The sequence below is a fragment of the Siniperca chuatsi genome, linkage group LG13, assembly GCF_020085105.1.
Source record: "Siniperca chuatsi isolate FFG_IHB_CAS linkage group LG13, ASM2008510v1, whole genome shotgun sequence".
NCBI classification, from domain to species: Eukaryota; Metazoa; Chordata; class Actinopteri; order Centrarchiformes; family Sinipercidae; genus Siniperca; species Siniperca chuatsi.
Window position 1 is genome coordinate 18,284,862 of NC_058054.1, and position 59,070 is coordinate 18,343,931.

The following is a 59,070-nucleotide window of genomic DNA, read 5'->3' on the forward strand; positions in this document are numbered from 1 at the left end:
GAACCTTGTCTTCATATTTGGCACGCTTAAAAAAGCCACACTGCAGAGAAGAAAGGGAAGACGAGATCAATACTTTGTTTGGGAAAAGGCTATTTAAAAAAAAATAGGCATTCAGAGAAAGCAAAGGAGGTTGATGAGACATTTAGTGTCATCAGCCTGTTTCTCAGGGAACAGCCAAAATGCACTGAATCCATTAAGAGGTGTAGACGAGCCATCTGCACTCTTAAAGAAAGGAAACATGTTTTAATTGTAGAGAGAAAGAAACCTTCAGACCAAGTGATGTTGTGCAATAGCAACAAGAGAAATTAGAAATCGAGGAAGAGAAAATCAGAGATGCAGTACAGCCCCCATGGTGTAGTTCCTCAGAGCATTAAATAAGTCACTGCTTATCAGCCATCACCTCCCCTGGCCATGCAGGTAAACTAATGATCCACACATAACCATGTGTGAAAATCTTTTAGGCATTAACTCAGCTTTTATAGTAGCATTCATGTCAGTGTGAGAATTGCCCACTGCCTGCCAAATACTAGAAAGCAGTGCTTGTGTAGCAAAAAGGAGCTAGAGAAGAAGTTTCACTCATTCATGGCAGGCCACGTAATTTTACCCTCTCTGTTTTTATGCATTTGGTGTCAGTCTCTGTTTTTCTGAAGGGTCCTCTTTATTCTTTTTCCCAAAGACTCCACACTGAGGAGAGGAAGATTGTTAGAAAATGTGTGTAATCGCTGTTACACATACCCACAGTTCTGTAAATGGTGCTTTACAGACTGCTACAGCAGGTGTTAAAAATAAAAATCGTTTATATTTTTTTAAAGCTTTTTCAGTTAAAATCAATCATGAAAATGTAAGTGTGTTTTTATTTGCTGGGGCAGGGTGTGTCCTGGCCCCCTTGGCCGTCAGTAGTACCTTCCAGAGAAGGAACACCAACAGGGCCAACAACAGCAGCCCGAACAGGATGGACAGCACGATGATCCACCATGGCACTCCTCCAAACTGGGCTTCACGCCTCTCTGGGAACACTGTCAGTCTCACCTAGGGAACACAATGCAGTGGCAGGACATACTTATTTAGACCTCTGGATCAGAGTGACAACTACACTTTTAAATGTGTTTTTATTCTCTCTATATCGTACACAAGCTCATTTTTGATGTTCATACACTACATTGATATGGCAGCATGCAATAAATAACCATGTCCCCCTGATGTGTTTAATTACCTGTGTGTCAGCATTTTGCAGCACTGTGTTCTTTGTTGTGCTATCAACATGCAGAATGGCTTTCACTATTACCTCCACATGACGGCGCTCCGAATAATCCTGGTTAAAGAAAAAAGGAGAAGATCAAGTTTAGATGGCATAATCAAAGAAAGCCAATACCATAGAGTTGCTTCCCACCACAAATCCTGACATAATAGTTGAGTAAAAAACACTTAATTTTCCTGCAGTGTGTTTTGTTACCTCTATGAAGGTGCTGTTCCAGAGGCGGGAGTTGAGAGTGATGACTGCATTACTGTCCAGGCCCCGCAGGGGGCACATTATGTGCACACAATTTGCCCCATTGCCACAGGACTGTCAACAAAGAAGGGAGCACAAAGTTACTACTGGATTCCCCTACTACTGGTTGCAAATGCACATAAAATATAATTTAAAACAAAAGACTAGAACTTGGTAGTGTGGTGTTACCAGAATTTTAGATGTCTTCTCGTCAAATAAACGTGACATAGTGCCCTCGACACCTCCCTGGGTGTTTTCTGCTGCTCTTCTCATCCTGGTGTTACTTCGTTCCTTAAAAGTAGGGAAGAAAAAATACATTCAACTACTAAATTGAATAAATTCTACTTCTTTGTCTAAATAAATATAAATCTATAAATGTAAAATTGTCTGCTTCTTCCACCACATACCTAAACTCATATTAGAAAAAGTATACATGCAGGCAGAGTGACCACCACACCTTAATGTGCTGTTTTCACTCACTTTGTTAAGAGGGTTGATCTCCCCTTTAGGAGAGCACTCTATTTGCTCCACTCCGGTGGAGCTGATCTCCATCAGGTAGAGCAGCCACTTCCCCTTCTCTGTCTCCTTTGGCCATTCGATCTCAAGGGTGGCATTGCCAAAGTTTGTCAAGCGCTTTCCCAGATTGATTATCTGTAAATCAAGACAGCCACAGTGTTCTACCTCAGATGATATAGTATGAGTTATCTAACTAAAGCACATGTACATACAGAATGCCGCATTAATAAAAACTCCAACGAAATAGATAGGGGACACGGATACATTTTGCTAAAGAGAAGTGCTAAAGAGAACTAGCCACTCTATACTCACTCTGAACTGGTGTGTGATGGCACTGCCAATTTCACTTTCAGTCTTCATGGCCGCCTCACCTTTGACTTTTCCTGTAAAGTAGACCTGAGATGGCTGGGCTTGTCTGGAAAGACGGAGAAGCACAGTTAGTAGCATGAATCTGTGTTTCTGGGGCATAAACTGTATATGTGTGTTTCTTACCCTGATATAGACAGCTGCAACTTGATGGTCACTTTTGCCTTTGCTTTGATAGGGCCTTTTATCTGCTGGTTACTTGTCCTGTCGGATCAGAAGTTACACACAGGTCAAGCCAGATACTCCTAATGAACTACAAATTTTAATACATAATTAAGGTAAGTGCATTACGGTCCAGGAGCGCATATGTTAAATCTGTGGTATTATTTATTCGTATGACTCAAGTAGTAATGATCAAGACCACAATCAAACCATCCATCTTTTAAAAATCCATTACCTAACTATTTAAGAAGTGTAATTCAATGTTACTAGGCAGTTAGATATACTTACGTTTTTAGCTGAAGATCAATCTCCAGTTCAGTAGTGCTGAGAGAGATGCCTGATGTACTCAGAATAATGTAGAAGGTCGTCTATGTGCACACAGAGACATGATATACTTATTAACAGTGCCACTTGTGCAGAGGAGGTAGACGGTGCCAAAAGGTTGATTTTCTCTCACCTCTGTGTCACGTTTAAAGGGGTTGTCAAGCTCACAATCAGCCTGAGAACCGTCTTTATTGGCTGTACACGTCACCGTGTGCTCCTGAAAAGAATAAGTTCGAATCAGATCACAAATTAGTGTGTGTGTGTGTGTGTGTGTGTGAGTGTGAGTGAGAGAGGAAGAGAGACTCACAGTTGGAGCGAGGTAAGTGGAGTAAGAAAGGGACTGTGGGAAGGAGGCGAGCACAAAGGCTTCATATGCATCATCTCCATTTAGATTGGTCACTTTGACCTCCAAGGCGATGTCCTTGTGGTCGCTGAGCGAGATCACTGGCACGTTGTCCTCCCTTTAGACAGACAGATGTTATGAGCCTGTGTGCTGATGAATGTGCGTCTGTACACAGTAAGAATATAGTAACCCTAGCATAAGGATTTCCACGGAAGTAAGCCATAATAAAAATTATACTCTTATGAAAAAAGGCATCTTACATTTCTAACGGAGTGAACGTGTTTATGTCAGTTGTTTTGTGGCCGTAGCGATATGTCACTTGCAAGTTGCTCTGACAAACATTGTCGCTGCCACAACCGTCCTTCAGGAAATGCACCTACAACCACATTCACATATACACATAAAAAGATTACATAGATACAATGGGAACATCAACTCTACTGTACGTCTATAAAATTTATCTTTCAATGTATTCATACGTCAAGTATCATGCGTACATACCTCTGATCGAGTGATCATTGGCTCTCTGGCGTCCAGGACAGGCTTCAGCTGAGGAGTTGAGCTCTGTCTGCGTTTACGTTTGGCATCCTGGATGTCCACAGACACATCGATGGGGATCCCACGCAGCTTGTCTCGAATGTTGTCCTGTAGAATGACATCACACAACATTACACACCACCCACAATGCACTTTGATCAAGAGAGAAGCAAGACATTTCCAAAGATAGAGTCACTACCTTTATAGCGAGCCGACGTTTAACGCACTGTTTCTTTTCTTTGCTTTCTATGGTGATGACCCCATTGGACTCGTAGCTATGATCAGAGGCCTCCAAGAAGGTTGCCCTGGGCATATGACCGTTCTTCCTTTTGTCAGCGTCGGCCTCCATGGAGAATGCCACCGCTAGATGGGACGGGGACATAAAAGAGAAGAATGACGAATGACATTTTGTGCGAGGCTTTAACCTCCTCATTACTGTGTATCATAATTATTAAGTATAGTTTCTTGCTGTTGAATCTCTGTATTTTCCGATAAACGAAAAAATTATAAAGATGAAATTTTGCTTAAATAAAGAAAAAGGTGGCTCAGCTTACTCAGTCTGGGAGCATAGCTCTTGTGGCTGGCAGTGTAGGTGAAGCATGCCTCAACCTCCAAGCTGGAGACACAGTGCAGTTTATCCACAGTCAGGCACAGTACTGGCATAGCGTTTAACAGTTTTTCCACATAAGTTTGATGAATTTCCAGCAATTAATAGAAGCACGCACTAAATGGATGGATGGAAACTACTGGATCTTTTGTCACCTTTTTCCGTAAATATAAATGATTCATATTTGACACAATAAGGATAAACAAAAGACACACATACCAGAAGCTATTGCCACAGTTCTTCTTGGTTAGGTCGATTTCGTTTGGTGAGAACTTGATTTCCTTCTTGATGTTAACAACTGGACGGGCTCTGGGAGGACAGAACTCAGTCAGCAACTCCATAACCATGATCAGAGATGTATAGTGAGAAAAACATACCAGTTCACTCACCTGTAGACAAACACAGAGTCAGAGAGGGATCCGACAGCCAGGTCAGGGTAGAAGTTCTTATCAAGGTCCATGTTGCCTGCCAAGGAGTAGCCAAACAGACTGACTCTTAAAGACTGGCCGAACAGAATCTAAAGCAAGAGAAACACACATTTTGATTACAGCCCCTTACTGTACAGTATGTATTTATCCAAATTTATGCCGAGCTTGGCTCTGGTTTGACCTAAATCAAACAAACAAACAAACAAATTCGATCTAAAACCAGGTATCACAACTTTTTTGTAAGCTGCGACCTAACAAAAGTAGTAATCTATATTATGTTGGACAATACACCCACATTTGATCTTTAGTTAATTAGTTTTGTAGGAAGCTTTTTTTAAATTTAGTTTCTTAGATGCAAACATTACACATTTGGACAAAATCTATATGCATTTATGCACCTCTCAACCTGACCGACTTCCTATCTCACAAACCAAAATGCTTCAGCAGAGATACAGTTGAAAAAGTTTAGTTATTCCACCAGTTTATTCCATACCTGTGCAGCTTCTTTAGAGCTGAGACCCGTGGCTGATCCGTGGTAGATGTACACATTCCCTATACCATTGTTCTCATAAGGAGCTCCCACTGCAAAATCTGACAGCAAGAACAACACAACAGTGACTTACAGCGTGGTTATACAGGTTCATTTCATTCAAGGAGGGGCAACAAGAATGACCAGCTGACAGTAGTGTACATATGGACACGCACAAACATCGCAGCCTCACCATCGTAACCATCCTGGTTGATGTCTCCCAGGTTTTCCACAGCCAGGCCAAACATGGAGTCTTTAGATCCGTCTATTCTGGTGGGTGTGACATTGTTCCACTTTCCGGCTTTGTTGACGTAGACGTAGACGGCTCCTCCAATATTTCCGTCCTTCTCAAAGTACTGAGGGGCTCCCACCACTATGTCCTGCCAACTAACAATCAAGAGCATTACTTATTTGTGAGTATACAGTAATAGTGACAGCACTTTTCAAAGCAAAAGTTACGGCTTGTGCGTATCACCCTGCATCACTCACCCGTCCCTATTGAGATCCAGCACAGCCAGATCGTAGCCAAAAGACGAGGCCAGCCCTTCTCCTTCTAGGGTGTACTCCTCTAGCAAGATGTTGCTTGTTTCCCTGCCTTTCTTCAGCAGCACCACCGCTCCGCTGTGGTTCGCTCTGGGAGCTCCCGCTACCACCGTCAGCTGGCCCTTCTTGGTCAGATTCTTCCCCGAGTCCAGAGAGAAGCCTGGGAGACAGAGAAAAAGGAATGCTTACATAGTCAGAGGTAGTCAGGTACATGAATGTGCTTCTTGGTGACAATGGAGCAACTGAAGTGATGGTGTATGATTGGCAATGAATGGATGAAGAGAGCAAGCAGTGTTTTACCCAGGTAGCTGTTGGCAGGAGCAGGGACCAGGTCAGGGTTCTTTTCGTTCTCATCTCCCACCTCATAAGGACCGTCGTCATAGATGCCCAACTCTAACAAGGTGTCGTTCCTTTGTTCCAAGCGTACCACACCTGAAGGAGAGGGGAGACGGGGAGAAGACAGGAGACGAGACGAGTTAAGATGGGAGAGATCTGGCTTGCGATAAAAGGATGCAAAACCCACAACACAATAATCCTAACTATTCAGTCATGTATTCAACATTACTGTCAAAGCATAAATGTCATATTCCTTTGTAATGAAAAGTGAACATCATAAATCATATAGAGTAGATTGATAACGAAGCACGTGTGTTAAGCTGTTACAGTAAATCTTTTTCATAGCTTACTTGAAACATTCTCTCTCTCTCTCTCTCTCTCTCTCTCTCTCTCACCTTTCCAGTTGTACGCTCCAGGAGCCCCAAAGATGAGGTAGTGGTAGTCCTTGTCGAATGTGGCAGACAGGCCCTGCTGGCAGGAGCCAAACATCTCATGGCCTCTGGGCCGGCTCTCACAGAAATGCCAGTTATCACTTGTTATGGGATCAATAGTCAAGTCTGGATTCAGCACATAGCAGCGGCCGATGATGTCACGGGATTCGATGGGTGTGTTCACATTGGTCCGGCGCTGGTAGCGATGGGCACAGGTCTAACAGGGAAATAGAAACACGCAGTTGAGTTGACGTAATGTTGATTAAAATCTAAGGCTTATGTTGAAATGACCGTTTAGAGTTTATGTGGCATAGTGATTAACTAACTGAAGCTTAAAAGCCAGATAAGCCAATTATAAGTCAATAATATCAAATTGAAGTTGTTCAATTTCAAGGTCGGGCTCAGACACAAAGACACACAGTCTTACCACAACCGTGCCTCCTGGCCCCTGACTGTTGACTGACACTCCCATCCACTGGTTCTCTTTGCTTTCTTTGGTTGTGTCCTCTACATGGAGACGGGGACAGAAATAGACACAAAGAGGATATTGTGACTCAAATATTGGGGGGGGAAGTGTCTAAAATAGCCTAAAACATATTAGAGAAATGCACAGGTGTCAGCAGATATCTCACCGCTATTATCAAAGTTAATTCTGGGGCAACCAGCTGAGGTGGAGCTCATGTCACAGCTGTACAGTCCTCCTGTCACTTTAGCTTTTTGACCACTCAAGGCTTTTGCTCTCGGGGCACCGACCAGCAGCCTGCAACAGACACACAAAGGAATCTGTTAAGACATGCGAAGCTCGATCAAATGCACATTGTGAAAGAGGCTCAAGGAGTAACACTCATCTGTCTTCTGGGACTCAGAATGAGAAGCATTCTGGCATTTCTTCCACTTGCATATTATATTATCACACATTCCAGTCTACTGTGTCACACAGCAGCCATATTCACACACACAAACATCAGCCACCAAACCGATGTTCCATGTCCTCACAGTCCAACTGAGTCAAAGACCCTTTTCAAACGCCTGCTGTGGTTGATTGAACCAGGCTTTCTATCTCTCCACACACACAGAGGCTGCCTTTGTGGAGTAAAGACAAGGGCAAATGCCACACCCAAGTCTTGACGATGGGCATCCAGTTCTCAGGGCTTCCTACAGAGTAAATCAAACAAGGATGTCATCCTTTGAACTGATGCTTTGTGAAGGTTTACAGTGGAGAGTAGGACACATACACTCTGTCAATACACCAATCTCTCTCTCTCTCTGTACGTATGGTCGTGGAGCTCTCTCTGACTTGCTCTGTTTGTCCGATGACCTCCAGAGTTAATGTCATACTGCACACCGTCTTCACCAGATGAGATTAAGCAAAGCCATTTTTAGCTGGAACACAAAGCATTCTCAGATACACACCATCTGGGAGGGACTTTAAAGAGACATAGTCAGAGTGAAGAGCTGAGGCCTAATGTGATCAGCATGTTTGCAGTGTAGACCTCACTAGTCTACACTGCAAGCACTTACTGCATGTGGGAGAAGATGTCAAACCATAAAGCTAACTTTTTAAGACAGCGTAAATCATAAATATTGACTTCAGTGGGCGTGGCAGGGACAATAAATCTATTTATATGACACACAAAAATACGGCTTGTTATAATGTTGCCGGTATAGGACGGATTTAAACGGGTTTTACAGGAAATAATGAGAAAATATGAAGACATTTCACTAAAATAAAATGCATCAAGACAAGTCATCACAATAGAAAACACACTCCTTCTGCAATGATGGACAAGTGTACACTGTTTATCCAATTTTAACCACTGGATTGGTTTGGCCTTGTTTCAAAAACCAGAGCACTATAATTTGTGCCATTATCCCATCCCATTAAGTGTCCAATCCAGCCTTTTTTAAACTACAAGGGGAGTGAGTGACACTTGCAACTTGATACCACACAGTCTGAAGTCAACTCTCCACCTATTCGTGCACTGCCATACCAAACAGAAAACATATATTTTATATTTATATTTTTATTTAAGTCTGATTCAAATGAGTCATCACTTCAAAGAGAGGAGTCATGCCTAACTGTGAATCCCAGGTGGGCACACCTCTACTCCCATTATCTTCTGAGACACAGGAAGTCAGGAGAATGGACGGAAAGAGCTCTGCCAAGACACACTGGACTCTGGGGGAAATGGGGTCACTGGGTCTGGGGTCTCTTCAGCATTAATGGAGAATGGATACTGTAGTTCCTACTTCTACATAATCACACTGTGATACTCATTCAGGGTCTCGTTCAGCAGTTTCCTTTGAGGTAAATGCAACCAACAATAGTGCACAAACAGCAACCATTCTTAGATTATAAAACTGATTAATTGAACAATTAAGTAACAATAAAACAATTTAGACATCAGAAAGTTAGCATAGTTGCTTATGTATGATCCAAATAAAAAAAAGCTCAAGAATCTAAATTGGAGACTAATCTCAATAGACACATTATCTTTATTGTTACACATTAATATTTTCTTTTGTCATTGAAGAGTGAAGTGCTGACATGACGTGTCAAGGACGGGCACCGGCACTGTGATAAGGCTGACCCACTGCCTCACTGGCAGTGACCCAGCTGTTTATCTAATCATTCACCACCAGCAGAGGAAGCCGCAACACACAGGCTTAGTCTACAGGAAGGACAAAGACAAACAGAGTGAGTGAGTGAGTGAGTGAGTGAGTGAGTACCAGTGTGCAATGACTCTCAAAACAGACACACACATACTGGCACTCGGACACACAGGCAGACTCTCCCTGCGCAGGACAACAGAGTAACCATTAGAGAGACATCCCATTGAGAGAGGTGTGTTGTTTTTTTACAGCGGCAAAGTGGCTGCCCAGCTAGGGCACAGCCTGTTGCTTAGCAACAGCCAGGGGCATCCTATCAACTAGAGGCGTTCACCTCCAAATGGGTTACAGATCCAGAGGTTCATGTCATGTGTTATCCAACTTCTCTCTCCCTCCGTCTGCCAGGATGGAGCCCTCTCCTCGAGTCTGACTGGTTGAATAACAGCTTATATTTGGTGCCCAGATGTAAAACTGATTTATGTTCCTCTCCGCATTCTTTCAGCCATCACCTCTTTCTTTTCTTCAGTTCCTTTCTTTCTCTCTCTTTGATGTTGGATAACCTCAACTAACCTGAGGGGAAAAATTGGGGAAAGGACTAAATCTGAATCTCATAATTACACACAGACCATATACACTTGCACACAAAGTTAACTTAAATACTAAACTCCACAGTCTTCTTCTCTCCTCTATCATTTCTGTAATCTAGACTCAGCATGACATTGACATTACGGTTTATCATGCCGGCATGTCTTGATTTCCTCTTTCTGACAACGTGTCTCTCTATATCCTTTACTCTTCGTGCTGCATGTATCCATTTCTGTAGAGCCAGTTTGTTTCTCAGAAACACACACACGTATGCATTTGCTTTCTCCCAAACATTTCTCACACTCGATCCAAGATCTTAAACTTCCCGTAACTCTCACTCGGTCTCCTCCTTCCTCCTCTCCCCACTCATGCATTTTGCGCTTTCCCTCCTAATTTTATTATAGAGACAGCTCCATCTGGCAATTATGACCAACCATGGAATGCTACACACACACACACACACAATCAATCCCATCAGCTTCTGCCTTCTCCTGCAGGTACATGTAACACTCATCCCTGTCGGGCAAAGAAAGACACTGGAAGATATATGACTGAATTAAAAGTTGGCAATGCATGGCTGCACACCCAGCAGTGAGGAGACACACATGGGGAGACACACACACACGCGCACACACATGCCAACACTTACACACATGTTTCAGTGTACATTAGTGAACTCTCACGGGAAAGGAAAAATCAGTCAGTCAGCACAAAACGTCTATCTCTTTTTTTTTTTTTGCCTCAGGTTAGGAAAGTTTCAAGCAGCACACTGAGCTCTCTGACACTCTTCCAAGTGACTGACAACAAGGCAACGCCTCAGCGCTCAGCCACAGCATGCATAGGCACCATTAAAACACATCAAACAGGCACTCACACACGCAGTACATGAATGCATGAGCATGCACACAAATACACAGTCCACAGTGAGAGCATGTTCTACCTCTATAACAGTAGTATGAGCACCGTCACTTACAAAACAAACATGGCTTCCTGCTCAAACATGCACACACACATTCAAACTTGTAATGTATCAGGCCCATGCTGCTGATGGTTTAAGCGTATCTGTTTCTATACTGATTGAGGACCAGGCTATAAAAGACTTGTTCAACAAACTATTAAACTATGTGGAATATAATAGCATTTTGACAACAGATTAGGGCAAATAGCTCTGCATTATGGGAAATAAACCGACTGAAATCCTGCCTGAAATTACCCCTCTCAAAAATAAGGGTTAGAGCTGCTAATAACATGTTTTTTTCATTATAAATTAATCTGCCAATTACTTTCGCCATTAATCATTTAATAGTTTAGACAATAAAATGTCAGACAATAGTGAGAAATGACCATCACAATTTCCCAGAGTGATAAGTGATGTACTAACATTGCTTGTTTTGTTTGGCCTAACGTTACAGTCCAAAACTCAGAGGTATTCAGTTTACTATCACAGACGATGAGGAAAACTAGAATATCTTCACAATTAAAATGCTGGAACAGGCAAATATTTGGCAATTTTGCTTAAAAATGGCTTATCAAAATTGCAGATTAATTTTCTGTCAGTCTACAACTCCATTAATTGCCTAATTGTTTCAGTAGTTGGCACCTCCACTAACAACTCAGTCTACATTATCTACACTGGTATCTGTTGTTCTCCAGTTCACATAATCCAAATCTTGCATTTAACTTTACACCCTGAAGCAGGGGGACTTTGAGGTGGCTTTGGTTTTTAAGGGCAGTGTTTAACCTCTGTGGAGAAGGTGAAAGGCTTAATAACTCTGAGCTTTAATAGTTCAGGGTATGTTGCAGTGGGTAAACACACTGTGGTGACCCTTGTGCTTTAGCAATACAAATACAAACCACTATTTAAATTGCAGTTTCACTCCATCTGCTCTCCACCACAGGCACTGTAAGGTACTTTAAAAGACATAATCTACAAAATGGCATTATGCTTATGCTGTATTAGGGACAGTGGTGCAATATAACTACATTTACTCAAGTACTGTACTTAAGTAGATACTTGAGGTACTTTACCTGAATATTTCCATTTTATGCTACTTTATAATTTTACTCCACTACAGTTCAAAAGGAAAATATTATACTTTTTACACAACTATCTACCTAATCATTTGATACAGGTTCATTTAACTATTTATCTGTTATCAAGTATCTTATCAATATTTACTATTGTATATCATTGTTTAATCAGAGTTGTGAACTATTTTTCATTCCTCCACCACTGATAATGGACCAACAGAATAATTTCTAGTCCCTTAATCACAAACACAGACAAACATGTATATTTCTGGCTGGTCCATTATAGTCAAACAGATTCCCACATTAAAGAATTTGACTGTTCTGATCTCAGGTCAGTTAATATTCAGGCTATTCAAACCAGTGACCACTTGATGGCAGTTAGCCTTTATGCAGAATGACAAATCCCTCTGAATCAATGCCCATAAAAATGCCAACAATGATTCAATGAGACGTTTTGGCCCTACATGCCAACGCTCGGTCTCACCTAACAGCACTTTGGGAGAAAGTCACCAAAAAAAAAAGAAAAAACTTGAGAAATGTGGGCGCGCGCTGTGGTGTGCACGTGAACAAAAATCTGCTGAGGTCTAACTCACAAATAAGTAACCACTTCCAATAAATGGAAGAAAAGACTCAGCAAAGATTAACAAGGGCAGACCTATGGTTAAACTTACAACAGGCGTAAATGGTACAGTAGGCCGACATTTCTTTAAGAAGTTTAAGGAAATGGTTTGCTGAGATTTTGTGAAAAACGGTTAGCCTAACGTTACTGGTTTGAAACCACCTGCGACATACCTGAGCTCAAATGATTACGGAGTATTTAGCACTCTAGTGACATTTTTGTAACTTAAATGGTGTTTGTGGTTCTCAAAAGTAGGTTTAGAAAGGCTTCTGTATCTCCTGTAGCAGCTTTAACAGTCCAAAATAAACTTACAGTCTACACTGTGACATTTTAAATACATGGTTACAGAGGTTATTTTAACGTCGTGTAGCTTGTTTCCGAGGCCAGGACGAAGCAGAAGTAAATGAAATGCCTCCAAACTTGCTCCCCTTTAAAACAAAAGTGCGCCTCTTACATTCTTTTATCCGTTGGAACAAGCTGCCGGTGCATGGCGAGAGAGAAACCGAACAGGCTGCCTGGGTCTCCGTTCTTCCGCTGGACATTGTCGATGTCCAGGTTGAAAGCCGACAGCTGCCCACATCCCAAGAGAAAGACGACCAGCCGCAGTCCACAGGTGATCCTGCCCTCCATGAGATACAATCAAATACTCCCTTGAACTGGTGAAAGGTGAATCCTGACTGAAGGAGGTGTAGAGTGCGACTGAGTGACTGCTGGAGGGTTGAATGTTCTTTACTTGCAGCTGCCCCTCCCACTGACCTCTTCTGTCGCGCGCGCGCACACACACACACTCACACACCATCCATCCTACCACACCTCAAATAGTTTGCAGCAGATCAATGCTGTAATCTAACCAGGTCAATGATGCCTGAGGATTTGTCAAAACACATTTGCAACAATAAAATGGTGCTTCAGACTACACTGGCGGCTTCTGACAGTAGATCTCTAAGTATAACACTATATTAAAGACTGTAGTTAAACTCCCTTGGAAGCAGGAGTAAACAAAACATATTCTAAGTCCCACAAGAGGGAAAATATTGGCAAAATACCCAGTGACATGAGAGTGCAATCAGCACACTTGTTCAATGCTCTCACAGTAAATTGTGTTTACTGACATCCTCGAAGTTAACAAGGAGAAGCAGAGACAATAGGCTGGGAGAGAGAAGATGGAGAATCATGCTGGGACAGAAATTAGTCAATACAGTAATTTTGCCAGAAACTGGGTTGGGTGATCAGTTAAGACAACAATATCAATACAATGACCTACAGTGGGAGAGACAGATGGAAACAGAGAAACAAAGGCTGACACCGAGATAAAGACACACATTTGGACTAAAGGAAAAGAAGAAATAGAGATATGCAGCAGTGTGTTTGCAATACAGTAGCTGTCAGTATATAAAATTACAATCCTTTCTGCGTCCTCCCTCAGATCATTACATGCTATCACCACAGGGCCTGTGTCTTCTGTAATGACTCATTACATGAGTCACAGAGACCAGACCGGGCACAGACCCGCACATTAACACACTCCCTCCCTAGATGATTTTCAAGGCATTCCATGAGACGCTGACCCAAAGCCTGTCCCCGCAACACAGCATTTCAGCAGACAACGCCGGCTTTGTCTGCACATTGAGAAAGAGGGCAGACAGAAAGGGAGAGGGAGAAAGAAACTGCCCACATACAATATAAAAGGCACAAATAATGGTGGAAGAGGGGAGTGCAGAAAGTGAAAAGGGCAGGGGAAGAATGTGGTCCCTATACAGGTCTGTTATCTAATTAAGTCATGATCTCCAGTGAGGATCAGCTCTGTGATTCAACATTACTTGGAGCTGGACAAAAACAGAAGTTTACTCTTGATCTTTTATATTAACAGATGGGGAAAATAAGGTGCATTTGATATGTATTTGAACACCAGAACAGACTTATTGAATCTGAGTTTCAAGTCCTGGTCAGTCACATGTTTGGCAGATGTCTAGATAATATTAATCTATCTTATAAAAATCTCCTTCTTGAAAGTAGTGGAATCCCTAAATCATATGAGCGTCTGTCTGTTGACTCTATTTTTGCATCCGTGTTGTTGTTTTTCCTGTCCAGTTTGAGCTGGTGTTTTGTTTTCCAGTTCCAGGTACAGTAAGAGCAGCTGGGTGATTAGCAGTGATTTATGGTTCTTTCTGGAAAAAGGTCAGAAACAGGAATCAGCCTTATCGCTGATAAGAACAGCAGTGAGTAAAGTGAGGTGAGTTCGGTAAACTTGGCTCGCCCTTGGTTTGTGGATTTCTTTCACAGTAAACTTCCAAGCCCAAAGTGTGTGTGTGTGTGTATGTGTGTATGAATGGTAACATATTGACACAGTGACAAAAGAAGGACCCCCAGTTAATTAACAGACATTTGAAACTTTGACATCGAATCACAGCTCTCCTTCTCTCTCTGGTGTCCACCTTTTCAGCCCCACCAGCTCTCACTCGTCCCTCCATGGCTACTTCTGGGTTTAATCACAAAAAATATTCTTGATCGTGTTCATGTTCTTTTTTCAATCGTCTAACCTCAAAATCACACATACCACAGCCTGTCAACATCATGATCCCCCCCTTTCTTCTTCTCCTCTACTATCCTCCAGGGAAATAAAGGTCACACATCTTGTCTACACATAAACAGACTGAAAGGCCACAGCGGCTACAGCTGAGCATCGATCTGTTGACATTCAGTCATGATTTTAGGGTAACACTTAATGATAAAGGTGCACAAAATCCTGCATAGTTACTAAGGAAAAGATCAGGAACTAACTGCAAATTAATGAAAAATAGTTCACAACTCCGATTAAACAATGATATACAGTAGTAAATATTGATAAGATACTGTTAAATGAACCTGTATCAAATGATTAGGTAGATATATATCTCTGAATTGGCTTCCTGATCACTTTAATGAATCATTGCTGATTAACTCTGACTCAGGAGCAAAATGGCCATAACCCTGAATTAAGAATTGAGTCATGTGTATGTGCTCAGTGTACAACGTGTTCAATATTACGACAGCAGAGGAACAAAAACCTTGCCTTGGGTGCTAAAGTAGAGGAATGACAGTGAAAGCAATGTTCTCTGACACACACACACACACACAGCAGCAAAATTCACAAACAAAATTCAGCGCCTAGACTCGCCCGAGCCACAGCCCTGTATTTGTTCTTAAAGCTGCAGCTCCAGGTACACTAGGGGGAAACAAACGCACACTCACCTGAGGGTATGGTGCAATGAGCTGAGTGATAGGGTGTGTGTGTCTTTACGACACTGCAGAAACACATAGCCTTTGGATACTGATAAATGCACACACACACACACACACACACACATATGCATAATCAGTTTCGCAATCACACTGAACTCCAAACCCTAGATCTTTCACAACTGCAACACATTAATGCACTTTCCCTGAGCACTATGGATTATGTGAGCCTGTAAATATGTTGACAGCAGATCATCTCAGTATTAAGTTATGGCTGATTCTGATTCAGATCAGAGAAATTGATTAAAGACAGAGAGAAGATTAATGAGAGCAGGACCAGTTCTTATCAAGTAACAGCAGGCCGGTTGGGTTTGAGTGTACATGGTGTACAGTAGCATACCTTAAAGGAATAGTTTGACATTTTGGGAAATACACACATTTGCTTTCTTGCCAAGAGTTAGAGGAAAAGATTGATACCGCTCTCATGTCTGTACGGTAAATATGAAGCTACAGCCAGCAGGCAGTTAGCTTAGCTGCACCAACTCAGACAACTGGGTCTGGGTTATAGAATGGACTAATGTCATGGGAGCACTTTGGGTGGACACAGTAAATACTTTACACTGTGAAGCTGATACAATCCAGCAGGTGGTGGTAATGCACAATTATGGATGCCAACCAACATAAAACTCAACAGAAGAAGAAGAAGTTAGCTTAGCTTAGCATAAAGACTGGAAACAGGGGGAAACAGCTAGCCTGGCTCTGTCCAAAGGTTAAAAAAATCTGCCTACCAGAACCTCTAAAGCTCCCTAATTATTTAATCCCTATGTTTTTATATGGATCAAACAAATGAGATACTTGTTAATTATTGAGCTTTAGAGATGCTGGTAGGAAGATTTTTTTACCTTTTGGAAAGAGCCAGGCTACCTGTTTCCTCCTGTTTCCAGTTTTTATTTAAGCTAAAGCTTTTTAAGCTAAGCTAACTGGCTGCTGGCTGTAGCTTCATATTTACCGTACAGATACGAGAGTGGCATCAATCTTGCCATCTAACACTCAGCAAGACAGGAAACAATATTCCCAAACTGTCAAACAGTTCCTTTAAGAGGAAATTGTATGTCATTACATTCCTAAACTCACAGCTGACAGACTGACCCAATCATGTTGAAATAATAATAATCAAACAAAGAGACCACTTTCTGGTGTAATGCATTTTAATGCATCACTTCATGTGAAAGTCTACTGTAACACCCCTAAACAATGTTGCTGACATGAACACTGAGACCATATAAGTGTGGTGAGGATGCTGTGTGTATAATGTACTGCAAAACAGAGAGAAAGCAAAGCTATCAGTTAGCATCAAGTGACATTGTGGGGACAAACGTCTAATTTACATTCCCCTGTGTGGTATCTCTTATTCACAGTATTGATCCTATTTCTTAGCAGAACTTATACTCATGGTTAAAACATAAAGACACACACACACGGTGCAGGCTGTAACAGATTCTTTACCCTTGTTGATGAGTGTATTGATTACAGTCAATAAGGAGTAATTGATGTCTTCTCTTGTCCAGCAGTGCTGTAACACCCTTGGGACAATTGCAACCCTCCCTTTTTACATTTACCTCCTGAATGAGCGGTGTGTGCGTGTGTGTGTGTGTGTGTGCGTGTGTGTGTGTGTGTGTGTCCCAGCCCTGGCCAGAGGATGTAATATGAGATGGTAGTAATTGTGAGAGGGCCCCCAGTGTCGGTGAGTCCAGGTGTGTTTCATAAAGATGTTAGCTAACCTGAGGGAGGTGCAGTTCACTTTCGTTCTGTTCACTTTTCTGCTGACAGATTCAGGTTGGCAGCAGGCGCTTGTCTCAGCTTATAAAACATCGTTCTAGTCTTTTACTGATAAGATAATGTGTCTACTTCCAGTCAAGTTAGACGTACTGTTCTGTTATATTATTTTTCCTCTCCTCCCAATTCACTCCAATGATAAAATGCATTTTGAATGTTGCGTCTTCAACCCTCAATTTAGCTTTAAGCCATCTGTCACATACAGCAACAAAACACATAAAATATCTGCAACATTGAAGTCCCATTACAACTTCCACCACACACGACCTCGTTATCTTTCTCTGACAACAGTAAAATTGTTAAGTATATTTGATGATAGATATTTCAAAAAATGCCAAGTTGACCAGGCAATAAAAACAAAAGTTGAGGGCACAATCCCTGGACTGGCTGGTAAAATATGGGCAGGATTGCAAATATCACCCTCCCCACTCTTTGAGAAAGACAGTTAAGTCCAAATTGCTCCAGTAAAGCGGCTCAGTGGCAAACAGTAAAAGATTGTGACTGTACCGTGTGGGTGTACCAGCTGAAAAATACAACAAGGAGGTGCTGAAACAACCTAATTGTCAACTGTCAATGAATACAAGAAGACTAAAATGCTTGTTTTGTTGTTTTAAATTAATTTTGATCTCACAAATTTGTATTGTTGTGTCCACCACTTAATCCAGACTGAAAAATCTGAACAACTATTGGAGGGATTGCCATTTAATTTTGTACAAACATTCATGATACACAGAGGATAAATTCTCCTGACTTTGTCATCCCCAGACTTTTCCTCTTGTGCCACCATGAGGTTGTCATTTGTGATTTTGAGTGAAATGTCTATAAAACTGTTGGATGGATTGTCATGAAATTTGTTACAAATATTCATGACCCCTCAGGATGAAGTGTAACAACTTTGGTGATCCCTTAACTTTCCATCTGTATTTATTCTGTTTTGTACTCTCGACATCACTGAGAATTAGTGCATGCCCTCAGTGATTGCTCGAGATTTAAATAAAGGTTGAATTTAGCGCCACCATCATTTTAAATGTATGGCTTATTAACAAATTCCTGCAAAACTAATGACATTCCCATCAGCCTCAGCAGTACTTTGTGTTTAGCCCTAATTAGAAAATGTTAGCATGCTAACACGCTAAACTAAGCATTTAGCTCAAAGCACCGCTGTGCATAAGTACAGCCTCACAGAGCTGCTAGCATGACTGTAGACTCTTAATCTTGTTAATTTAAAGTAATATTATTTAAGATAAAAATCATAGTACATGTGTCTTCCTTGTTTTCAGTGTGATACTTTATAATCATATAATTATTAAAATCTTCAGGTATATTCAAAGGATCAATAGAGTGAATCTGATGCAAAATATCCAAAATATAATTAAAATACAGCAGAAAAATCTTGGTCCTTGCAATAAATCTACCTCTTCAACCATAGCGCTGCTGTAGGGAATGTACGCACACACACACACACACACACACACACACACACACACACACACACACACACACACACACACGCACATCATACACACACCAGTGCATCTGAATTGTCCATAACTCAAAGCTGGCAGCACAACAAAACAGTTTCCACCATAATTAATGTCTTGCTTTGGCAGCCAAAGAGAGCTATACATTGTTGGGTAGAACTAATTGTTCATTCAGACACACACACACCCATGCATGCACATAAACACACGTGTTCTGGGCTGTTTTAATGGCACTTTGAGGATTCTGGCGGGGACCTTAAAACTTGTGAGGATTGTTTTAGAAATTCCTCCATCATTCCACCATTCCCTTTGGCACCACGGAGAGAACTTCCTTCCCTCTGTTTTTGTCCACTGCACTATACTGTACATTCAAACACACACACACACACACACACACACAGACAGACAGACAGACAGACAGACAGAGAGCTCAGTTTCTATTGTTGAAAATATCTATGGTCTCTAGGAAGGAGCACGGTTCATGCAAAGCTATTTGTGATGTCTGTCGCTCATCTACTCCTCTGTCCTCTCATCAAGACAGGACACTCTAATATAAATATCACATACTGTATGATAGTATTGTCTATCAATGACAATGACATCAATATTATTGGCATTGTGTGGGCTCGGCCTCAGTTACTACAAGTCTTTGTTTTGGTGAAACTTTTTTGAAATAGATGAAAGAAAATGAGGGGGAATAAAAGAAACAAATCATTCCTCCTTTCAAGCTTATCTGACCCTATCCAAATGTCTCTGCACGTCACAGTGAGGCCCATACTGTACACACAAACACACACAAGGACACACACTAAAAGAGCTAAAAGGGTATTGCTTCAAGCTGTATAACCGGTTTTTCTCTGGTCCAAACACAGTAAGACAGAGCTTGTGCAGGGCAGTGACCTCCAGTGTGTGTTTATGTGAATGAGTGTGTGTGAATCTCAGACAACAGAGGCAGACAGTTACCATTTATTGAGACTTTTTAGCATTGCCTCAGGCGATGCATACCATCTACACACACATACACACAATACTGCACCCCTGCTCTTATTTTGGTGGTCTGTTTTGGTTGTTTAGACACAGGACGGGTGTCAAAGAAAACAAAGAGACACACAGAGGCCAAAGAGATACACCCAGAAAACAAGGCTACACACCGGGATGCGTGGATAGCTTGGGTTCCTTATCTTATGGCTCCTCCATAAATATTTCCACTGTGTTAAAAAGACAAAAAGCATTCCTCGCAATGAAAGATTCAAGAGGTCAAAAGAGAAAGTTTTCCACCTTGTAAGTGTCAATCAAGAGGGAACCCTCCCTGCGCCAGTCTGGTGACTCGAGTTTACAACAGTCTTCTTCTGCCACACACACTCGAATGCATTCTTGCAGATTAACTGTAACTTGTGACACACATATACTCTGCGTGGCCTCATTTGACTCCAAACCACCCCTCATATAAGTGCGTGTAACCTCGTAGACTCATTAAGGATTAATTCGAGTAATCAGTGCTGTCTCTTCCAGGTAATTCTTGGTATCACATTGTCTATTTGAAAGAATGAATCAAGTCTCTCAGTGGACTCATATTCTCAGAGATCAAATTTATTTTTAGCCATGCGGCAGCTCTGGAGATGGCAATGTCGGGCGGCTGGTCCTGCACTTTAGTCCAGACTGAATACTGCTAACATGCTCAACTAAGATGGTGAACAAGGTAAACATTATACCTACCATTATACCAGCATGTTAGCATGCTGATATTAGCATTGAACTCAAAGAAATACTGTTCCTATGTACAGCCTCTCAGAGCTGCTAGCATGTCTGAAGCCTTGTTACACTCACTCAGGTTGGCAAAAATAAAAAAGAAACTGGAGAATAAAACAACACACAACATAAAGAGGCTAAATTAATGTGTAATATAATGTCCAAATAAAGGCAACGGAACTAAAAGCAGAATACACAGATGTCAGATAACAGCGTGAATACATTACTAGAGACACACTAAGGAGCACCTGCTTTCATGCTCACAAGGAGAAGGTGTGGCTCTATGAATTTACCACCAAGCTGGGTTCAGACCATGATTCCTGTCTTGATCAAATAAGAAATGGTGGGTAGAGTGTAGTAAACCAAGGTATTTTTTATGTTGTTTCCCTCATTTCCACTTTCCTACAGTCTCACAATGAAGAAACCCCGTCGCTGTAGAGATGTCCGTGTTTACTCACTCAACAGCAGCCTGTAGCTACATGTCCTTGCACAGTGCATGTTCAGTTCCAAGTAACAAACCCAGCTGTTTTTGCTTGGCCTTCAGGTGCTTTGACTAAGTCCCCACAGAGTTACTCAGTCAAATTCAATACATGCCATCTGTGTGCATGTGTGTCAGAGAGATCTGCCTCCACAAGCCTGAAAATCACTTTGTTAATGCCACAATTTCACAGGTCACCAAGGAAACCAAGAATTCCTGTGGTGCTCCCCAGTAAGATCCCAGGTAAGTGTGATATATCACAGTCTCACATACATCCAGTGATGTAGGTATGCACACCTGGAATGTGAGAACGTGGGAGAAACATAACACATGAATCTACTCATCCAGTAGTTACAGAACAACTTAACACAGTAGACGGTGAAAATGTTCAGGTCTGATGCAGGATTCCAACTCCAAACCACTTTTTGTCAAATGATTTCAATAATTTGTTTAGAAATTGTTAATCTGCATGTGCATTAAAAATACACATAGTTATAAACAAACATGCTGACTGGCTGAAGGATGAAATTTGTGAGTTAGACTCATGACACAGTTATGTCCAATTAACTATATCATGTTGCTGTAAGAGTCATAATAAGAAAAGCAATATGAAAGTATATTGTGATATAGTATGATATAATATATAACATTTTGAAATTCTTTACTGTTAGGTGAAATGATTATGTGTTCTGGAAAATTGAGTATTGAATAATTGTTGTAGCTACTGTTAATGTTGTGGTAGTCGGTAATACTTCAGTTTTTGAGAGCAAGACATAGTAAACCTTTGAAATGAGTCACCGGCTTCTGAAGCTTTATTTCGTGTCAGACTCCATGGCCTAACTTTTCACCAAATTTCACTGGAATCGTTTTTAAGATACGCTGCTAACCAAGAGCCAAACAGGAACCAAAACATAACCTCCTTTGCAGAGGTGATAATAATCATATGGTTTCAGTCTTAAGCAATAGAAGCGTGTCACATTTTTGAAATATTGGATGTGTTATTTCAAGGTTGAACGTCAAAGAGGATTCTTAACATAAACAGGCAAGGATTCACAAGAGATCTGCAGAGCGAGAGGAGAGAGCAGGAATGAGTCCCAACATGCAGGAAAAGAATGAGAGGCAGGAGAGAGAATTCATGACCACAAGCCAACACCTCACCCCGCCACTCCCTGCTCCTCCATAAGTCATACCCTCTTACCCACCTCTACTCCCCCTAATATCTACCTTCTGCTCTTTGCCTTCACTTTCTCTCCTTCTTGCTGATTAACCTCATATTTATTTTCTGATTTTTATATTTCAAATTTAATAAATCATATGCTGGTGGGTGGCCATTCAGAACTGTTTACATGACTCCTGTCCTGATTCACAGGAAGCTCACACTCCTTCAGCTACAGACACACCACACCCTGCCCTAAAGTCAAATGTGGAGTACTGCATTGCTTCAACAAATAACCTAAGCTACGATGAAGAAAGTACACTTCATTTCAATATTTTAGCAGGTCTTATCATATTTCTTGCATCAAATAAAGTGATCATATGTGAATCATTTCCTGGCTGGACATGACCAGACTCCTGATTAGCTGACCCACCTTTATTTGTCTAATCCTTCCTGCTCCACCCACAAACTGGCACTGGCATGAGCACAGAAAAAACACACACACACACACACACACACACACACACACTCAAGAGTACATTGACAGGAAATGAAAAACACACCCAGTGGGCTGGAATCCAATTTTGTTTTTTTCTCTGAAGCATCTTCACTTTACCATACTCTCCTCAGTTAGAGTCGCATTAAGAAGTATCATTATAAATTCATCAAATTTACATTATTCACACAGCATTATGGAAAAACTCTTTGAAACTTGAAAAGCTTCTACAACCTTGTCATCATTCACATACTGCGCACTGTAATCCAACTTCTATGTAAATTAACAAACGTGTCATTTGTGCTCTAATCATAGTGAGAAATGTCAGAGATATCGTGCAAGAGTGTTACTGTAAAAAGCTTAAGTACAAAAGTGGAGTAGTAAGGTAAAGAGAGAAAAAGCCTTGAGATGTTTGATCTCATGTTCTTTTCTTTATTAAATCCACCTGTAGACAAAAGATATAGTTAGTAGATAGGGATTGGAAAGTAGAACAAAAGGATGTTGCTATGCCTGGAATTTACAACCCCAAGGCAGCATTTTTGTCCTCTAGTTTGTGTTGAAGAAAAAATATGCACATTCAATCAATCAGTCATACTTAGGAAACTAAGTCTGGTGATACAATGAAAAACTCTTGTCATGTTGGGTAGTTGATTAACAAGTTATCCTCAGGCCTTGGGAGTTTTTCTGTCTGTGCTGGCTACAACATGCTCTAAGTACCATTTATTACAGTGTGTGCTGCCATCTATTGGCTGTACAGTAAGTCACTTACCAAGAGACAGATTTTCACTGACCTAACCGACACCATATCTAATACGCAGTTTGTATTTCGTGATTCAGAAGGGTGCACAAAATGTCTTGACCACATGAACATAACTCCCGCTGAGCTCGGATTCAGGGCTGTAGCTACTACTGAGGACATGTCCTCTGTCATCTTGTAAAACCAAATAAATGAAAATAAAAAGGATTTCTTTTTCTATAACACATTTCATACTTTGCAGTGTGGAGAAGGCTTTGAAACAACATTTAGACAATGACGAAGTGAGATAAATATTACAGAACAAATAGTACAATGTTTGGTTGGTGGCAAGTCTAAAATCCTGGCCAAGGCCGTGCTCCAATTTAACTGTTACATGCATAAATCTCAACTTCAGTTATAAGATGCACCGGCAGCCACTTTTCTTATGTACATGCTCCAGTCAAGGGTGAAAAAAACACCTTAGTCAAAATGAATATATAGATACTGTGGGTGTAATCCTTGCTAAATAATAAAAAGTAAAATAAGAAAATGTATTTAATTTCTTTTGAAACACTTTAGAGGTAGACACTTGTTTAAAACATGTCTAGGTGAATCATCATTCAAGTACTTGAAACAGTGTTTTGTTATCACAAAATAGTTTAGATTCTGTTTGACGTGAAGAGATTTCTAACAGTCGATGTAGGAGTCAGCAGTTAGATGCCTTCAGGTCAGAATCCCCTCTTCTGGCAGTTTGGTGAGAATATCCACGCCGTCAGATGTGATAACCACTGTGTGTTCAAACTGCGCCGACCTGCATGAAGGTCAATTTAAAAAACAAAACAAAACAAAACAAAAAAAAAACACAATGCACATGTAAGATTTTAAAGCAATAGTTCAACTTTTGGGGAAATATCCTTATTAGTTTTTTGAATTTTGAGAGTGAGATGAGATGAGTGCAAGTATGGAGCTAAGCAGCGATTAGCTTAGCTTAGCATAAAGACTGGAAAAAGGGGAAACAGCTAGCCTGGCTCTCCCCAGAGTTTAAAACTACACAAAAAAAAAAAAAAAACATCTAAAGCTCACTAATAAATACAGTCTATCTCATTTGGTTAAAATCCACACACAGTGTGGTTTTATGGGCTTTTATGGCTTTTACATGCACTAATGATGCCAGCCGGGACACCATTTGTTCGGGATTTGTGTGTTTGTGGCCGTTATGTTAGTCACAAACACACAAATCCAAGATAGAACCAAGATATTTTTGGTTGTCCACCACATACCTTTTATCATCTGCAGACACTGCTGTCCACTTGTCCTTCAGGATTCTGAACTCTGCAGACCCCTCCATCAGTATGGGCTCTACAAATTAATAGACAATATCAGCCCCACGCTCATGCACAGTGGCATCTTAATGTGCATGCAAAAATTGAGAAAGGTAACTCGCCTATTGTGAAAGCCATCCCTTCATCCATGGTCATGTCATTGTCATTAGCTGAAAATGAAAAGAAAAAGAGGATTCTTTTATCAATTAAAAAGACCATTTAGCAACATGGGCATGGTTTCCATATTACTTTTTATTTCCTCATGTCAGCCACATCATCTGACCACAGACCCAAACTCACCATGGTGCCAGATCTCAGGATAGCAATGAAAGTAGGAGCCTATTCCATGTCCAATGAAATAAGGACACACTTGGAAGCCATTGGCATGGGCTATTTCACTGCAAGCAGTACAAAAAATATTAGTTGGCATATTAGAAAGAATGAATGTGATTATATGGTATTTGTGCATTTTATACGTGTATTCATCGTGTGTATATTTTGTGTGTGTGTACCTGATAGTGTTCCCTATAACACAGAGCTGTGCACCTGGCTTGCAGGCAGCAATAGCCTCATCTCGGCAACGCCTGGCAGTTTCCACCAATTGTCGGCCAGCCTCATCCACCTCGCCAATAAAGAAGGTTTCTGAGGTGTCACCATGGTAACCATCCAAATACACCTATCATGAATAGGCAGAAGTCAGTGATGGGGGCAGTGTTGCTCAGACTGATCACATTTACAGTAATGTCTTTGAGTTTGTTTGTGTCTGTTAAGGCATCAACTTACAGTGACATCAATGTTGATGATATCTCCATCTTGAAGTTGCCGACTGCAGGACACAGGCAAACAGAAAATCACTTACATTTTTAATAATGTACAACTTTTGCATTATAATACAATTAATACTGAACATCACCATAGTATTTCATTTACATAAATTTTGTATTTATTATATTTATCTAAGAAGACAAATTGTTCAATAAGGAATTTTGTTCCAAAATGGTAGACTTGTTTTGGTGATAAGAAAAACTTTTCAAACTTCTCAACCAAGTTCATCATCCAAAATGTCTATAAATAGTCCAACATTTAAAGATTTAAGTTACCAACCATCATTTAAATGTTATTAGTGTTTTACTTTTAAGATAAAAAAATATTTTCTCTTTTCTGTTTCTTTCCCCATTGGTAGAATCTAATTTTGGAAGGAAACAAATGTAAAGAGATAAATTACAATAACATTAACACAAATTAAATCATTTTTTGTGTATCTAAATTAGGGGTGTCATTGGGACACCTTAATTCATATGGCTCCTGTGAGTTCTTTCAAAAATTATATTTGGCCAGCTGACTATATTAAAATGCAGTTCATATTGTGAGCGCCAGGTGTCACTATCACTGTATGTATAGTTGCGCTCATTCTATGGCAAAGAGGCTTTGTCAGTCACAGGCAGTAGACACGACAGCAGTAACAAGAAAGCAAAACGTGGACAGTGAATGCAGGAGATTCCAGACACGGTGGCAAAATGAGGAGAGGCCGTGAAGTTACACTGTATCTACACTTCCCAACTCTGCAGGAAATTATCTTCAGTTTCCCAAATGCCAATATTTCTGTGAAATTGGGGAAATATGTGACTGTGCTCACATCACAGATTTTAGACAGGGCTTTCAAGATTTCGCTGCCATTGAAAGGACATAAACCTGTCATCAAAACATTTCTCAGTTGATGTGGAAAGAGTACAGGGGGGACATGCAGTTGAAGCTCATTGAAATGCAATGATGATGATGATGATATGCCACCAGCAGAGCCCACTGTCAGAGTCCTACAGGGGTTTGAAAAAGTCCAGAGTTTCTCAGATGAGACGCCATGCCTAAAGAATGCTCTCAGTTTATTTGGCTCTACATACCTATGTGAGCAAACATTTTCTCTGATGATAATGAACAAGAGCAGACTGATGTCCAAGATAACTAACAGTCACCTCCGTAATGTACTTTGAATCTCCACCACAAGACTTAATGTGTGTTCATACCCAACGCGAATTGCATTTTTTGCAAAGTCAATGCAAAGACGCGAATAGACGCGCTATTGCGCTGGGCGATGCGAATGATGCGAAAATCGTTTATTCACGCGAGTCGAAAATAATCAATTTGAGCGCAAAAATTGCGCTTCTGGAGAAATAAACAGCCGGAGCCAGGCCGGATTCTGCTCTGGAGCCGTTTAACGAGCCGGCGGAAGGAGAGCTCAGGGTTTTGTTTTAGTTTTTAGTTTTGGGATTTATCTTCAACTTTGCTTCTCAACCTGCCTGCAGCAGCGAGCGGAGGTACCGACCTCCACTGTCGTTATTATAGCGTCTATGGGCATCCAGAGCAGAGCTGTATGATAGCTATTATACAGAGAACGGATAAAACAGGAGATTGCTTGGAGAAAAGTAAGCGAGGACTACCTGGTAAGTTCTGTTAGTTCTAGTTTAGCTTTCAGTTGTACTTTACTATGAACCAAGTTAGCACTAGCATTAAACTTGGTCGATCCGAACTCCATTCAGAAAACAAGCATTTTAAAAGTTGTTTGCTTGTCGTCTTGCGGACAGACCTGAAACAGCATGAATTCAGACTTTTTACAAATCGGCATCGTGATGTAATTATTTCGGCATCCTTTTGATCCGTTTATTGTAATTAAATAACTGCAAAATCAGTTTATTTTGGGTTCACACCGCTGTAGTAAGCCAGAAAGGGTGAATATTCGCGGGTTGTATTTACTCGCGTTACTCACGCAAGCAAATACGAGTTAACACAAATGATCCGGCGGTCAAACTCACGAGAGTAACGCCAGCCAAATATTCACTTCGTTTGGTGTGAACACAGCTTTACACCTGACCTGACAGCAATTCTCCAGTCCAAGGCTTTCAAGCAGCACTGTTCCCATTAGGAGTGATATTCTCTAAATCTGATCTAAATTTTGTGAGTAAATGTCCTGCATATTTACCTGTCAGGTATCCCATGACAGACCACGTTGTTCACAGATGTACAGACTGACTTGGGGAAACCTCCGTATCTGAGAGGCGATGGGTAGGCGTTATGATTGATTGTCTCCTGGTGCACGATGAAGTCTATTTCATCTGTTGTCATACCCACCTGGAAGCCACAAGTCATAATTGTTATGCTTTTGTTGTTTCTCATGAACACAAACATTGCTTGTAGTGATTATGTGCTTACCCTCAGATTGCGTCCAGCTAGCAGCAGTACATGTCTGGCTAGCTGACATGCTCTGGCAAGGCCTTCGATCTGCTCTTGGTCTTTGATCTCTATGTAGTCTGGCCATTCTGGGACCAGACTAGTGTCTACATAGTCAGGCCGCACAATGTGCTACAGCCAGGGAGGAGAGGGAAGACAGGATACGAACGGTGGGTCATACTGTTGTCACAAAGTTCCATATAAAAACACAAATTATTTAGGGATAGAGACGAAAGTGCAATATAAAATCATGTTTAGCAGGAGTTGACTTGCCTGAGCAGAATGGAAGAATTGAGTCAACAATGCTTTAAGGGTTTCCTTCAACAACAACAGTACTCTAATGGGAGAGGTTTAACTTCCAATTATGGTTTTTAATCAAAATTTGCTATTTAGTCATTATCACCTTACTGGAAGGTACTAATAATTCTGAACTAAATTAGCTTCAAGAAACTCAGAGGTCCTCTGATAATACTAATCCCACCTGAATGCATATGGAAGTTAAGATCTTAAAGTACCCCTCCACTCAAATGTGTTTTTCTTATGTTTAAAGTCCCCTAAAATGTCAGACCTTGACTTCACTGACTTGTATCTGTGCAAACTTTGTCACTAGAGAGGTGTTTTCACATTGTATGTATGCCTCTCACCCATATCCACACTGTCACCAGCACCAGTCAACCTAACACACAGCGATGGTGGGCGGGCCTTCATAGATCCAGAATTTCTCAATGAGGGAGAAAGAGTAGATGTGCTTTCAGCCCCTTTTCAGAGTTTTTTAAAAAAAACTTTTTATGTGGGATAACCATGTTAAACAAAATATTAATCATAGAGTATTTTAACATACTTTAAAACATGTCTGGAGGGGAACTTAACCTCTACACCTTTTGCATCTGTACTGAGGCTGTTACTGGAGACATTTGACAGCCTGACCACCTCAGCATGGAAGTCAGCATGTTCCCCCGTCAAAAGAAGAACATTTAAAGGTTGAAAAAGTTCAGAGGATAACTACAACCCTTCTAGCAACACCTTTAATAATTTCAATTAAGTAAGAAAAATTACAACTACTTCAAACTACAGGTCATCCTTGGAGAAAACTTCTATGTTCTGGCCTATCCAATCAGAATACTGCTTAGGACTGTGGCATTATGGGGAACGTAAGGTACTGTACCTTGGGTACTGCATAGGCAGGCCTAACGGTAGCTGGCCGAACTACATTATGAGAACTTTTCCACTTCCTCCAGAAGAAGCGCCGATGTTGCTGACACAGTAGGGCTGTGGGGGGACCACAGCTTCTTAGACAACAAACTCTCTGCAGGAAACCACCCAGTCCTGGAGAAAAGGAAAGCAACTCAATGAAGAAGAGAGTGCTGTCTCTGACAATGCTTTTCTGCTAAGAATAAATGGTTGAAAAGTAATTCTTATGTTTACACTGTCTAGGGCCCCCCTGAGCAGTTTGTACAACATATCTGTCTAATGTTGCTACTCAAAACTTGCACGGATAACTAATGTTGGTTTTGATTATTTCTTGCCAGTAGCATACACATTTTCCCCACATTGTCCCTTCAGTGTATCAGCCAGAACAGTGGCCAAAATGGTACCAAAGCTTTGCAACAACATTCGGCATTTCTATTCAAAATGAGTTTTGCTATGTATGTTAATGAATAAGACTTTGTACACACTGTGCTTCAAATGTCTTACAGAGTGAAGACCAAACAGGCCCCTTTGGCATGACTGAAACAAATAGTATATCTAACAAACTGAACAATTGGCAAATATACTACTACTATTAAAGTTAAAGTCAAGAGATATGAATGACAGATACCAGGAGACCAAGGCTGGATTACCAACTGGACAAACATTAAGGTAATTTGATTAATTACAAATGCTTGGGAATTTGCAGCAATAAAGTGTAATAGCAGCTAAGGCAGGTCCTGCATTACAAGCTAGTTTTATGATCCTGTCCTGTGGTAAAATCTAGTTTTAAGACCATAATTATTTAGAAAAACCTGGGGCCACTGTTTATTATTCCAGCATAGGAGTGCTGGTTGGTGTCTGAGCAAATAATGAAGCTGCAATGCAATACAGTCTATTGTGTGCACTGGGAACTTGGAGGAGACCGGATACATAACCAGTTCACGAGGGTGGGGGTGCAATCCTGTGCAACACACACTCGGTGGCCACTTTATTAGGTACATCTGTACAATCTAATGCAACCCAATACAACTGTTCTCCCATAAAGTCTACTTTTACGATGCAACAGAGGTGCTAATTCAATTATTTGTTTTGGCATTGAGGTCATAGTTAGTGGTGGTGTTGTACTGGACTGCTTTATATTCACATGTGTTGCTAATATTCTGCGCCCCTAATGTATGTAAAGAAGAGGACAAAATTTAGAAAAACCTCTCAATATAATGTAGTCCAGTACAACACCACGTTAACTATGACCTTGAATTTACACATTTCCGACAATGTCACCAAAACTGAACATTATAAACTCAAACACAAAAGTAGAATTTGTGGAACATCTGTTGTATTGAATAGCAATATATTATGCAGGTGTCCCTCATAAAAGTGGCCACTGTGTATATGATATGGATATCATTTTATCCATATCGGCCCCCCCTGACCAAGAGGTATTATGGTCATTTGGTAGCTGTCGTTATCAAGTGAAGTGCACCAGCTGGGCGTCATCTGAACTTGTTGGAAAGCTGTCTTTGTTTGGCAAAACTCACTAATGACTGTGTGTAAGTGTATTTTCGGGGTGGACTGCGGTTGCCACTTGAGTCTGCCCACCACCACCTTATCCACTCCATTCAAAGCCACTTAGGCTCTCCACTGTTGGACGTGAAATCAGTCGATAAACGCACCCCTGGGATGCCCAGGCTAGCTTAACGTTACAATAGGTTACCTAGCAAGCTAACATCAGTTGGCAAAAACATCGTCCCGTTACTTACAAAATATTAGCGCAGTTGACATGTTTTAATGTATTTGTTAAATAAGTAGTTACGCGGGGACACGGGTTGTCCGAGCAGCCGCTAATGCTAGCTGTCTTTATGAGTATTGACAGTGTTTTAGCTCAGTACCTGATGTTGTTGCCATAGATTGCTGCAAGTCCTGCAGGCCAGTGCGCCGCCATGGATACTTATTGGTGGTCACGTGGTGCTGGAGTCACGTGATGCATGAGTCTCCTGCACTTGCATGAAGAACCACAAAAGTGCCTTTATTCTGAATGGTACAGGTGGTGCAGGCCTGCTACTGTCTCGATACTAAGAATTAACCAATGTAAACCTGTAATTTTTATTTAATATTTTTTGTATGTATTTATTTATTTCCTTATTTATTCAAAATGTAATTATATAATTGTAGTTTTTTACTGTGCTGTGCCTTTTATGTTGTTCTCTTTTGTCCTCGTTTTTGTTGTTCGACTGTATATTTTTGTGATGATTTTCATGTTTTTGTGTAATATATCGTTCTTTTTGGCAATAAAATTGGGGGAAAATCACAATCTGATTTCAAAAAACTGCTCAGGTTTTGTACAGGTTTTATGCACTATCGAGCTTGGTCATCTTCAGTATGCTTTTGCTGCTCTGGGTTAATCTGGTTATGCTTATGTTAAAATCCTGTTTAGGCATTAATAGTAATCCACTAACTATAACACCCTGAATGGTGCTGTTCTGCATAATAACTTTACATTTTATTGTAATACTTGTAATACTAACGAATGCAGATAAAAGTGTAGGAGTATCCTTTAAGAATGATTTACATGATTTATCGTATGCATAAAAAGAGAAGAATAGCCAAGAGACAAGGATTTACTCTACATCTGCCCCATTGTTCATTCAAAATGTCTTTACATTTGTGTGAATCCTTAGCAAATCACACGTGAAATAGATAACAATATAATTATTTATGATGTGCAAATACTTAAATGGATCAAGTAATAGGAAATTGGCTGAAATGGAAACAAAACAAAAGCAAACTAGTGTAGGAAAGAAATTCTGCTGCTGGTAGATGAGGTGCATCAGAGAAAACAGGTACTAAGAAGAATTTTAACCCTCAAAATGAATTTTATCATGCCATTAATTTCATTCATATCATAATTAAAAACTAAATATTTTTAATTTCTTACAGTGAACACACACATATAAAAATGATTTATATATATATATATATATTTAGAGAGAGAGGATGAGCTTGAGGATATATATATATTCTGCATTTTATTTGGTATTTTATGTTCATGACTTTATACTGTACAGACACACAAACGTTCAATATATTATCTGCACCAAAAGTATGGCATTCACTTTTTGTAGAAAAAATATATTTACAACTACAGGAAATTTAGTGTCTCTTTTTCACCGAACGTTTACACTTTTTTTATTAACTGGGAGGAAACCGGAGCACCCGGAGTAAACCCCCCCACACACACACACACACACACACACTGGGAAAAAGCAAACTCCGCACAGTCAGACCTGCTGACTGAGAGGCAACAATGGTAACCAGTTCGCCACCGTGCAGGAATTGGCCATTGCTGTTCTTGTCTTCTGACCACCAAGTGTTGATGTCCTTTCATCAACAGAGCAGGAACATGGTCGCAGGATAAGAGAGGCAAGTGCGCACTTTATGAAAACTGTATGTCAAAAATGCTCCTCCTGATGTAATTGTGTCCATGCTGAAATGAATGGAGCCTTTTAAAGTACAGTGAGCTGTTCCTCTAAGCCTTCTCTTGCATCCTCTGAAACTCTGTCCTTGTTTTGTTTTGGCCCTTCCTTCAGTGTAATGGGACTATCCAAATGCAACTTGCGTAAGCCTATGTCCACCTTTTCATAGAAGTAAACTATCCCATTTTCGTATATGTCCGCTGATCTGCCTACTGATGTGACTGATATCTGACAATCGTCAGCTTTAATGGTAATATGACCGCAAAACATATATGAACAAAAGTGTCCGGTGTACGCGTCAACGCCTTTGTGACAAATGGCAGAGGACAGGCTGTATATCTGTGTTTTGTTTCCATCCACGGGAATTTCTACAAATGTAGATGGAGTCACGGGCTCTCTAACCGATCCATCGGTTGGTCGAGACAAATAAAGGGTTACAATGTCGGGGCCGTTCCACACGGTGTCTCTCTCTGCGGGGGAACCGCATGCCGTGCATTGTCCGCTTTGGCTTTGACTGAAAGCACTTCTCAGAAGAGAGAAAGTAGTGTCACCTTGACTTGATGGTGGTAAAAAATAAACGCTGCCCAGGCTTGAGGTGCTATATGTAGTGAATTTACACTCTTCACACCTGCTTTTTTCTTTTACCTGAATAATTGTTCGTACTCCACATCGATCTAACCATAACAAAAAAGGCCCTAATAAATCAAGCGAATCATTATTCTGTAACATACGCAAATGCGGCACTATGTCACTTAATTCTGCCAAAACCTGATAGACTTCTGTTGGTCTGAAAGTCCTTCCTGGGTTTTGGAGGGCTGTTAAAAACAGTCCTGCAAATGCTGGTGTGGTTGATAATTGTGTCAAAGACTCTGGGGGTCGGTGTCTTAATTCGTCCTGCAAAACTTTCAGGTTTAGTGCTGCTTGTACCGTTGCATTCATCCAACAATTGTTAAATCCATTTGGAAACCTGCAAATGAACTTGCATGGGTCGCTGAACGAATCTGCTCTTGGTCTGCGCTCTGCTTCGCTGTCACGGTGCGTCTTACGCCTAACACGTGACACAGTTGCACCGATTTCTTTCATTCTCGTCGCAGTGTCTGCAGCAGCTGCGCTTTGTAAACCAGCTGCAGGTTCTGAAGCAGCAGTGGTTTCTGGGTTGGCCTCTGACGCTGTGGTGCTAACGCTGGTTGCTGAATCAGGCAGTTCTTGGCCAGTGGGACCAGCAGCTACTGGGGTGGTTTTTTCATCGGTCTTACCTCGTCCGAGGTACGACTCGAGGAGTCTCCTAGCAGTTTTAGTGACTAAAGTACCCACAGTGAAACCCAGAGTTAGTAAGGACATGATGCTGTGAGAATATATCTGAATCCGAGGGGGGTAATATCCACTGTTCTTTCTGTGTGACTTTCTGTGTTCACAGAAGAAGAAAAATGTGTGATCTAAAATTGGTCCGGTTCTCTGTAATGTACCTGATAAAAGGCAGAGAACGTTCGACTTTTTAAAGGTGTGCCGTATCAAAGGCATAATACGTCACAATATAATATAATAACGTTTTGGAATGGAACTGCATTGCTTTCAAATATTTATTCTCCTGTAGATCAACATTTCTCATTTAATGTTATCCCTGCTGAGGGAACGCACCTCTGTAAATGTACATGACACCTATTCATTACCTTAAGTTTATGCTAGTTAGCAAACTAGCAAACAACACTACATTACCCAGTAGCTCATTAACTGCCATCACAAGTCAGCTTACATGGTTTTGAGACTTTTTGAGAAAAATGTCCTTATATCGGACCTCCTCCTCCTCCTCCTCCTTTTTCCTTCTGGCTCCTCCATGATTACCAGCCCTACGTGGCTGCTTCTTCTTTTTCTTCTTCTTCCCGTTTTATGGCAGATTGCAGCCACCACTTTCTTCTAAACCGGAGGCATTGTTGCGTCTGTGACAAAATAAAAGTCCTCTGCTACTTTCATGTTTTTATTGGGGGGAACAAATGCACGTGTTTAAATATTAAGGGAGACGTGTCCCCTGCTTCCCCCTCAATAAAAATGCTAGTGTGAAGCTCCAACATTAGGGTGTTCTGTGTCACTTCCAAGCAGCATTGCTCAATCACACTAGCCTGACATTGTTAGACTAAATGCGATTTAGTCTGGAACCTCTCAGTTCATTTTCTATTTCCAAGGGTCGTTATCAACGGGCGCAGACCAAAATGCATCTGGACACAGTTGGATAGAATAAAAGCTTTAAGTGCAGTTGTTTGTTCTTTTAGAGAAAATATACCGTCCAGTTCTTTAATACTGACCGCTCCACATCAGCGGCAGCCATCTTGGTTGTTTACGAAATGCTTCAACAGCCAATAAGGTCTCGCTCCTCTGTACAATCATCGTAATATACCCGCCTCATATTAGATAAACGGTTGTGATTGGCCGACCAGATCCAGGTCGGCTGGAAATCTGTCTGAATGGGATGCACCTGCCAGAGCAAATAAAACATGAACTGGCAGATTCGTCTGGTTCAGAGGCTACAATCACACCTAAAGTGTGAGAAAATTCAGAACCCAGAAAACAAACAACAAGATAACGTCGATGTCGCCACAACTGCCAGTAAAAGGGTTATGATACCAGCATGAATATTGCAATTCATGTGGTTGAAGTTGCAAAAACTTTACTATTGTTCCATAGGCATTAATAATACACAAATTAAGACAGTATTATCTTTTCTTAGGCTGCCAGTATAAACAAAGCATGATGGTTGTTTTTCATACTGTACATATACAGTATAAAGAAATACATGGGACAGCTTTCAATCTTAAGCCTGGTTGAGGTCTCTGGACTCCAACTTCAACCCCACCCTCCCATCCCCCCTCTGAAACCAAACATACCTTAGAACACCTCTATATAGGACATTGCTGAGATTGTTAAACAAAGTTACATAACAAAGGCCATGTCTAGTGCTGTAGTGCAGGTAGCTGAGGTACTGCAATAGGTCAGTGCCTTATCAGTGACAGCAAACACTGTTGAGATCACATATGGACACCTCACCAAGGTCATGAGATAAGCTCTCATCCACTAGTGTTAAATAAATTAAAAGTGAAAACATTTGTCAGCACAAAAATAAACAATTGCTACATCTACTGGATGTTGGAACAAAGTCAGTATGGATTGAGGGATAGAGGTAAGAAAAAGAAGAGTCCATTGGCACAATAGGGCTTTTTCACAGCAGACATTTTGACTGTCATAGTGGGGAAACCACAGATGTAAATAATAACTCTAATGATGGCTCTGTTCTATTCAAGTGTCCAAGTAAACCACGACAGTGAGTCATGACCAATAAAAGGACCCTGAAACAGCAGCAGTGAAATGAAATGCAGCCATTGATAATCATATTATTTACACCTGTGCTTTTATTACCTTGACATGTCAAAATATTTTCCATGAAAAAGGCCCAGTCACATTAATGATTACATGCTTAATAAATATTACAGCTGTAACTATAATGATTTGTTCTGACTCACCTATTTGTCCTCTACAGTTGAATTTCAGTAAGAAATGTATAGCACTATGAAAGTCAACAATGGGCCTATACTGTACATGGCTTATGGCAGAATGTGATCTAAAATGATGTAAATATTCCTTTCTGTCCTACTTTGTTTTCATTTTGTTGTTTTGACTGCCTTCTCTCCATCTTTCCCACTGAGTTCTGCTTCTGCAAGACAACCAGGAACATATGGGTCTGTTTTCATCTTTCACACATCCTATATGGGACATGTCTCTCAGACAGAGCAGGACTGGATGATTGATTGAGGACTTGACTAAAAAGTCCATGTTCAGGGTTTTACTAAGTTATCCAGATTTAACTGGCTGCCTATGCGTTTCCTTGTGTTTGTGTATGTAGCTGTAGTAGAAATAGCAACAGCAGTAGTAGTAATAGTAACGGTATTGTGTGTGTGTGTGTGTGTGTGTGAGTGTGAGTGTGAGTGCACGCGCGCGTTTACGTATGAGGTATAGGATACAGAAGGAACTAGAGACGGTTTAGAAGGTTATAGTATCTTTGACAAAACCTTTAATATTATTACTCTCAAGTAATTTGATGAAAATTTATTGAATAATTGTTTAGATATTACATTTATTGGCTAACTCTTTTATCGGTGTGTATTTTTGAAAGGCTGCGCGGTTTCGTTTTCATTTTCCGACGACTACACGTCCGATCGCGTGCGCTGCGCCTTGCTCGCTCACATTGTATGTGACGTCAAACCAGCATGGCGGTCAAGGTGACTTCGGCATCGCTCTCTTAGCGATTTTCAAAGCTCTACTCTAACATGTCTGCATGTTTTATGCTCGTTTTCTTGTGTAGGAATTATCAAAGCTAGACTTCCTGGTCCTGTCCGGGAAGGGTGTCTCGGATGTGGTGTACTCTGAGGCTAACGGCTAACGGCTAGCATCACTGGGCTAGCCGCCCAGTGATGCTACAGCCGCTAGCTGCTGGCCTTGATGAGACATCCACAACCAAGTTAGCGAGATAATACTAAACATACTGCTAATACTGTCGTGATGAATTCATTAACGCTAGCTGAAGTCGCATCTTTTCACAGCAGTCGACTTTTGGTCAATTTACTCTCGTCCTCTCGCATTTTGCCGATTTAAAGCTTAACATGTCATTGCAACGGTTTGTGTCCTCTTCCTATGAGTAGTTCATGCTTGCTAGCCGGCTACCCAGTTGTATCGTTTGTTTGAGCTTGTGTAGAGGTTTGGCTTATTGGATGGTCGATTGTTTAGCTAGCTGCCTAACTTGCGCAACTTGACGGTACGCCAGGGTGTAAGTTAGTCGTTTCTATGTGATTGTGTGCCATGTCTGTCGCAGTGGGTTGTTTCTCCTTCACAGCAGTGGACGTTTCAAGGAGACATAAACCCAAAGCAGCTTGCTTGTTTTGCTTCATGTTATGTCAAGTACACCGCCTGCAGAACTTGCTTTACTCTGCAGCTTTTTTGGAAATGTAAAAATGCATATTTGCATTGTCGAGCAATGTCATAATGTTATTTTATTGTGTATTGTTTTAGGTGCAATCTACCAAACGCGGGGACCCAAGTGAGCTGAAAGCAATCTTCCAGAAGGTAAGGTTTGCACAGATCACTTTCAAATGATTCTTTGGTCATTGTCACCTTATGCATAGATATAGTAATATGTGTGCCCATCTTGTACATATCCACCATATGTACGTGAGGAACAGCTCTGTATGTAGAAAACAGCTCACCTAGGACTGTTTTGGTGAATGAGCTTGTGAGTTTGTCATGGGGTTTAAATTACAGCATTAGCCACAGTTAAAGGTCCAGCACAGACTGCTGATGTTACATTAAAGCACCAATAACTGTGAATGAATAAATTCTCAGTGATCATATTCATCAATTAGCCTAACATTATTGGGGGTTTTTTTCTGACAGAATTGAAGCTTAAACATAATTGTGGTTCATACTTGTTGAGTCAGCAGCAGCAGCTGTTGTGAGTGGAGTGGTTGTTTTGCTTCAGTACTGCAAGAGAAATGTTTAATATCTGCCTTTCTCAATCTCGGACTGCTTTGATCATCATGACATGTTAAGGAAATGTGGTGGAGAGAGGGAGATCCTGGGTGGCTGTCGGGAGAGCATCAGACTTTCATCAGAGTTTTTGTTTCACTGTCTCCAGTACAGCACAAGCAAAGACCTGTGTGTCCATGTCCATTAACGGATTAGAGAGCACTGTGTCACGCCAGTGCTCATGTTATGTATTGAAAAACATTTTGAGTCAGAGTAAAGGCTATTGCATGTACACTGGTCTGTGTATGATCATGAGCTATCACGAGTGACTGCAATAAGATTGGATTTGGTTAACCTTCACCTTGCTCTACTGTCTTTTGCATGGCGAGTGTGTGACCCAATGTGTGATTGTCATGTCGGCGAGCAGTTTTCGGTACGCTGATATACATTCGTCAAATATGTCAGAAGCTCAAGCCAAAAACAAGTGTGGGCTGGTGTAATTCTGACGGGTCATGCCACAACTGCAAGATCAATTACCTCTTAACAAAGTTAGAATAGCACTGAAAGATCAGTGGTGTCACCTTTATAATGTTCACAGCTTGTAACACTAGATTTTAACTAGTAAGAAAGAGCCTACAGTATACAGTGTAGTACTGCTGACCTGTGTTTCACTCCAAGCCATGTACTTGTCATGCTCCACACTCATGCCTCTGAACACTGACTAAACAAGGCATTAGCTAGGGCACTGTGAGGGTTAACAAAACCGTTGATAACAGCTAATGTAAAGCTAAATGCTATTGAGATGGATTAACTCTTGGTTATGTAAATGGTGCACACAACTTAGAGATAACTGGAGGGGTACAGGCAAGCAATTGTTGTAATTGTTTATTAAATAAAGTCACCATTGGTTAGTTCATTTGGGGTTAAGAGAAAAGAAGTTAGCACCTAGTTAGGTATCCACGCTGATGTTAATTATTGTTTCTACCCTCAGTATGCCAGTGTAGTGGACAAGGATGGAGAGAGGTTCATGACCCCAGGAGACTTTGTCCAGAAGTATCTAGGACTACACACACAGATCCACCACAACCCCAAAACTGTACAGCTCATTGCTGCTGTGGCTGACACCACAAAGGACGGGTACGTACTCACACAGAAACAGTGCGCATGAACACATACTTGCACACAGCTTATCATCACTAATTGACAGTTGATTGAGGCATGTCTGATCAGTACTTGCCATTATAGCTACTTACAGATAAGATAAAACCGCCAATGACTCCCATTTCCCAGACTGTTTGTGTATGCAGTCATACGTGCACAAATTACACACACACTCTGCTGTTCATGTGACTTAGTGTTTAGGTCTGTTCAGAAAAACTTAGTGACAAATTTGTTTCTTTCCCCCGAAATAAAAAGTTTATTTGTCAGCTGTAGGTCATTTCATTTGCTGTCTGAACTTTTCAGTTTACACGAAAACATTTTACAGTATATGTTTGCATATAGCAATCTTTTTATACCAAAGGTAAAAAATGTTGAAAACTGTTCCCAGGAACAGAGAAAATGTTTTGTGTGTGATTTCGGTGAACTGGTCCTTTAAGCAGTACTGTATGATCTGATCTTGGCTTTATTCCATAATCTTTGATGTGTTTAACAATATATCTTCTTTTTTTTCTCTTATACACCCACAACGGCAGGCTGATCTCGTTCCAGGAGTTTCTTGCATTTGAATCGGTGTTGTGTGCACCTGACACTCTCTTCATTGTAGCCTTCCAGCTGTTTGACAAGACTGGAACTGGAGCCATTTCCTTCGGTACGGGCCAGTGTGTTTTTTGTATTTTCGCATGAGCTTTGAGTTCAGTTCACATGATTTCAATGAATTCAAAAAAAGACAATAAAAATATAGCACTGTACACTGTGTAAAATATTTTCAACCATCAGTTTTTTAAAGGAATTTCTCTAGTTTAATTGCAGTGCACTGAATCCATCCCTGATGTGTTTGTGTTCTGTGTCATCAGAACAATTTACACATTTTCCTGCGGTGCACTGTGCACAAAAAAATTCCTAACATGACATTGTTAACCAGATTACTCCTCGGTCTAAGTTATTACACAATCACTCTCATGCACTGTTTTCTTTCCTTCCTACTTCTGCTTTCGTTCTTATCTTAACTACTGTTTAAGAAATTTGTCTGGAAGATTGATTGATTCCTTTCTTGAATATGTATTTATGTGTATTTGTGCTGCAGAGAATGTGCGGGACATCTTCAGCCAGACCACAGTGCACCACCACATTCCCTTCAACTGGGACTGTGAGTTCATCCGTCTGCACTTTGGACACGACAACAAGAAACACCTCAGCTACCTCGAGTTCACCCAGTTCCTGCAGGTACGCCGATTTTACACACAGATCAGTCTCTCCCTCTTTTTTTCCCTTTGTCTTTCACTTGACTATATTTACACTCAGCCTTGTGGTGTCATGTTTTTTAGGAGCTGCAGTTGGAGCATGCACGCCAGGCGTTTGCCCAGAAGGACAAAGGCAAGAATGGTGTCATCTCTGCCATGGATTTCAGTGACATTATGGCCACCATCAGACACCACATGCTTACACCCTTTGTGGAGGAGAACCTTGTCTCAGTGAGTGTTTGTGTGTGCACGGAGAGCTTACTGACAGTAATGTGTCTGATTTTTCACTAAGGCCACAGAGAATATTCAGTTCTGATTGACAGGAGCATGAGTGTTATTTTCAGATAACCACAGTTCTAAATTAATTTTCATAGCTGCAAGGTTACTCATTTCAGTTTTTACAAGGCTACAACATCTCCCACTTTTGGAGTAGCAAACTGTTAATATTCCTAATTGGGACAAAACATTTTCACTTTGCCCTAAAATATGAAAAACAATACTTATGTTTTGATCACTGACTAGTGGCGATATAATCAACTCTGACCTGTGGGTTATGAAAATGTACACACTCAGCAGAGGTAAATCCTCATCTGATTTGCATCCAGGGTTATTAGTCTTAAAGGACAATACTGGTCATTTTCAACTTGGGCCTGGTGCATTTCTAATTTTAGTAATCTTTTAAGCTTTGCTTAGGCTCTTCAGTGTTCTCTTGTGATAGGTATTTCCACACATTCCCACTGTAATCTCCCGACACTTCTTAACAGGGCTAAATGTGGTGGTTAACACAGAGGTGCTATCCCAATTTACCTGAGATTGTTGTCACATAAAATTAAGATATCCTGCTAATATTTGCTTTGTAGGAATAAGGTTTCTGTACCTTTTTTTTTTTTTTTTTTTTTATCTTTTTGAAATATATCTATACTGTCAAGAGCTAAATTATTAAGGCACAAGCCTAAAATAATATGACAGTACAATATGACAATTAAATTAAGGGAGTAAAGGGATACTCCTTAGCCCTTGCGATAAAAGAAATAAATAAAAAAAGTTACAGTTTAAATTTACAAAAGGCAGTATTGAGTTATATTTGCACCTGTACATCTTGGCTTTCTCATTAAGAGTTTAATATATATTTAAAAAAGAAAACCAGTACCTGATGTGCTCTGCCTTTCTTCTACCAGGCTGCAGGTGGCAGCACCTCTCACATGGTCAGCTTCTCCTACTTCAATGCCTTCAACTCCCTCCTGAACAACATGGAGCTGATACGCAAGATCTACAGCACACTGGCCGGCACCCGGAAGGACACACTCGTGACCAAAGGTGCGTAGATTGTTACATTACTGTGATGTTGTATCTTTGCCTTTCAGCTAAGATGTTGCATGAGTGTGTCAGGAATGTCCACGTTGTTGTAAAAGGCAATTCTCCCATGTCTCTCTGCAGAAGAGTTTGTTCATGCTGCCAACAAGTTTGGTCAGATCACTCCCATGGAAATTGACATCTTGTACCAGTTATCAGGCCTGCACTCCCCTTCTGGGTAAACACTCACTCTGCTACTCTGTTAAAGTCTATGATAAAATCTGTCAGGCCGAAATCCTTAAATTCACCTTTCACCATTTATACTTTACTGATATTTACTGAAAAATATTAAGCTCTGTATGATGAAGTGATGTAAATAACAGGGAAATAAACATCTGTGTATCAGGCGCCTGAATCTTACTGATATTGAGAGGATAGCTCCGTTAGAGGAAGGATGTCTGCCCTACCACCTGGCTGAAACCCAAAAACAGGTAGGATGCTTGTGGCAGTCTGTGTGTGCAACTCCTTTTTCATGAATAAGTAAATCTAATGTATCGCACATTCTATATTCCCTCCATGAAAGCAGGATTTTGTCATGCATGAGAAACAAGAACAATTTACAGTGATGGCATCATTGACATCATCAAACAATTTTTCATAATACATATTCACCATGGTCCCCTATGTGGTTTTCCATCAGGCCCATGGGGACAGTTCCAGGCCTGTGTGGCTCCAAGTTGCAGAGTCGGCCTACAGGTTCACCCTGGGCTCCATTGCTGGAGGTGAGTAATGCTGTGGCCAGAGACAGATGGCTGTGTGATGGAGACACAGCAGCATCCGATATATATCTAATTTGATGGATAGTATTTAGTCTGAGTTTGTGTGTGTGTGTGTGTTTACATAGCTACGGGAGCGACAGCTGTGTACCCGATCGACTTGGTGAAGACTCGTATGCAGAACCAGAGGTCCACAGGATCCTTTGTTGGAGAGCTGATGTACAAGAACAGCTTTGATTGTGCTAAGAAGGTGCTTCGCTACGAGGGCTTCTTCGGCTTCTACAGAGGTAGGCCAGAAAGGCAGAGCTTTAAAATAGCGGCTGTATTATCCCCTGTCTGCAGGCACAACACCAGTGATTTGGTTTATAGTGTCCTGTCTTTAATTTTGTTAATTCATCTTAGCTGTGTTAGCCATTCATTTCTTGAACACATACAGTATCTGTTGTCATAGAATTGCAGTTAGCTTGTTGAAGACTGTGTGGGGCTGCCCTGTTTAAATGTAAAAGATATATATATTTGCTCAGCTGAAGTTCTCTTTCATCACCACACTTTAAATATGAGCCAAAGATTCTCGGAGCATTTTAAAATGACAACCTTTTTTTGTTAAATCAATTCAAATATTTTCTATTTTTTGTTGTTTAAGTGATGCAGCATCCCTTTTTGTCTACTAATAACGGAATTTCTATTGCTGTACTGTTAGTTTGGGCTGTGTTGCATCATACTAATTACAAGTGATCCTATTGTGATCAGCTTTTATGCGTTCTTCCTTTCCTCTCTCAAGCTTCCTCATCTTTCATATCATTAGTAAAAGCTCAGCCTGTCTCTGTTGGTTTCCACCTTCATGTTTTTGACCTCATGTCTTATTTCCTTTTGATTTCTCCTCTGTTGCTCCTTTTTGCCCAGTAATACTAATGAAATGAGATTCTCCTGTCACTTAATCCCCCATGATGCCCCACAGGTCTGGTTCCTCAGCTTATAGGTGTTGCACCTGAGAAGGCTATCAAACTCACAGTGAGTACCTCCCCTCACACATACAATGCATAATCCTCCTCCTCCACTCCATATTGACTTTGCATACACACCTGTTATGTTACGTTGGTAATAATGATTTCTTTTATAGGAGCATCTTCACCAAAGTTTACTGCATATTGACAGTGAAATCCTACACGACACTTGAAAATTTAATTAATTAAAACAAAAGGGTTCCACAAGATGAAAAATACTTAGAAGCTTTAAAAAAATAAAAAAAAATAAATATATATATATATATATATATATATATATATATATATATATATATATATATATATAAATAAAAGAATATAAAGAGATCACATTAGAGTAAATTTACAAAGACTAGATGACACTGATTGACTGATAGCATTACTCTGAATTGTCTTTGGTCTCATGCCTGCTTGTGTCCCACAGGTGAATGACTTTGTAAGAGACAAGTTCACCGAAAAAGACGACACAATTCCTTTATTTGCTGAGATTATGGCTGGTGGCTGTGTAAGTACCATGTCCCAAACACTTCCGCTCCATTTGTTTTGTGAATGCATAAATGAACACTAGATAAGAACAAAATGCAGATGCAGTCACTTACCCAAGGGTGTGTGCCTGCTTAATTGTAAAGGCCATTAAAAAGTAACTAATGCATGCAGTCTGTTTATTGGTTGTATTAACTTGCTTGCTGAGTTCCAAATGACGTAACTGATAGTGGACTGCATTGCTAAATTGCATCCTGAGTTAAATTGTCATTGTCCAATGCAACATGTTTTTTTTCTGTTTTTGTTTTTGATAGCATTGTTCATCTTTACACACATTGGCCCAGAACACCTTACCGTCCGAGGAAATGGCAAAGTAAATGATTGATCAGGATTTAATTTTTACTTTTGATACTTCTCATGAGCAAGACTTGGCTCCCATCCCTCAGCTGCGTACATGTGAGATGCAGGAGCAGTGATTTTCTTTTAACGTGAATGTGTGAACAAGCTCTTCTTCTCCCCATTTATCTAGGCTGGAGGCTCTCAGGTGATCTTTACCAACCCTCTGGAGATTGTGAAGATTCGTCTTCAGGTGGCAGGAGAGATCACCACTGGACCTCGAGTCAGTGCGCTCAGCGTGGTCCGTGACCTGGGCTTCTTTGGCCTCTACAAGGTAATGTGTCTTTGAATGTACCACAGTCTTGTCTCCAGCTGCCCGATGATGGTTGCACGGGTAGTAAAGTGTTTATTTTTCTCATTGTGTGAATAAGACCCCAATTTAATTTCCTGGCACTCACTCTATCTGGCATTTATGCACTCTTTCTCTTTGCCTCACTCTTTCATAGTCTACTCCCAAGCACAGTCTCATACATCTGTCTGTTCTTTGTGTGTCTGTCTAGGGTGCTAAAGCATGTTTCCTGAGAGACATCCCCTTCTCAGCCATCTATTTCCCCGCTTATGCCCACCTTAAGACCCAGCTAGCTGACGAACAGGGCAGGCTGGGAGCTCTGCAGCTTCTCACTGCTGGAGCGATTGCAGGTAACCTCAGATTATGACCCAGAAGCAGTCAGTCAGTGCTTATTCAGAACACGATCCAACCATTCACCTGCACTGTATTTTATGAAATACTGCATGAGCGAAATGCATACCATTCGATTGACACCAAAGCTGCAAGCGGAATCAAGAAATGCTAATAAACAAGCAATTGGTTATTATTAGTGACTTTTAAGTCATGGAGATCCCTTTTGTACACGCTTTGAAGTAACATGCATCATCTGACTTCTTTGTAAATGTATTTCCCAGGTATCCCTGCAGCCTCCCTCGTGACGCCTGCTGATGTTATCAAGACACGTCTGCAAGTTGCAGCGAGGGCAGGACAGACCACTTACACAGGAGTCATCGATTGCTTCAGGAAGATTATGAGAGAGGAAGGGTTCCGGGCTTTGTGGAAGGGAGCTGGAGGTGTGTGTTTGTGTACTCCTGCATGCATAGACACAGTGTGTCTCAGTTTGTTTTTGCATTTAAACTGTGTTGAATCGTGCCTCTCTCTTTTCTCCAGCTCGTATGTGCCGGTCTTCTCCTCAGTTTGGTGTGACTCTGGTGACTTATGAGCTCTTACAGCGGTGGTTGTACATTGACTTTGGAGGACAGTAAGTTGATCTTCGTTTTTGTTAAATGGACAGTGAGCATTTAAGTGACTTTTTTGTTGCCTTTTGTACCAAATGAAGCTGAAAAGTAGACTGGTAGAGAGGTTGGGGAAGCACATGTGAGGATGCACTAGTAGGATTCATGGCCAGTATGGAAATACAGAACATTTGGCTTTAGAGACAGAAAATATAACTCTTAAATTGTCTCTTGATGCTATATTTTTATTTAATTTTTTTGCAAAAAAAAAAAGAAAAGAATTTCTTAGTACCTTTTTATCATACCTGTCTCACTATTCTGGACATACCAAAGGTTTACCAAATATTTTGTTTGCATTTTATTTGTTTTGTGGTGAGATGAACCACTTACATGCTCGGATGATGTCTGTTGCACTAAAGATAGGCAAATGTGTTAGGAGACTAACTCAACGGCAGTGTCTTGAGGTGCGACTTCACAAGTTGACATCACGGTACACTACTGTCCTTTTGTCCATCATGACTCCTCTGAAAAGTAGCATTTAATTACATTTACTTCTAATAAAACGAAAAGGGCTTATGTCATAACATACATTTATATAAATGTAACTATAAATGCAGAAAACATAATTTCTTCCCCTTCATTAATATATCAAAAATGCCATCATGTTTGTGTAATGATCACTCCTGTCCTCCTCTCTGCAGTCGTCCGACAGGATCTGAGCCCACACCCAAGTCTCGCATCTCAGAGCTTCCTCCCATTAACACGGACCACGTCGGAGGCTACCGCCTGGCCGCAGCTACCTTTGCCGGAGTGGAGAACAAATTTGGTCTTCACCTTCCCAAATTCAAGTCCTCCGGTGTGGTTTCCATACATCACCCAGAGCCAGTCACTGTCACGCCGGCTCAGGCCCCCTAGAGGTCTGAATCTCCATATCACTTTGTCATCCCTCTCCTCCTCTACCAGGAGCCAGACACTTAGATAGATACACAAACAAAACACACACAGTTATAAAACACTCCACAAATAGGGGCCATTAACTTAGGAACAAACAATGCCAGCCCGGTTACTCTCTCCAGGATGAAGGTGTGCTCCACTGGTCCCCGGCCAGTGGTGGAGGTGGACAGCTGGCTGCAGCTGTGGATGTAACAGAGCAGACAGCATCGGGACCAGAGCGCTGACTGTGTTGTATCTTTAGTGGCTGTACGCTCCTGGCATCTTCATCTTTTGTGTTCTTCTCTCCAGCATTTGTGTAAAACGGAGCCTCGGGCACTCCTCTCTCTCTCTCTTTCTCTCATTAGTAGCTGATATGATTTTTATTCTATTTTCTGTCTGATACTCAGTGTGAGTAGGACTTCTCTTATTCGACAGCAGGCATAGAAAATATTAGATTGGTCAGCATGGTGTGCGGGGCTTCACTCTCGACTGATCCTCACAGGAGGCTACATACTGTACATATTGTATAACTGTACTGAGACAGCACATTGACAGGAAGCAGTGAAGAAAATGTTACAAGACAAATCTCAGTAACATTCAGTCAGCATAATTATACAGTAACTGTAATGTTATGGCAGCATGGGGCCTTTGGTCCTGGTTTCTGAGAATCACTCTTACTGATGTACAGAACTTTTCAATTAAGTGTTTTCTTGATAAAACAAGAATCATGAGCAGAGAATTAGGTATTAATAAATTAAATGTATCTGAATTCAATCATTGTATTTTATTGAAATAAATCATCCATATGGTTTTAATTTTAACTAAGTCTTGAGCTTTATTCCAATGGAAAAGTGCAACCATCAGCTATATCAGGAACAGTAACAGGAAAGAGTACAGTACAATTAGTCTATGCAGAATACTGATCTTGTGCATGTTATATCAAATATGGTTGCTACAGTCTATCTTTAGCTCATTTTAAACATTAAAGAGAAAGCATTTGAAGCTGAATTTCTTTATTTTTACCAGCCTGATGAGGTCGGACTGCTGCATCCTGGAAGGAATGAAAAATTGGATGGAAAAGGAAAATCAATTCATGTTCTGTGGTAAAAAATAGTTTCCAACCTCAGCTTTACACCTCCATTTAAAACTTTATGCAGTTTTAGTCTGGAAACTGTTTTCTACTACTCATTACACAGGTACGGAGTATAAAACAACCTTTGGTACAGAAAAAAAACATCTCCTTTTAACTACTAGTGTCAATAAATTCAAGGCAAGTATAGTAATGGATTTTGCCTGGTTAAAAAGCTTGTAGTGATAATTTTGGGAATGTACTACTCAAGCTCTTAGTACAAAGCAGCATTTTTTTAAATAATACACAAAATATTTAAATAAGTGCAACCACCAGAATAAATATTAAATATTGTAGTGGTTAAAATGTAAGAATGACACACTTCTGCACAGGCAAGAGTGTGCATGTATAAACACATTAGCTGTTTTAGTCATCAAATTCAAGTGCTGCTGAGGATAAAGAGGATATGATGATGATATGTCAGATTTTCTTTTTTTCACTCAAACAGAGCCAGCCATGTGCGCAAGTGTGTCCGGAAAATATTAAAACATGTAAAAAGACTCAAATGGTAATAAAAAGGTGCAAGTACAAAGGTTTGCATATTTAAAAAAAGGGCTGAGTTGGTCGAGGCCTTAGGAGAAGAGCAGTTTCTGGAGCCCTGAGGATGTTATCAAAGCTAGAAGTTTAGAGTGGATAGCCACATCTGTGCTGAAAATCACTTCCCTGTATTCCTCTGTCACTTTCAACCACTGTGGTTTCTGTACTACTACTGCTACACCTGACATTCGTTGTTCCTACAAATACTCGAAAACTCTTAAAGACACATTTAAAAACACATCTAAAACTTGTCTCAGGCCGTCTTTTCTATCCCTTCTAGCTCTGCACATCTCCTCAGGCCAATTCATGTTGTAGTAGGTGGAAAAGCTGGAAGCCAGTGTTGTGTAGTGTGTTATAGGTGCGTAGTATACTGGAGAGAAATTTATGAGCAGTTATGGGTTTTGTAACATCAGACGTTGGCCAGTTCCTCAGCTTCATCTCGGTTCTCATTGATCTCAGCCAGCGTCCTGACGAAGCGCGTCCACTCATCAGCCTTAGGCACGCAGATTTGCTGCAGAAAGACAAAAGGACAACGCATCCAACAGCATGTCAAGCAAGAGTTGGGAGAGAGTGATGCCAAAAAGCATCAGAAGATCAACACCTGAATATCTAGACTCTGACATGGACCAATATCATTTGTATTCAGTAGCGTAACTGAAGGACTGTAAATCCCATTCAGAAATAATCAAAGCATCATAGTGAAATGGGATGACATCTCACCTCCCCTACATCGTAGACCTGCACCTGTCCCTCTGAGTCCCCAGTGGCAATCTCTTTGCCAGAGTGAGCCCATCTCACACGGTTCAGTGCTGGAGCCCCCTCCACACACACACTGGCGGTGGGAACCTAAAAAAACACACAATCACATGTTCACATGGAATAATAGGAATTTTAGCTTTAGCTATGATTTATCTGTACTTGAAGGACATTTTGGGAAATACGCCTTTTCACTTTCTCGAGAGTTAGAAGAGAAGATTGATACCACTCTCATAAAATTCCAGTAAATATGTATTTTACACTTTGGTTTTCTCCCAAAATGTCAAACTATTCCTTTAAAGGGTGAAATTACAGTCTCAGGTTTCAATGCAGTGTGGGTGTGCATACTTCTGTGTCATTGTTGAGGTTCCACAGGTCCAGGCGTCCAGCTAGATCCACACAAGCAAACAGGGCAGGGTGTGTTGGAGACCACATCGCATCATAGACGTAGTCACAACTGTCCTCGAACGAGTACAATGGACGGGTACTCTGAACAGAAGAACCGAGGGAGAAATTGATTAATGTTGAATGTGAAACATGACTAATAGTGCATCTAATAGTATAATAGCTTGTGTGTGACTGTAAATGTCTTACCTTAGTACTCCAGAGTTTTACAGTCCAGTCAAAAGAGGAGGAGATGAAGAGATGAGAGAAGTCAACAGGTCCCCCAGCACTGTGACAGCTCAGCCCGGTCACCGGACCATGATGGCCCTCAAACACCTCAGTGATACCCGCCTTACTGTGACACACACGTAAAAATAACTGTGAGGACTTCTACTAATTACCCTCTTTCCCCCAAAGGCTTTTTCAGCATTTCCTGGAAGTCACAGTGTTGCTTTCACATCCTGGCTGTAAACCAAACTAAAATCTGTCCTTAGAAAGACATATGGTGCTAATGAGGACAGAGGTCAAAGAGCACTCACCTCCCGTGGCGACAGGCTGTGTACACAGAGCCGTCCTCGCTCCCCACCACAAAGTTGTTCACGTCGCCCAGAGGAAAGGCCATGGAGGTGACAGCCACCGCTTTGCTCTGTTTGAATACCAGCTCCAGACTGTCCTGCAGGGAAAACACACACAGCCTCAGACTCTCTGACAAACCAGCTGACAGCATGTCTGTACATCATCCATACAAGTTCAACGTACCTGTGGCTGCGAGAGCATGTCGAGGCTCCAGGAGCACATTTTGCCATCAGTGGAAATGCTGATCAGGTTGTTAGCGTTTTGGGTTCCTACCACATTCACACAGTAGACCGGGTGCTGAACACAGCGGAGCACAGTCAGAGGAGTTAGACAACATACGCTTACCAAGAAAAGTCAGCCAGATGTAAACAGGTGGAGAAATATTAGAAGAACTTAGGTAGTTAGTGAGTGTGTGCAGACATAAAGGTCTGTGAGCTCCAGTGCATTACTGTGTGTGCAGCTGCAGACAGGGGAGTTCTCTGAACAGGGGTGCGCTTGTTGCTCCTGTTGTCCCATAAGACAATCTGTCCGGAGTACGTCCCACCCACCACCAGGTTGGGGTGAAACTTTGCAAACCCGGCTGACATCACCTCTGACTGGAGGAAGAAAATAATACAATTTAAATATATCTGCTTCTGCCTAAATATTTGGTTGAATTAAGCTTAAAATAATAAATTTTGTCATATAAACTTTCTTAAAGAGAATGTCTTTATGCCAGTGGTTTGTAGGACAATTGCATGTGAATTCTTTCCTTACCTGGCAGTGGAAGATGTACTCGGGTGTGCCCTTCTTGTACTTCATGTTCCAGACCAGTGCCACTCCATCTGGCTCATGGGGAGTATCCTCGTTGTTGTTATATGAGGCCACCAGCAGCTCTGGATACTGAGAGGAACATGGAAGCATTTTTAGATGCAGAGAAGCAGGCAAGAGTCATTTAAGATTCACAAATGAATCAACATAGTATTCACAGTTGATTTTCAGTCAGTCCAACTGTACACACACAAGCTCTCTGTCGCTTAGAATCAACATACAGGGAAGAAGGTTAGGCCTAAAGATTAGACAGCATAACTAAAGCCCCTGAGTCAGTGTTCTGACCCACCTGAGGAGACCAGTCGAGACAGGTGACCACTCTGTTTTTAGTCCAGCGCTCATCTGCAAACTGTCTGTTGAGAACCAGCTTTGCACCTGCCTGCAAGTCACTGGGAGGGAGCAAAAAATAACAAAAAAAAAAATATCAACCCTGCCTATCCATCTGTGAATTATTTAACGTCTGTCTACAACATATACACAAAGTTTTTTTCATGTGCCTCACCCCTCCTTATCTTCTAGATCTCTGCCGCTGTAGTCGAAGCAGACATCCACCTGCTCCGCCAGAGCTCTCTCCACAATTCTGCTGCCTCGCTCGAAAAATGACAAGAACTCCCCAGAGTGCAGGACCTGCAGCTTCTCTTCTTCTGTCAGCTCTTTGGGGGTGTCTATACGCAGATAATTCAATATGAAAAAAGCAACAATACTAGATCGTGATTACTAGTAATATATTGCTGGATAGATTTCCCATTTGTTATATTGTACTACATTTCTAGATAGAAATTAGCTCAAAATCATTACTTAAAGCAAAAATCTGGTATGGTAAGAGTAAAAAAGCACAACAGTTAAGCACAGTTGATTGCCTGCCACAGTTATTAGTATCCATAAATTAACAGCTAAGCCATTAACAGCCAGCCGCACTTTAAAAAGTTTACATGTTACAAATGTCTGTCCTCACCCTCCTCCTGCTGTTCACCCTGTTCATCTTTCTCCTCCTGGGTGTCCTCTGCTGGTGGGGGAGTAGTTATCTCCTCATCCTCTTCCTCATCTGAAAGACACACACACAGATTTGTTTTAGTTTTCATTCAGTTTTGATTCAGCCATGGTAAAAGGTTGGGAAAACATGTTTGTGTCTATGCTTGTTTACCTGCTTTTTGATCGGTGTGTGTCGGTACCTCGGTTGGTGTCTGTGTTTCTTTGGAGTAGGACACCATTTCCTTCGGGACGAAGTCCACCTGGGTCACTTTGGACATGCCCAGCCTCATAGCTCCACGTCTACACACACATATACCATTGTGGAAATAAGCACACACAAACACAGGTTTGCAGTACAAAGCAGAGCTGAATGCAAATTTTACATGTAGAGACATAAATAATGATGTACAGACATCATATTAACACATTTAGACAAATCTAAGATGAAACCACAAAAAATACAGCTGGAAGACAAGCTAAAGGAGAGAGGAGGAGCAGTACCCCATGAGCTCAGAGTCGGAGTGGAGTTGCAGAGTAGAGGGGTCAGGATCCCAATGCAATGTCCTTATACAGCCAAACCACCAGACGGTGTTAGTAAGAGAAAGACAAGACAGACAGACAGAAAGAAAGAGGAAAACAAGAGGATGAAACCAAACGCAGAACACGGGCAAAACGTGAGCCATTTAAGAGATGTTAAAAATGGGAAAGACAGCAAACAGAGAAGAAGAAAGACAGAGAGAGAAGAAGAACAGAGTGCGTGTTAATTGAGAAACATCAGCGTGCCGGTGAAAAGGCAAAGAGGAGACATGTCAGAATTCATTAGGTATATTTACCATGTTAATACACACACACACACACACACACACATACATACACTTGGCATGCAGGTACAACCCAACATCACATAAAAATGACCTTAAAACAACCAATCCCCATCTCTCTCTCTGTCTCACACACAGACCTTGGTCCTGCGTTTCCATCCCCAGAATCTTGGCTTCCTGCATCGCTGCCCACTGATTTGTTGGAGGGAGACATGGGGGCGGGGACTAGGTAGTGAAACAGACAGGTATCTTCTGTTACTACCCTCAGGGGCTGAGCTGTGAGTGCACGTTTGTGTTTGTAAGTGTGTACGTCAATGGGTGGGTGAGCGAGTGAGGGAGAGTGAGTGAGAAAGTGAGGGAGGCAGTGAGGTATGGAAGTGTGTCAATGAGTGAGGGAGTGAATGAGTTTGCATGCAGTAAGTAGGACAAAACACAAAAGGACAGACAAAGGGGAGAGAAGAGAGAGAATGAAAATAAATGGCAGGCAGGTTTAGGTGTCATGCACAACAGTTATATAAAATGTTCAGATATTGTGTGTGTGTGTGGGGGGGGGGGGGGCAGTGATGGAAACCAAGCCAGACAGTAAAGTTAGAGGTGACATTTATAAAAACTGCTAATCCATCAAGAGCAAACAACCAGCGCATGATGGGAGATATGGAGGGTGAATGATAAAAATAGAAGCATGCAATAGAAGCATGTGTGTTTACCATGGTGTATGTCAGGGGTGATGCCAACACTCTGAAGCAGAGCCTCCGCCTCCCTCCTCTTCCTCTCCAGGTCAGAGTCTTCATGGCCAGAAGAGCCACCGCCCGCCTCGACTCCACGCTTTGAGTCTCCCTACAGAGTACAGAACAAGCTAAAAACAAAGCAGCAGCCTGGCAGGTTGTTCTGCGGTACGTGAAATTAGAGGTGCTGAAGTTGTTGTTTCTACCGCTTACATCCTTCTTTTTCTTCTCCTCTTCTTTTCTCTTTTTCTCCTCTCGAATCTGAGCGATGCGTTGTTTCTTCCTCTCCAGTTCAGCTTTCAGCTCACTCTTGTCAGACATGCTGCAGGAGGAAGAGAAGATGTTACAGGACAATGAAGAGACTCTTCAAGAAATACTTCTCTCCTTGCTCTTGTTTTTTCCCTTTTAATTTTTATGAGTTATTTAATTTCAGTTCATTTATTTGCTTCACTCATAATAAGCCTCAACTAAAAGTCTGAATGTAAATACTTACAGGGTGTTTAGTGAGGCTGCAACTAACAAATAGCAATACACTCGACAAGAGTTCCTGTACTTTGACAAAACATGAAGACAGTGTGTGTGTGTGTGTGTGTGTGTGTGTGTGTGTGTGTGTGTGGTGGTGGTGGGGGTGTAAGGGATCCTTGAAGTTTGACAACTATTTTGATAATCAATTAACTGTTTAGTAATTTTTCAAGCAAAAAATGCCAAACACTCTAGTAAATTAAATATCTTTGAGTTTTGGACTGTTGGTTGGGTAAAATAAGGAATGAGATTTTACAGATAAAACGATTAATGGATTAAGTGAGAAAGAAATCAGCAGATTAATTGATAATGAAAATAATGATTGGTCGCAGCCCTTCTCTATTTGATGCAATTTTATCTTAAACATGTAGAAACACTTTAATTGCTTTGACATTTTAATTGTAAGTAGAAGGAAGCTTTTTCTGGCTTGCTTTGACTGGTCTTAAACACATCAAAAAGGTGGGTAAGTGAGAAAGATATATTCAACAACTGCCAGGTCATTCGTTAAAGACATTCTACAGCAACAAAAAATGTCTTTTTGTTAAGGAAGTTGTGCTTTGCCTTGTGACTTAACAAAATCAGCTTTTCCAGAATGCAAACTACACACATCAGTGCAGCAATACTGTGATGTTTGGACCAGTAGCTGTGTAGGATTACACGGTAGCCCTGGGCCTGTCATACTGGTAACATGTGCACACCGGCCAGCTGTTGATAACAATGTTCTCTTTATCTGTTTTCTCCATAATGTCACCGCTAACCACAAGTGACTGAGAGGGTGTATTATTCCAAAAATATAAAAACTAAATATAAGCTATAGGCTAGGGAATTATGACTCCCTCGGTTATAATTTTATCCTAAAAATAAATATTCTTAGTTTATGATCCTGATTCTCCTGAGCTAGCAGTGTTTTAAATAATGGTGTAGCTAGCTAGTCATGACAGCATATAACTTACACACACCAGCTACAAACTGTCTTGATAATGTCTTAATAATTAAATTTGTATCTTGAGTGTCCATAACAGTTCCAACACCACTCCACCCACTGTCATACCAACTAACTACAGATAAAATATCTAAACTAGCTATTGTGTTCATTTCACCTTGTGTTTCTTCATTATAAGTCGCTAATTTAGTGAATGCTCCATGTTAAGAAGGCTTTCTACTGACATTTTTATAATCTAATTAACGGCTACACTGTCAGTGCTGACAGCTAGCTTAGCCGTGTTAGCATGTTAATCTCCATGGCACCCGGCGGGCCTACTGTTATAATAAGCGACTAACGGTAGCATCGCAAACCAACGCCCGAGCCTTTCTGCTTTACTCTGTGCCGTTTACTGACACATTTAAAAGCAACACAGTTATGGAGGCATAGTAAATTACCTGATATCAGATGTTAGATTTAAGTAGACAGACGACAATAGAATCCAGTTTCGTGCCCGTTAAGTCTGAAGAGAAGTGGTGTTGGACAGACTGATGATGCTGGAAGACAGAGTTTACTCCGCTGCGATTTCTTCCTCGGCGGTTGGCCGCACAACCTTTAAAGTAGAGTATTATCGCCCTCTACTGGCACATATTATATTTTCCTGGAGAATTTCTCATTATTTGATGGGTTTTGTTCAGCTACAACTTTCCACTGTAACCTATTTGTTGGCAGGAGTGGTGGAAGAATGATCATATGTATATTAAGAAAAATCATAATCTTCAAAGTAACTATAGCTGTCAAATAAATGTCGGATTCATTTACATGTTTTTTTTATGTAAAAATGAACTGTAATGAACTGTAGCTGTCAAATAAATGTCAGATTCATTTACATGTTTTTTTATGTAAAAATGAACTGTAATGAACTGTAGCTGTCAAATAAATGTGGAAAAGCAGGTTGCAGAGAATGAGGCATATTTCCTTTTTTGTTTTCAAACCTATACAAATGCCACAGAATAACACACTAAAATTATATATAAAGTCACACATATTTATTACCATTTGTCAATACATTTTTATTATTTGTTATTGTTTTTATTCCATACAAAGGTTTATTGTGCATATCTTATAAACACCCATACAAACATACAGCAAAGTAATAGTGTGGTTTGTCATGTGGAAAAACTATGAGCATAAAAGCATTGTTTACATGTCTGTCCTGTAAAACATTTGATGATTCGCATCGATTGGATTAAGTCCTGCCTTGGTTTGGTCTTGTGATTTCATTTTGTAGTCTTACTTACAGTCTGCATAGAAGGCTATAGTTTCTTAAAAACTTTGTTTTTACTGTTCGGGAGCTGGGTCGGCATAACGAAAGGGGTCATAAAGGTCACGTTTGAAATCATAAGGGTCAAAGTAAGGGTTGGGGGTTTTCTGGGTGGCTGGTGCTGCTGGGACACTTTCCTTGGCTTTTGCTACTTCCTCTTTCACCACTTTCTCTTCAGCAGGGGTGGCTGGTTCGGATGTGTCCTGGATAGGGCGGGGAGGGTGATCGATGAGGCAGTCAGGGTCCCAGTATGGGTCACAGTCATACTCTATACCTTTAACAGTGATGGCAGGGGGGGGTGGTGGGACAGACTTTTTGGGAGCAGATGGAGCCGGGGTTAGCTGGGGAGGAGCAGCAGCTTTTATCTCCTCCTCTGTTTTGGGTCTGCAGGCGGGGTTGAGTCGTGGGTCACACAGTACTGCAACAGCCCCTGTTGGCAGGTAGACGATCTGAGGTTTGCACAGTGGATCTTTGGGGTTGCACAGATAGACCCTCTGAGCATTCTCCAGAGGGTCTGGTGTAGGAGCAGGGGTGGTGGGATGTGGAGGAGGCTGAGTGGTAGTAGTTGGCGCTACAGTGGTAGTCAGTACACCCATGACATTTTGGTAACTTGAGGCATCTGGGCCATAGGTCAGCTCCAAGTGACGCATCTGCTGATACAACATCCTGATCCTGTCAATCTCATAGAGCTAATTGAGAAACACAGAAATATATCAGAGAGGAAATGAAAAGAAGGATTTACTTGAATAGTGTAATGCAAGTAGAACCACATGTGTAAGAATCTCCAGTCAACCTCAACTTACTCCTTCAATGTGTCCAATACTGTTGTAGAAGCGGTAGTAGGACTGAAAATCAGGAGTGCCTCGGTACCACTTTGGGTCAATGTTCCTCTTAGGTCGAGAATTAGTCAAGAAATCGTGTGCTTGAGCAGAGCCAATGCTAAACGGATTCCCTGTGGATGAACACAGAAACAGAATTTATGAGAGGAAAAAAGTCTCTGTTGCAGTTTCAACTCAAAAATTAGTTTTAATTTTCAGGATTAGCAGGGGCATTTAAAATCCCATAGAGATATAACTACACGTTTTATATCAATGACAAAAAAATAGTATTGTAATGCAGATTAAATATGATATAAATCTTTTTTTAACAGTTTACAAGATAACTATTATTTGTATGAATAAGTTAGTGCGCTTTATATAATAGTAATAAAAGCAGAGTGCCAGTGTCTTTCCAGAAATAGCTGCACTTTAATTTACTACTTTAATGTCTCAAAATAAATTATACACTTATACATTAACTTTAGTAAAGGTACAATTCAGCCATAAAAATTCCCAATTGCTATATAACTTTGTTATTACTGTCTATTTCTGTTTAACAGATAAGCTTGTATCATAATAAGATTACAATATGCAAGAAGGTGGCAGATGAAATACCTCCAGGATTCTTTACTTTCACCAGAGATGTTGCTTCTAGCAAACCTGGAGGGAGGCAGAGAATATATTCACACACATCCCAAACAACATAACAGTTCATCACTTTGCAAAGCAACTCGAGGAGACATTCAACTCGTGACTATGTGAACAGTGTTATCAATCGTCATTCAACTTTTTATTGGTATGGTTTTAACTCCTGCATAAAGGTCATGCATTTTACATAGACAAACCTGGCATTAACAGCAGGCAGCATAGCGCCCTCAACAGGGACACCTGGGAAATCATCTTCGACATCTGCAACTGCAATATCACGCGAAACCCTGAGTATTTTGCGTTCTCTTACATCACTGCTGTTATTCACAAAAGCATATTAAAGAAGTATCCATAATGAATGTTGAAAGCACAAAAACAAACAAGAAAGGTCAAAAAGAATATGCAGAGACACTCAAAACGATCACGCTCCATGACATTGACCACCAGATGAAGATACCCTGCTGACAAAGCAAAAACTACCTGGATAAGATTCCTATGATACTGATCGTATCAGGTTTCCTGTGAAGTTACTACTGGACCTTCCATATTTTTTTCAATTGTAGTAGCTGTCTGATATTTATTAACCAATCCTGATCCTTTTGCTGTGACATTTGCAGATTATCTTTTAAGCAGCTGTCAGAGAATTTGGTTCAAAATTCTTCTTCGTGGGCATTTTATGCATCATGGCAAGTGAACTGATAAAAATTCAGTATAAACAATGCAAAGCAAAGGTTGCCTTATTTGAACAGCTCTACTTTTAAACTTACTAGAGGCTACTAGAGTAATAAAGAAAACTGAACCTGCTCACCTGCTGTTGCATCTCCCCGGTCCTGGTCTAATCTGCTGCACAACTGTTCATAAATACTGCTGTTAATACTGGGGCCACTCCATTGGCCACTGAACTGCAAGTGGGCCTAACTCCACCCCTCATGCATTTTCTGTTGAGACGTGGAAGAGTTCATTAGCACGCTGAGCAAGAACCAGCAGTAAAAGAGCAACTTCAAACTAAATGTGACTCCTTGTACAGTCACAAGAAATAGCCCTGAATCAGCAGGGCATGTACTGGGTCTATTGGGGTCAAATTCCTGGATGAAGCCATCAGTGGAGGAAGAATTCATGCATTCAAAAAACACTACATTTTCCTAAATCTATAGCTGCCAAACATGGATTTTTCTGTTTGTTTAATGAACCAAATATGCAACATATCTCAACATGCACCGTGCAACTGTAGCCTAAATCTTGACAAAACATGCCTGGCAGTGTAAAATTAACCATCTGTCCCAAAACAGCTG

At 40.9% G+C, this 59,070-nt stretch overlaps 5 protein-coding genes across 13 annotated transcripts in view; 1 reads left to right on the forward strand and 4 right to left on the reverse strand.

The window, feature by feature from the left end:
• Window positions 1-13,169, reverse strand: part of LOC122886328 (integrin alpha-6-like) — a 13,751-nt gene extending 582 nt beyond the window's left edge. The window contains exons 1-26 of one of the 2 annotated variants that reach the window (XM_044218349.1): window positions 12,911-13,169; window positions 7,244-7,371; window positions 7,039-7,118; window positions 6,576-6,828; window positions 6,145-6,276; window positions 5,791-6,004; window positions 5,495-5,688; window positions 5,266-5,363; window positions 4,734-4,861; window positions 4,564-4,653; window positions 4,292-4,353; window positions 3,937-4,100; window positions 3,702-3,845; window positions 3,461-3,576; window positions 3,165-3,318; window positions 2,991-3,074; window positions 2,822-2,901; window positions 2,498-2,575; window positions 2,318-2,420; window positions 1,970-2,140; window positions 1,679-1,780; window positions 1,454-1,564; window positions 1,214-1,312; window positions 904-1,029; window positions 605-684; window positions 1-40 (exon numbers count right to left, since the gene is read on the reverse strand). The exon at window positions 1-40 is cut by the window's left edge and continues 145 nt beyond it. In XM_044218349.1, coding sequence (XP_044074284.1) covers window positions 616-684; window positions 904-1,029; window positions 1,214-1,312; window positions 1,454-1,564; window positions 1,679-1,780; window positions 1,970-2,140; window positions 2,318-2,420; window positions 2,498-2,575; window positions 2,822-2,901; window positions 2,991-3,074; window positions 3,165-3,318; window positions 3,461-3,576; window positions 3,702-3,845; window positions 3,937-4,100; window positions 4,292-4,353; window positions 4,564-4,653; window positions 4,734-4,861; window positions 5,266-5,363; window positions 5,495-5,688; window positions 5,791-6,004; window positions 6,145-6,276; window positions 6,576-6,828; window positions 7,039-7,118; window positions 7,244-7,371; window positions 12,911-13,086 — 3,156 coding nt within the window. In that variant the 5' untranslated portion in view covers window positions 13,087-13,169 and the 3' untranslated portion in view covers window positions 1-40; window positions 605-615. The remainder of the gene's footprint in view (window positions 41-604; window positions 685-903; window positions 1,030-1,213; window positions 1,313-1,453; window positions 1,565-1,678; window positions 1,781-1,969; window positions 2,141-2,317; window positions 2,421-2,497; window positions 2,576-2,821; window positions 2,902-2,990; window positions 3,075-3,164; window positions 3,319-3,460; window positions 3,577-3,701; window positions 3,846-3,936; window positions 4,101-4,291; window positions 4,354-4,563; window positions 4,654-4,733; window positions 4,862-5,265; window positions 5,364-5,494; window positions 5,689-5,790; window positions 6,005-6,144; window positions 6,277-6,575; window positions 6,829-7,038; window positions 7,119-7,243; window positions 7,372-12,910) is intronic. The other variant, XM_044218348.1, reaches the window with a different exon arrangement.
• Window positions 13,170-23,289: 10,120 nt separating this feature from the next.
• Window positions 23,290-31,355, reverse strand: metap1d (methionyl aminopeptidase type 1D (mitochondrial)). Of its 3 annotated transcripts, none has more exons than XM_044220014.1 (10): window positions 31,232-31,355; window positions 29,317-29,477; window positions 28,134-28,283; window positions 27,904-28,052; window positions 25,713-25,755; window positions 25,442-25,605; window positions 25,230-25,327; window positions 25,052-25,099; window positions 24,888-24,966; window positions 23,290-24,418 (listed from the first exon to the last, which is right to left on the reverse strand). In XM_044220014.1, the coding sequence occupies exons 1-10, from the start codon at window positions 31,245-31,247 to the stop codon at window positions 24,331-24,333; spliced, it is 996 nt and encodes a 331-aa protein (XP_044075949.1). In that variant the 5' UTR covers window positions 31,248-31,355; the 3' UTR covers window positions 23,290-24,330. The 3 variants fall into 3 exon arrangements, with proteins under 3 accessions (XP_044075949.1, XP_044075953.1, XP_044075952.1); XM_044220018.1 differs by lacking the exons at window positions 29,317-29,477; window positions 31,232-31,355 and adding exons at window positions 28,796-28,872; window positions 28,993-29,287; XM_044220017.1 differs by lacking the exons at window positions 29,317-29,477; window positions 31,232-31,355 and adding an exon at window positions 28,796-29,287.
• A 5,620-nt stretch (window positions 31,356-36,975) lies between these two features.
• On the forward strand, window positions 36,976-47,655 carry LOC122886815 (calcium-binding mitochondrial carrier protein Aralar1-like). Of its 2 annotated transcripts, none has more exons than XM_044219513.1 (18): window positions 36,976-37,083; window positions 37,871-37,924; window positions 39,315-39,460; window positions 40,018-40,133; window positions 40,569-40,708; window positions 40,810-40,956; window positions 41,904-42,042; window positions 42,163-42,256; window positions 42,425-42,509; window positions 42,719-42,800; window positions 42,923-43,081; window positions 43,753-43,805; window positions 44,223-44,303; window positions 44,811-44,951; window positions 45,178-45,316; window positions 45,581-45,739; window positions 45,837-45,927; window positions 46,603-47,655. In XM_044219513.1, the coding sequence occupies exons 1-18, from the start codon at window positions 37,072-37,074 to the stop codon at window positions 46,814-46,816; spliced, it is 2,052 nt and encodes a 683-aa protein (XP_044075448.1). In that variant the 5' UTR covers window positions 36,976-37,071; the 3' UTR covers window positions 46,817-47,655. The 2 variants fall into 2 exon arrangements, with proteins under 2 accessions (XP_044075448.1, XP_044075449.1); XM_044219514.1 differs by lacking the exon at window positions 36,976-37,083 and adding an exon at window positions 37,151-37,478.
• LOC122886816 (dynein, cytoplasmic 1, intermediate chain 2a-like) lies at window positions 47,644-55,573 on the reverse strand. 4 transcript variants are annotated; one of them, XM_044219516.1, is made up of 17 exons: window positions 55,447-55,573; window positions 53,758-53,866; window positions 53,527-53,656; window positions 52,960-53,044; window positions 52,500-52,562; window positions 52,171-52,298; window positions 51,982-52,071; window positions 51,529-51,691; window positions 51,316-51,415; window positions 50,973-51,098; window positions 50,666-50,812; window positions 50,400-50,513; window positions 50,180-50,313; window positions 49,851-49,995; window positions 49,605-49,745; window positions 49,221-49,346; window positions 47,644-49,011 (listed from the first exon to the last, which is right to left on the reverse strand). In XM_044219516.1, the coding sequence occupies exons 2-17, from the start codon at window positions 53,863-53,865 to the stop codon at window positions 48,910-48,912; spliced, it is 1,902 nt and encodes a 633-aa protein (XP_044075451.1). In that variant the 5' UTR covers window position 53,866; window positions 55,447-55,573; the 3' UTR covers window positions 47,644-48,909. The 4 variants fall into 4 exon arrangements, with proteins under 4 accessions (XP_044075451.1, XP_044075450.1, XP_044075453.1 ...); XM_044219515.1 differs by having other exon boundaries at window positions 52,960-53,095; XM_044219518.1 differs by lacking the exon at window positions 52,500-52,562.
• A 467-nt stretch (window positions 55,574-56,040) lies between these two features.
• Window positions 56,041-58,695, reverse strand: and3 (actinodin3). 2 transcript variants are annotated; one of them, XM_044219536.1, is made up of 5 exons: window positions 58,587-58,695; window positions 57,976-58,045; window positions 57,746-57,790; window positions 57,116-57,264; window positions 56,041-57,001 (listed from the first exon to the last, which is right to left on the reverse strand). In XM_044219536.1, the coding sequence occupies exons 1-5, from the start codon at window positions 58,596-58,598 to the stop codon at window positions 56,330-56,332; spliced, it is 948 nt and encodes a 315-aa protein (XP_044075471.1). In that variant the 5' UTR covers window positions 58,599-58,695; the 3' UTR covers window positions 56,041-56,329. The 2 variants fall into 2 exon arrangements, with proteins under 2 accessions (XP_044075471.1, XP_044075472.1); XM_044219537.1 differs by having other exon boundaries at window positions 57,976-58,095; window positions 58,587-58,610.
• Window positions 58,696-59,070: the final 375 nt, after the last annotated feature.

Excerpts from the sequence above, each read along its gene's own strand:
- metap1d (XM_044220014.1), bottom strand. Across the intron at positions 25,756-27,903 it reads TGTCATGGGATACCTGACAG|TCGGCAACTTCAAGATGGAG; the intron begins GTAAATATGCAG and ends TGTGTCCTGCAG. Across the intron at positions 25,100-25,229 it reads TCCTGAGATCTGGCACCATG|CTAATGACAATGACATGACC; the intron begins GTGAGTTTGGGT and ends TTTCATTTTCAG.
- LOC122886815 (XM_044219513.1), top strand. Across the intron at positions 43,082-43,752 it reads CTTCTTCGGCTTCTACAGAG|GTCTGGTTCCTCAGCTTATA; the intron begins GTAGGCCAGAAA and ends GATGCCCCACAG. Across the intron at positions 45,928-46,602 it reads TACATTGACTTTGGAGGACA|TCGTCCGACAGGATCTGAGC; the intron begins GTAAGTTGATCT and ends TCCTCTCTGCAG.
- LOC122886816 (XM_044219515.1), bottom strand. The coding sequence starts at position 53,865 with ATGTCTGACAAGAGTGAGCTGAAAGCTGAACTGGAGAGGAAGAAACAA. Across the intron at positions 53,096-53,526 it reads CACCCCTGACATACACCATG|CTCAGCCCCTGAGGGTAGTA; the intron begins GTAAACACACAT and ends GTGCACTCACAG. Across the intron at positions 50,314-50,399 it reads ACATGCTCTCGCAGCCACAG|GACAGTCTGGAGCTGGTATT; the intron begins GTACGTTGAACT and ends TTTTCCCTGCAG.
- and3 (XM_044219536.1), bottom strand. Across the intron at positions 57,265-57,745 it reads GAAAGTAAAGAATCCTGGAG|GGAATCCGTTTAGCATTGGC; the intron begins GTATTTCATCTG and ends GTTCATCCACAG. Across the intron at positions 57,002-57,115 it reads GTATTGGACACATTGAAGGA|CTCTATGAGATTGACAGGAT; the intron begins GTAAGTTGAGGT and ends TTTCTCAATTAG.